The sequence below is a fragment of the Clytia hemisphaerica genome, unplaced genomic scaffold (assembly GCF_902728285.1).
Source record: "Clytia hemisphaerica strain Z4C2 unplaced genomic scaffold, Clytia hemisphaerica genome assembly, whole genome shotgun sequence".
Classification (NCBI taxonomy): domain Eukaryota; kingdom Metazoa; phylum Cnidaria; class Hydrozoa; order Leptothecata; family Clytiidae; genus Clytia; species Clytia hemisphaerica.
In genome coordinates, this window is record NW_027104475.1 from 237,446 (window position 1) to 309,534 (window position 72,089).

General features: G+C 34.6%; 4 protein-coding genes across 4 annotated transcripts in view; all 4 read right to left on the bottom strand.

Moving 5' to 3' along the window:
* Nucleotides 1–393, bottom strand: part of LOC136821389 (uncharacterized) — a 962-nt gene extending 569 nt beyond the window's left edge. Inside the window, exon 1 of the mRNA XM_067077626.1 lies at nt 1–393. This exon is cut by the window's left edge and continues 569 nt beyond it. Within this exon, the coding sequence (XP_066933727.1) occupies nt 1–274 (274 nt within the window). The 5' untranslated portion in view covers nt 275–393.
* A 4,853-nt stretch (nt 394–5,246) lies between these two features.
* Nucleotides 5,247–13,417, bottom strand: LOC136821401 (uncharacterized). The gene is made up of 11 exons (XM_067077638.1): nt 12,078–13,417; nt 11,279–11,389; nt 10,510–10,759; nt 10,224–10,298; nt 9,369–9,856; nt 8,919–9,021; nt 8,346–8,489; nt 7,875–7,964; nt 7,491–7,595; nt 6,984–7,166; nt 5,247–5,809 (listed from the first exon to the last, which is right to left on the bottom strand). Exons 1-11 carry the CDS (start codon nt 12,924–12,926, stop codon nt 5,754–5,756), a joined length of 2,454 nt encoding a protein of 817 aa, XP_066933739.1. The 5' UTR covers nt 12,927–13,417; the 3' UTR covers nt 5,247–5,753.
* A 12,695-nt stretch (nt 13,418–26,112) lies between these two features.
* Nucleotides 26,113–27,673, bottom strand: LOC136821397 (uncharacterized). Its single transcript, XM_067077634.1, has 3 exons — nt 27,456–27,673; nt 26,604–26,765; nt 26,113–26,276 (listed from the first exon to the last, which is right to left on the bottom strand). Exons 1-3 carry the CDS (start codon nt 27,658–27,660, stop codon nt 26,161–26,163), a joined length of 483 nt encoding a protein of 160 aa, XP_066933735.1. The 5' UTR covers nt 27,661–27,673; the 3' UTR covers nt 26,113–26,160.
* Nucleotides 27,674–28,369: 696 nt separating this feature from the next.
* LOC136821390 (uncharacterized) lies at nt 28,370–53,301 on the bottom strand. The gene is made up of 25 exons (XM_067077627.1): nt 53,230–53,301; nt 48,811–48,888; nt 48,031–48,128; nt 42,948–43,055; nt 40,655–40,786; nt 40,000–40,120; nt 39,396–39,529; nt 38,719–38,766; nt 37,898–37,954; nt 37,418–37,450; nt 36,653–36,741; nt 36,114–36,314; nt 35,614–35,689; nt 35,243–35,333; nt 34,781–34,834; nt 34,291–34,329; nt 33,977–34,015; nt 33,750–33,767; nt 32,937–33,056; nt 32,462–32,497; nt 31,898–32,029; nt 31,081–31,137; nt 30,711–30,788; nt 30,203–30,370; nt 28,370–28,581 (listed from the first exon to the last, which is right to left on the bottom strand). Exons 2-25 carry the CDS (start codon nt 48,851–48,853, stop codon nt 28,370–28,372), a joined length of 2,184 nt encoding a protein of 727 aa, XP_066933728.1. The 5' UTR covers nt 48,854–48,888; nt 53,230–53,301.
* Nucleotides 53,302–72,089: the final 18,788 nt, after the last annotated feature.

Genomic DNA, 72,089 nt, shown 5'->3' on the forward strand with positions numbered 1-72,089 from the left:
GGCCATATCCACTCTCTGCGCATGTTCCGTCTCCATAATTCGAAAATGGCCGACTCTCAGTTAAATTCATCCAATCATTTGACATCAAGTCTTCAGGTGGGAAAATTGAATTTTGTTTCGAATCCCGAAAATCCTTTTTAATCCGTTTTCTATTCCCTATTTTCGGAAAACTATTGGTAAATGTCATTAGCGTTAAGCGATCTGAGTATATCAAGCAACATCCAAGTGTCACCAGCACTAAGGCTGCAATAGATATTAAAGTAGTACTCGCCATTTTAAAAGTTCACTACAGGAATAGATAATTCGATTCGGTTCTTTTAACCTCAAATAACCAACCAGAGATTTTCTTGTTGTATCAAAATTCTTTAATATTTCGAATACAGTTTTTTGTTATGACCTAAATTATGTAAAGACCAAACTTCGTTAGCTACAGAAAAAGGTTCCAAGGTAAATTTCACATTCCAAATATAAAGATACTAGATTGTTAAATGACTAATGAAAAATAAAGTATAATTTAGATTTTCTTGTTGGAGATGTGTATTCTATCTTCTAGGAAACTTATTTCGCAAACTTTTGGGTGTTTAAAATAAGTGATATTAAATTAAAAATTGTAAGATTTTCCAAGGTACTGCAACTGTACTGCATAGACAGCCAAAGATCAATACCTACAATCTACGTTTCTATATTTCATTTGACGCATAATATTTTAGCGCTCAAATGTTGATATTTCAAATTGACGCTGTCGACATTCGTTTGATGTTACCGAAGTTCGTTTGACGCTGCCAACTTTTGACGTTATCAATATTCTTTTGACGTTATCGATATTCATTTGACGTTATCGACATTCGTTTGACGATACCAACGCTTAACATTATCGACATTCATTATACGTTATCGACATTCATTTGATGTTATCGACATTCATTTGACGTTATCGACATTCGTTTGAGGTTATCAAAATTCGTTTGACGATGCCAGCATTTGACGTTGTCGATATTCATTTGACGTTATCGACTTTAGATGAACGCTAAAACAACGTCGTATATCAGCTAAGATCAATTTTGTTAAAACTTTAAAACATATCAAACATAATAGCGCTAAATTAAGCTTAAAGCATACCAAAAAATATCGCTTGACTTTAAAATTTCTCGTCAGAGAAAAAATATGAAACGTGTGATACATAGTATATGTTTTTACGAGAAAAAAAAGCTCCATGAAAATCTTATGTTATCTCTTTGGAACGTTCTTGCCACTTGAAAATGTAATATGATAACACATTTTATATAATAACATTCTCTTGCATTTTATTTCTTTTCTGACTACGTGTATTTGAGATTTTTAATCAAGTATCAAAATACACTTTATATTATTCTTTCTGTTAGCATTGATCTATTATGCGATAAAAAATTTAAAAGTATCTTCTTATATCAGAATGTTATAATTTGTAAACTTCATTCATTCAATATTACATTATTGATATTACACTTCTATATCAATTCTCAAGATATTCTTATGATTCAACTTCTCCCTTTTTTTCTAAAAAGTTTTTCATTCCTTTAAATTTATAGCTGTTTAAAAAATGATATATATCACACTGGGCCTAAAATTACGTTTGAAGTCCCCCTTTTTTATCTGAAACTTCTAACGTAAGAAAATCCAATATTCAAGTACTTATAGTTATTCGATAGAATTCATGCCCTATAATTTGAATCAAAGAATTAACAGACTGCCTGAAATAACCGATTACTTTAATGAGATTATACGACTTGTCCCAAATAAATACTTTTGAAAAATCATTGAAAGTGCATTCTTAATTCCAATTTGTTCTTATAAAGATAGGTGTTTTTATAAAAATGATGTTTTGATTTGTAGACTTCTCCTGTTTAAATATGTTATCTTGAAAAACAGAAATTGAAAAAGCTAAGCTGCTTTATAAAGATTTTCTAATTTCTCCTCCAAACTGAATTCATGTTATCTTTGATGAGGGGCCCTTTTGATCTTGACCTAAGCTAAAATTTTGGATCCGTGAGGTATAAAAGATAGCACATTTGAGGGGCCCGGTGAATACATCTTGACCTAAAAGACAACCCCTGTTCCACAGCCCCGGTGAAACTTTTTCCCAAAGCAGGGATATAAATTTCTATTGAAATCTCAATGGGAATAAAAATTCTATATTGTTCCAAGGTTAATAAATTCAATAGGATGGTTTTGGAGTGCAATTTTTAAACATTGACTTACGAATGGGGATGAAATCAAAGTCCAGTGGGGCTGAAATGTTGCCAAGTTTTTCCGTTAAGGTCTGTGAAACAGGGGTGTTATAAGCTGGGCTTTTGGATCCGTGAGGCATAAAAGGTATTAAATTTTAGGGGTCCTTGTGAATACATCTTGACCTATAAGCTAGCACCCGTGAGGCATTAAATAAATATCACATATTTAAAGATATCAAACAAAAAAATGAGTAGAAACACCCCTGTCTCACTGATCCGTTGGGTTCTCTACGCGCTGAAAAAATTCCTTCTTGTGAGAACTACACATTGAAATTGCAAGCACAATGGTGAAAGCAATAATGAAGTCTCATTACGATTGGTTGAAAGGGAATTTCTTGACAAAACCTTACCTACTGTACTCTAAGGTCCTGAATAAACGTCTCCCTCGGTTATTAATTCTCGAAAACATTTTCAGTTTTTCAAGAGCTGAAAATTTTAGCCTGGTAAAAATTTCTAAACCCCCGTCCCCTGCAATTAGTTCCCATCCGTTTATCAAATTTTGAAAGAATTTCGGACATAATTACTATGTCATTTCAATCTGCTCTACTCTGCAAATGTTTCTTTACGCTATACTGTCTTCTTCAATACAAACCAACCAATTGTTATAATCTTCGGATTGAAATTATTTTTATATTTTGTTTCATTTTCATCTTCTTCATTACGATGATGTCAAGTAATTATAGGGCTGAAGCGATTATAAATAAAAAGTCACAAGGAAGTTATCAACGCTTTTTATAGGAACAGCTAAAATTTTGAAACTTTGGTATGATGTTTCTTAAACTGTTCTTATATACCGCATGTTAATATTAATTTTTTCAGTTCTGAGTATTTTACAAATTCTTTAAGATATTACATGATCCTAAGTCCTAAATACCTTGGAATATTCCTCAATTTTGATCTCGAAGTCTTTATGCTTATAGAAAAGAAAATGTTATCCAACGCAAGCTGTGTTACCCGGAATAAAAAACTCTTTAACACGGCAGGATATACTGTAATACTATCTATAAGCTGCCGCTTTCACCATGGTGATGTATGCTCGGTTCATGAATTTGATTTAAACTTTCATGAATAATCAAACCTTTCTACTCAATTCATTGAGCATGTACAACATTTTCAGCTTAAAGCAAGCATCGTGCATCGTAAATTGTAAGCATGTTTTCCTTAAAAATCATATAGTCTGGAGTAAAGTTTTTTGATTTCGATTGGACTTGCTTTTAAAATAACTCAGGACAGACAAAAAGCAAAAGCAAAGAAATTGCTCAAAAAAAAAATCATCCTAACATAATCTTACGGTATTCTTAGGTTAAGATAAAAGATTCCTACGGTATTCTGAGCATCGTTAAAATGTAATACATACCTGAAGCAAAAAATGTCAAAGTATTGAACCTTTACAGGGAAGAAATTGTCAATTTACATTTGAAAATGCTCTAAAAATGGTATTCTTAGGTTCTGATGGTATATTCTTATAAAAAAAAACATGCATTATAAAGCTTCAAATTCAATGTGCTTCTCATTAGCAATGCAGATACACGTTTTTTTATAAGAATAAACTATATAAGAACATAAGGCTTCGATGGCCAAAATGTTAAGAACAAGTTAAGAACATTTTAAGGTTTTGGGAACTCTGAAACATCCGATTTCTTAGAAAAATGCACAAAAATCCCCACAAAATGACAAAAACAAGAACATGTTTAATATATTTTTAGGATTAATTGTCACAAAGTTAAGAGCATTGGAAGGCTTCAAAAATTCTGGATGTTCTTATAAAAAAAAACGTGTAACTAGATATTTTTCAACACTTGTTTCATAAAATATATATTTATTCATTCGGCTGCTATTGAAAAAGACGGCCCGAAACTCGGCCCGAAACTTGGCCCGAAACTTGGCCCGAAACTTGGCCATTTGTCGAAGAAGAAAATACAAATCATATTCATCGACTTTTTTTTTCTTTTGAAAATTAAGATGAAAAAATATAATGATGTAAAAAATTATCAAATTACAAATTTTTTGAATTTATATGAACTATTTTTTATTTCTTCCCTGGAAGAGTTGATAAAAACGAGAAAGAAAACTCAAAGTAGTTTTGAATTTTACTTGAACCTGATAACTTATGTTAAAAATTACAAATTAAATACAAAAGAAAATATATACAGTACATCTATTTACATGGATGTCATAAACGGATTGATATTTTCATAGTCCATTCACCCTGTACATAACCCAATGAGAAGGTTCCTTATATCGTTGGAGAAAAACATAACTTCCCCTGTGTCACAGACCCATCCCTGTGTCACAGACCCACCCCACTGAAACATCCGGCCAATTTATGTCTCCAGTGGGAAAAATACCCCACATATTCAGTCATACTAATGAATTGATTTTTTTCTATCCTATTATACACCCCTGTGTCAAAGAACCCTACCATAATAATTTTCATCCTCACTGTGAGAAGAAGGTCCAACAAGTCTAAGAGACAGGGGTGTATTGTTTTGCACAGAAGATAAAACTGAAGAAAAAAGGAAATACTTTACGATAGACTTTTGAATGGTATGACTATTGCCTGCAATAATATACCGAACCAAATACACGTCCTTTTGATAAGAACAAACTACATAAGAACATGCATAAGGCTTTAATGACCTAAATGTTCGAAACATTTTAATAACAATTTTAAGGCTTTAGAGACTATACTCAATTTTGTATGAAATTACAAAAAAAAATACTCACAAAATGATACGTGTAAATAAATACATTCTAAGGACATTTTGGTCTTGAAACTCAAATATCTAGGAACAATTTGTGATGTTCTTATACAAAAACGTGTATTTGTAAAGCCTTTCAATCGTATACGTATTTCATTAAATCTATATCGAAGAATTCTCTTTGGGTACTGGGACGAGGGTTTTAGAAGACTGGAGTCGTTTATAATGCGTATAAAAGAGTAATATAGGCGTTATATGATAATACGATTATTGATATGGGATTTAGCATCGATGGATTTAGTTTGTATAACTAAAATTGTTTCCTCCATTACTTTTAGCTTTATTTCTACTATGTCTGAATTAGTCATCTAGCTTGCTAAACTACGGTTTTAGTAACTATTAGAGGGTCACATTCTGTCCACAATTGACCTTAAGATATTGGGAAGTTTGCAAGGTTCTTGCCTGTGATTATAGGCTTGTATGATGATATAGTTTATCAAACGAAAATTAAAAAGGTGTCAACCCAACAATGCAATATAACTCAAAAGTTTTATCCAATACCATCCAAAAATAGAGCTCCAGGCTTTTACTTCTTATTCAAATCAATATTCAAAATCAGAGCAGGGCGCATATCCCGAAGAGTTACGCTCGAAGCGAAGGAAGATGACGTGTTGTAACCAAAACATTGCTTCTTTCTATTGATTCTACCGTTTTGAAAGTCGCACTTTGTGTCTATTTAGGACCACCGTTGACACAACAATTATTACATGAAATTGTGTTTACTTCAAGGTTCGTGTTTGACATTCTCTTCATGCTCTACGGCACCTGTGTCTCCATGTACTAGAAAGAAAATGAAATATAATTATCAAAGCGTGTCAAAATATTCATGTCCGTATATCTTGGCTTAGCCAAGCAAATTGCAACCACTGACTTTGCCTTTTTCTCAGCTGACGCTCTCCAATTCGATAGTCAAAGGGGATCAGATTTTCATCGTAAAAAAGCGTATCGAATGGTAGGGCGTCGTTTATAAGTGTTTCTTGTTGACCGTGACTTTCAAATTATCAAATAATTGAGCTAATCGAGTAGCTTGGGTGAAACAAGGCATGTCCCAAATATATTTTGCGTGACGCACACCGCTTCTCATTATTCATTAACTTTCATATATAGCTCAAAAGAATCGTATCAACACGGGAATTTCGAAAAGTGCTGGGTTAAAAATTTACATCAAGCCAATCTCAAGATATCGGCCAAAAACTGATTTTGACGTTATAAAATACATCGAAAAAACACGTCAAAAAGACAATTTAAATGACGTTATTATTGAAAAAAGGCGATAATTTCGATTAACTTACTACAATCAAGTAAAATTTTGACTGAAGATGTAAATTAACGATTCTAAAATATTTCATGAAAAAAATTTTAAAATTCATGATGACGTCAGCATTTTTTGACATATTTTAATTTTTCCCGACAACAAATGACGTCATTCAAATTTTCTGAAAATTTTTGAACAAATATTTTAGAATCATTAATTTACAACTCCTGTCAAAACTTGGTGTTGATTGCATTAATAAAATTGAAGTTATCGCTGTTTTTCAATAATGAGGTCATTTGAATCTTACTTATGACGTGTTTTTTCGATGTATTTTATAACGTCAAAATCAATTTTTGACCGATATCTTGAGATTGGCTTAATGCAAATTTTTGACCCAGCACTTTTTGAAATCCAATCGTTGATATGATTCTTTTGAGCTATATATGAACGTTAAGGAATAATTGGAAGCGGTGCGCGTCACGCAAAATATATTTGGGACATGCCTTGTTTCACCCGAGAGTACCATGCTCACTTTGAGTGTGCACTAGAGAGCACACTCACCGGAGGGGGAAATAGCCTACAATTGTACAATTAAAGCCCAACTGGGAAATTGACTTTATTTTTTACCATTTAAGATTCAATGGAAAAGAATTGCATTAAGTGTTCCAAAAAAAAAGTAGCGGGGAGAAAATTACTTACTTTCACGCCCATTGGGTGTGGTTGCTCCATTACGCCCCATTCGTATGTAGGGGTTTTCCATCCGCGTGTAACCATTCCCATCCTCGTACTTAGTCCCATTCTCATAATGAGGCTCTTCGTTACCTTGGTTACCATTGACGTAATGATGTTCCTCGTCGGAGTTTGAACGCCGTCTTTCCTTGCCTGAAATGTCAATAATAAGAAAATTAAGAAGTATTTTCAAATAATATTCCAGTACTAAGAAATGCAAACATAACCTCTCATTAAATTTGAATTGAAAATTTTCGTCTCTGTTTAAAAAGATAATGATGAGTGGAATATTATCATAAACTCAAATAACTCATGGTAGAATCATGGTATAATTTCTATTCTTGGAGCTGTGGGTGTTCAATCTTGGAGGTTTGGTTTAGCTTATTTCATATTCACTATATTTATTCGTATTTCTAGTATAAATATAGATCAATGAGCTAGACACACAATGATTTTTATCAATTTAATCTCACTTACCGCCATTTAGACTTGTCACACTTTCATAATCTTGTAACACTGAATTATATGGTGGAGGATAATTCACATATCTTTGGTTATTTGTTGAAGGGGTGGGATCTGGTGCTGGAAAAATGAATTCGGGTTTGAAATTGTTGAAAGTGTTGTGAGAAACATTTTTGGAAAAGCTTTAGAATATCCCGAAAGTTTGTTTGGTGACCTTTTAGAGGGAAAATTAACGTTTTTTGTGATTGTTGTGAGCCTTTAGAAGGTGACTTGATATTTGTAAGCCTTACATAAATCTTCGATCTTTCAAAAAGGTACAATTTCTTGGACATTACCAGACTCCATTTTATAAGTTGAAACATTAAACTCCCGGATTAAACTACTGCAAATAAAACATACCTGAGCCTCTGCGTGGATAGTTCACATACTTAGGATCCTTTGGATCTTTGGTGGTGGCTCTGTCGATGTGGAAATAGATCGCCGATATATCTAAATGAGAAAGGAGTAATTAATTAACACGAATAACAACAATGACCTGTCGTTCTTACACAAAAATACACTTAAGTGATAATTCTTTTTGGTTCCATCCTCCAAGTTTACTGCTGCTCACCAATTACAAGAAATTTTATGAAGATTGTTTCAGACATTTTTAAAACAATTTGCAACCTTACAAATTTAGCTTCAACGATTACCTAACTCATAGTTCATACGATCACTTTTATTTGACATCATTTCGAATTTCGATTAACGCCCTACTCTAGAAACATGCTAAAAGTTTGTCTGACATAATTTCGAACTTTGGCTGGCGTGTTAGCCTAAGAATATGCTAAAATGAATGAATATGCTAAAAGCTATATTCTGTACTCTTACCACTTTTTGTTGAATTTCTTCTCCCAGAACTGATGACGGTATCTTTAACTTCTTCATACTCGTGACCAGGAGATGTTGGTATCAGTTTCTTTTGGGTAAAAGGTGGTAAAGAATTTTCCGGAGATGGTGGTCTTCTGAAGATGTCTATGAAAAAGAAGCAAAACGAAAATTGAGCTTTTGCCACACAGATATAGTTTTTGTCGAGGTCCCTACCTGGTATACTTAGACAATTATTGAAATAACTCAAGAGGCACCTATAGGAAAGAAAAGTCAAGGAAAGTATTGCATAATCATTTCCTGCTTGACATTTCTCCGATTATTCTGGAAAGAGGTAAATTTGCCCAAAACCTGAAAATAATTTAAGAATAATATCAGCCTCAGGAATCGAAAATTGCCAAGAAAATACTGTATTTTAGACCTCTTCAAGCCAAAAAGTGAATTAAGTAAGTGGGTTAAAAACGTGAACGAATTCGAGCCTGAAATCACGAAAAGAAAGAACAGCTTGATCTCGGAAAAGAAATTACAAGTTCTTATTCCAGTTGATTTGAGCCGTCTCTTTAATAGGATATTTACCTGTCAATGAATGGGGATGAAACTCTTGACGATTAGCTCGGTGTTTTTGTTCAATAAAGAGCTCTACTCCAACTTCTGGTGAAACAAACTCGGCTGTCACGTACTGAGAGAAAAAAACAGCAGAAAGAAATTGTACAATAATCGTTTGCTTTCTACTACTGTAATGTTATTTAGCCTCATTTCAAATGTATGGTTGCCATGGTGAAGTACCAACAAGAAAGATTATGAGGCTTTATTGTAATGCGTTTACAGTAGGAGATCAAAATTTGAACAAAATTTGAACAAAAGACTAAATTAAAACAAGACAAGACATACTTATAATAAGCCCTAGACTATAAGAGAGATCATTGCACAGGAGAGATATATGTAGTATCAAAAGTTTTATATCTGTGTATCCAAGTTTCAAAAAGACCACATTCTCCAAAAGCACAAAAGAATTGGAAATAATACCTCATTTTTTTCATCAAAGCTGTAATTACCAGTCCCCTTATACGTAATTTCAAGGTGCTTGACTACAATATAATCTCTATAACTCAAAACAAAGAATTTTTCATCTCTGCTACAATCTCGAATTAAATAAGTTCCAATGGGTCTTGTTTCAAGTAACTGTTCAGCTTCTTGTCTTTTCATACCACGATGGTAATATTTGACACGATTCTGTAAACCGACTTTAAACAGTTCAGCTTCAGGATTTTTACATCGTTCAAAGCTTTTTTGTCTAGATGGCATTCCTCTGTTGTTGTTGATCTCAAAACTTGGTTGTCTTGAAGGTGGACCTCTTGGGGAAACAGGGCTGTTTTTATCAAAGCTTCCTTGTCTAGAGGGTGGTCCTCTTGGCGGCACACTGTTCCTTTTAGCAATAGTTTGATGGTGAGGTGTATAGAAATTCGTTATATTTGGGTCAGAGGGCCGTCGTGGTGGTCTTGGTGGAAGAGGAGCTGTGGATAAAATGTTAATTTTGATTAGATATACACTTGATGATATGTCATTAGTGTGTTTTTATCTAATCAAAGGTTTTTTATGATGTTTAGAAGATACAGTTTTCTTCATCACTTAAACGTAGCGAGCGGCAATCTTTTCTAAATGTTTTGCCCTCCCACTCCAAATGTTCTGGTTTCAAATTTGGCTTTATTTCAGCTTTCCTTCCCTGGGGTAAAAAGTATCACTCAAGTATGATATGATTAATAATCTGAATTCGCTATAAATTACCTATGGCATACCCATGAGGAGATACAACGTTATAAAAACCATAAGCAGCGTCTACAATAATGTTGTGTCAGAGCTAAGGATATTTACAAGTCTCACCGTCAGCTAAGATTTGTGAGGGTTGTCTTGTTGGAAGGTTTTGATATCTTGGTACAAGTTCACCATCATCACCGACTATATATAAATAGAAGAAATTTTAAGATACGCCGCTATGCCTCGATGAACAAAGAGTTTGTTGTTAATTTATGCTTGACTCTAGCTTTGCCTTTGTCTGCATTAAGATCTATTTTTCAGAAAACCTTTACAATTAGAACTTTGGGTCATTACGCACACATTACATTCTTAATGATTAATCACTTTCTTCAATTTTTCAAATTATCCCTACCTATATAAAATATACAGCTTGGAATTTTATTGTTCACCAAATTGGGCAATTCATCTGCACTTTTTCCTTGAGCGATTAAATCATGGAAAACGTAGATCCAACGGTACATGATCATTTTGTCGTAAGTTCGAAATGACATTTTTGTTTTGTTGTTGAACAAGTCGAATGAATATTTTCCTTTTTTCGGATCTTGGAATATGTTTGTCACAGATAGTTGTCGGTCCAGACTCAGGTCGCAAGACTCTATAAACTGAAGAGCAGAAGTAGAGTGATTACCAGCGCAGCATACCTGAGAACTATAATTTTCAACAGAACAGTTTTCCATTTCGGATATTTGGCACTTTCATTTCTTCTATTCCTTCTATTGTTCTGAGAAAAATCTCGAAATAATTGAATAATTTTTTTCCAAAGTTGATATGATCGACATACAGTGAAATAAATAGAATCACAAAGTGCTCAAGAAAATTCGGAAGAAATCGAGCGAAATATCGAGAAATAAGGAACTAATTTACAACTGCTACACGGGGTTTCATGCTGGCGTAATCTTTATATTTTCTTGATATACCTTATCAGCCCTTTTTACGCCGACCCTAATTTAACGCCGGCCCCTTTTACGCTGGCCCTTATTACGCCACGAGCCCAAAAATAACGCCATTAAGGGCCGGTGTTAAAAGGACCGATAAGGTAGTCGACATATTCATATGAGATTGATGATAAGCTTATAATCAGGGAGTAAGGAGAGCTGAAAGAATCAAAAAAATATACGTACATGTTCTTCTAAATGTGTATTACTGTCTTTGAATTTGAAAAGTTTCACAGAGCTTAATACATTGTTGACGACTTTCCCTTTGACAACATACCAATATTCGTTGTATCGATCCTAGAAGGATAGATAGATAGCTCTGCGATACTGAAAACTGATTGCCAAACTTGGTGGATTAATTATACGTTTTTATAAAATAAATTTTTATTTCAATCCTAACTTCTTGTTGAATTGAACTCTCATTCGTCAGAAGAGTGCTTGACCAATCGGAATCGGAAGCATATATATTATTGTCGAATGAAGTTGATGTGTTTTATTTCAATACTAATAGTTTCACGCAGTGGAGACGATCATCAGTTGAAAATTATTTCAATCCTATGGTATTTATGATAGGCCTTTGACAATAATGGCATTAATTGTAACTTTTTAGGTGATTATGAAAATAGTGAAACAAAATTTGAAAGTGAAAATAATCCTCAAAATTCTAACACTGTTTTTGAATCAATCACTAATACATTAAAAAGTTTTTAAAAAAAGGTCAAGACGTAAAAGAGTAGAAAATTGAAGAATCTCGCGAATTTTATGACCCTTACATTGGGACTACTTTGACAAAATTTCGACGTTGGGGGTAAAAGATTGAAATTTTCCTATTTATCGGACCCCGACTGATTCTTTCAATCCTTCCAGGGACTTCGAGGCTCCAAAAAGTTACCCTTAAGGGCAGTGCATACCCGTACCTTCACTTGCCTAATTACCCCCCCCCCCTTCCTCGGGGGTATATATTGAGGACGAATAATTTACGTACCAATAAGGCTTTTTTTTCTTTGACTTCTAGTTTGCCATCAATGTATCTGACATATTCAGTTGATGGGTGAGTGTTGGAGGCACCCCAAGCCTGATTCCATGGGCCCGATGGAGACATTGGTGTTGTTGGGGATAGAGGTATTGCTGGAGTTGCTGGAGCTCCTTGAAAAAATGTGTGGTAAGGTGAAGAATTTGAAGCTGATCTATTGGTAATGTCCTCGTTACCGATATGTCGTAGTGGTCTTGGACGTTGTCTATTAGTGTTATGGCTTGGTAGAGAAGCAGTTGATCTAGAAGGAACTCCTGCCAATGGAGTCGCTTGTTGTCTTCTATGGGTAGGCGATGGCAGGTGTCCTCTCAGATTCGGTTGAGACGACGATAACCCTATTTGTGGTGTCTGTAAAGATGCTTGAGATCTTTGTGGTGTAACTGGTGATGATGGTATTCGTGGTGCTGGACAATAGGGCGGCGATTGGCGTCTTCCAGAAGTTGGGAGCTGGGACAGAGTTTGTGATCCATGAAAATATTGCTCTCCCTGGGAATATGATAGTCCGTTAGAGCCTCTTCTAGTTGGAGAATACAGATTGTTTGGTGATGATTGTCCAGAATTTCTTGGAGGTGTTATGGGTCGCCCTGAGTTATCTCTAGGTGTTGGAGGTGAGCCTCTTGGTGGTGTGGGTGACCGCCCCTGATTTGATGTTGAGGGCGGAAACTGAAATCTTTGTTGATTGGTTGATCTCTGTTGGTGAACTGGTTCGATATTTGAAATGTGTAATTGTGGATTCGGCTCAGCAGGATCGAATTCCATTGTACAAATGTACGTTTCAAGACGAGGCTGGATAATCGTCATGGTTACCGTTTTGCAGTCGTTCTTTATTTTTCAATGTTAACCTTTTTGGCTTTCAATTATTAAAAGTATTTGGCTTTTCTTTCATTAAAGAATTGTTTTTATTCTACCTTTTTAGAAACTAAACGAAAGTAAGCAAGCTTGAATTTACGAAAAATTGATTATTTTTTGCAACAAAGTCTGGTTATCTGCAAAGTAAATAGATCGCTGTAAACCCAAGGTCAGCCAATTACATGTTAATTCTCATACTCGAACATTGATATGTTGAACCGTTCATACACTGAATCCTGAAATTTTAGATGCATTTTCTCTCAAGGTGAAACACACTGTAAAGCTGAAACGCCAAAATGAATAAATACAAAAGCTGACTCAAAAACAACACAGGTCACAAGACAAAAAATAGAAAATTAACAAAAACAACAAACAGTCGCAAGTTCCTCAGTAACCTTAATTAGTAAGGATGTTCCCAGGAGAATATAAGCATGCTCTCATGCCAATTTCTATCGCTCGATTAAATTAACGACCCTTTGAAAAGCTCGTTATATGAATTTATGTTTTAATTGTCCATTACAACGGCTCGTAAAAGCTTTTTATTAGGAATCTTTCTCATTGGTTAAGGAAACACAATGGAATACGTCATTTTAAGTAAATAGGAGGTTTGATTGGCTAAAAATGTAACTAATGACCAATTAAAAGAACTTGGGGAACTTTCCTTGTGAAATATTCAACAACATTCCGTTATAAACACAAAATCTTTGACTCAAATCTTCTATTGACGTTGATGAGAGCGGTACTTCCTTTGCCAACAAACCGTGCGCCATTTACTGAATCCGTCATTACAAAAAGTTAAACATAGAAATAGTGGTGATTAAACATAGAGCAAGCTGAATGTGATTTCCGGACGAACGTTTGCAGCGTAGAGATGCTTCCTCTTTGCCTTCGATGCGCTATGAAAATCTAAACTCGATCTTTAGACCACCCTTTATAATCATTGCCTAACCGTCTCTCACAGTGCCCAGTTTATGTACCGGAGGATATCGAGGGCGACAGTAAGTGAAATCAATACAAAGCAAAGTTGATGTTGATGTACGGCTCTATATTGCCTTTGCTCACCTAGTCGGCATATACCGACATCTGGCAAATAGGTCGAACCTTCATTTCTTTCCGTGGCAAATCAGACCCTTAAAAAATACGAACGGCAGTTAAATGGGTGACCATGGCAGTCATCCAGGATCTTGGATGAAGTATCGATGATCAAAGGAATTTGAAATTCCCATAGTATAGCATGGTTGGTCGACCAAATATTTGGATGAAATTGAGAGGAAAGTTTCCAAAATAGTTATTTTGGTGCACCCAATAGGAAGATATTATTACGCGATGGAAGTAAACACGAAAACTCTTGGCACTTTTCGGTCAAAAAATGCTAATTTTAGTTTAGAAGATTTAACGAAATTAGCAATGGGCTATTCCATTAAAAAAAACATACAGTGGGGTAGACCAACCTTTTCAAGCCGAAAGAAAATTATTCAAAATGTGTAATCCCCCCTGGAAAATGGCAAAATTTGCAAAAAATAGCCTCGGAAAAATTCTTTTCACCCCTTAAAGTGAGGGTGGACGAACAAAATTAGTCTTACACCCTGGAAATTTTAGAATAACTTTTTACCCCCTTGGAAAAATGAAAAAACACCCCCTGGAAATATTTCTCGGATTACCGTCTGGAAATGTTCGTTCACCCCATTGTATGGATATAAAATGGAATGGCCCAATCTATAGTGTTTTTTGTTCATTTTCAGGCCCCTAAAAATCTACCACTGGGGGGATACCCTTCTGCCTCCACTACCACCCACGCTACTGATTCCATAACCTAGAAAATGGTCATTTAACTTGTTTATGTAATATTCCAAAGGTAGTTATAAAAGTGACCCACTTTGACAGTGGTGTTCGAAACAAGTTTTTTAATCATGAAGCATAATTATAATTACAAAAGTTAATACCAAGCCACGGATCAGCGTACTCTTGACTTCACAGAGACTTATATATGACCTTGTAAACAAATTAAAAGATAAACCGACGGCCTTGACTCGTTTTGCAATGCAGTTTTATATATGAAAAAGTTGTTTTCCTTCCTTGCTGATAACGAAGATTAATGGACAGACTAGAGATTTATATTAGTGATTAGCATGGCAATTGCGTTGTAGTAATGAAAAAGATAAGAATTTGTCTTTCATTATCTCTACTTCTACATCTTACACTGGGTGAAATAAGAGGATTATTAACCACCTTGTAAAACCATATAAAGTACTCAAATGCAGGCTAGCTCATCCAGGGACTAGGGTAATTGGGCAAAAGGGGTACGGGAATATGCCGCTGGTCAGGGTACCTTTTTCACTTCCACGAGTTAATCTCAGGTAAGTCGCAAAAACACCAAAATAGAAAAATCAGTTCCTCGTGTGGCACCTTTTTTAGCGGCTAAAAAGACTTCTATCTATCTATCTATCTATCTATTATCGCACGACTTCAAACCCTGCATAGGAGATTCAACTCTATCCTTCAGCTATTCCTTATTGATCTACTATTGCAGAATTGCGTTCATATTTCTACACCGAACAACTGAGATGATGCATGCTCGTTAGTCATACAATTGATCATTTTTGACCAACATAATTAACTTATATATTGTTTATTAAAGAACAAGTACTGGCATAATTAAAAGAACGAAATGCAATAGCGGTATTAATTATTTTCACACAACTTTTCAATTTCTAAAACTCCCACATATAATTAATATGGCTATAATCACGTTATCAGTAAATGCATGAACTCTTCATTCCGTAATTTTTTTTTTAATTGAAATTTTAGTATGTAGGCGTGTTAATTTTCTCATCGTCTCAATGGTTAAGTGTTTTTTCTCTCTTAGGATTATGATGTCTTGATTTCACCTGATTTTCAAGGGTATAATTTTGATATGCGACCCTGGGTTTAAAGTTTGGAAATATTTATGATGTAGCTAGTGCAGTCGGCTCCAAAGGAGTCTAAAGTGTTTACACCTTTGTTGATTCATATTTAGTTTTCTTCTCATGTAAGTCTACCTGGAGTCTTTTGTCATCTTGTATACAGGCCGCTGGGGTAATGTCGCCTGACTGTCTTAACCCTTAGCCCACGAGAGACGCGTATACGCGTCCGTGCCTATATACGAGAGACGCGTATACGCGTCTTTTATATGTATGGTCATTTAAGCAATGATATTTAGTTTTCTGTTGTTGTGAGAATCAAATGGTTATGATATTTGAAAAGAGCGATAAATTTCCATTCCGGAAAGTATAGGTTTCAAAGGGTTAGGATGAAGTGCGCAATCAAAACAAACATTTGAAAAACGTTCAAATTCAAGATGGAGGCGGTGAAATGACTGTTATGAAAGTTAGAGGTAAGGATTTGAGATTTCTTCAAGTATTTTGGCAGTTTTAGTGCAGAATTTTTTTATCCTTCAACACATCAATGTCTTCTACTGCTGTTCTGTAAGTTTTTTATTTGTTTTTCACTAAAATAGCTTTTGAAAAAATAGATTTTCATTGGCCCATATTTTGCATTTTCGGTGTCGTAAAATGTAGTGTTGAACCTTTTGAAACTTTGACTGAGATAAAATGCAGTATAGGAGTTATGTTATGGCTCAGAAGAAAGCAGATAAATTTTCCTTTTCAAAGATATATAACTTTTTAGCTGAAGTTGTTTTGTTTAAAAGTTATACCGGTTTGCGTAAAAGGTGACTTTTTATGAAAAACCACTGCGCGCTGTAGGGTCAAACACAGCGGTCGACAGCGGAGTCAAAGGGTTAAATGACAGTCAGCATGTCCCAAGCCAGGATAAAGACAGAGGGACCCATAGAGGACTGATTATCCTTTCATTGTAACATCGTCTCTCTAAGAGGAAAAGAGTTCGATCACTCTTTGTAGTTTGTAGGTCTGACAGGAGAAAACACTTTATTTTTTCATACCATATATGGTGAAGATCAGAGATCTGACCTCAAGGGCCTCAAGGAGAGAAAGTGTTGAAAATACTAAATAAAATAAAGAGGAAACATAAAAAGGGACTAATATTTTTATAAGTATACGTTTTTTCCTTTTTTTTTTTTTTTTAATTTTTCTGAATATATAAATCAAACCAATCAAACATTCTGTCAAGAAATGAGAATTTTTTGCGAAAAAGAATATATTTTAGTTATTTTAGTTATTTTTCTCACATTTTTCCAGCTGGTGTAAGAAGTCGAAACGAATAACGTTGAATGGGCGTTAAAACAACGTCGTGTACCTTTTCAAACTCGAATCCAGTCCCTTAGCTCGCAATACTAAACGAATGTTCCAATCGTTGATATAAAAAAAGTACTAAAAAGTGGCTCTGGGTACGAAATGAGTATTAAAAGAGTCATCATTATTCTGGCTCCAAATCTTTATTGTGCACCATTAGCATACCTACTTATAAAACCAAGATAGCAACAATGATTAATTGGAATAATGAGCTCTGTTACGCTAAGAAAATAGAGGTACATTTCCCTTTTTTAATTCATCAAAGAGGAGTAGAAAGTGATATTGATAGCTGAAAGTTCTTTTCGAAAGGTCTTATACAAATAATCTTTCGATAGCTATCGGTGCAACTCTTGTTTTCCCAGAATGCTCTACTTACCCTTGAGCCTTCTCTTTAAATGTTGAGCATCAAACAGCAAGACATCAAGTGCCATTTTGTACAAAGTACCAAGTCTTTGGTATGATCCGGCCGGGGATTAAACCAACAACCTTGCGCACCTTATTAACCTGTGAGGGTCTATCTTTTACACTACAGGTTGCTAGGAATAACCCAGTCTTCCTGTGAGCTGTTGAGAGTCTTTTGCTAGTTGGGATAGAATTTCCCGTCGGTGGGTGAGGATATCTTATATATTTTTGTTATCAACTCAAATACTTAGTACATTACTCACTGTGATATGTAATCTTCAATGGAAATGATGAAATTTAGGGAATGTTTTTGGCCAATTTTTTAAAGCGTGGCAAGGGTTTGTGATAGGGAGTAAAAGGAAAACGTAACACCGGGTTTGTTTACATAGAAATAATGTTGACTTCTCAATCGAAAATCTAAAAATGCTACAGTACCCATTTTTGCAAAAGTTCCACGTATGAATGTTTATTTGGAAAAACCCTTTCAAAATATGACAAAAAACATACATAGGTAATCAAAGTCATAAACAAGCATGAAACAATTATGTTTTGTTGTGGTCAGATGATCCTATTTACGTAAACAATAATTTCTGAGTAATATGTTGCCTACTAGACGTGGATTTTCCACGAAAATCATTGTACCAAGGCCCAAAGAAAAAGGCTGATGTTTCACTTCTTAATGTTACTTTATTGTTTATGCAGATTTCATTTTGTCAGTTGTGTAACAGGCTTGGCTTGATCGCCAAACGAAATATGGTGTAGATAATACTTTTTGAGTAGGCGATAAGCTGATGGTACACTTTCTTGCTTCTTAAAAAGTAGGAAATTACAAAAGATTTTGCCTGAAAACTGTTTTTATCAATTTTTACACTCTTAGAGTGCACTTTCTCTCATTTCGACCCTCGCAGTGCACTTTGGAAAGCCTTACAATGCACCCTTAATCAGCTAGCTTCTTTAAAAGTAGACCAAAGTTCGGTTCGGTACCTACAATTTGACCAATCAAGACCGTTCACTTACTCTTTGTTTCCCGCCATGTCTGGTGTTTGTTCTGATTGAACAAATCGCCGGTACCGAACTGTGTTTTACAGCTATGGTCTACTCATTCATGATGGTAAATTTTGGTAAAATTCAACTGTCATGGCTTGAGAAAGCCAAAGTAGATCTATTTAGCGTTACATGTCAGAAAGTGAAAAAGTCTCATCAACCATATTTGTCATAACTTTAATATTTAAAAAATGTCCGTCTGGGATTAATAATAAACGTTACTTTCGGCGCTGCGAGAGTACAAATTTTTAAAAGATTATTTTTTTGATTTTTTTTTTGCTTAGTCAGCATAAAGATGCACCACCTCTATGCTATATCTTAAAGCTTATCTTTAAGTTAGGATTTGTGTAAATCAAATTAAATTATTGATATGCCTACGCTTGGCTTGTTGTTTTTTAATTACCTCAAAAACCTTAATAGCTAGTTCCTTATGAGCTTGGTTTCTCAATCATACGAGGAAGGTTTCGAAAAAGATTATTTTATTGTCGTCGTATATACTCAGTTTTGCTACTTTCCTGCACGTCAACTTTTCTCTAAAGTGACAAATAAAGCAAGACTACAGTTGCCTCTCCATAATTCGATTTTCAAGGGACTTATAATTTCTTCGAATTATAGAAAGATTCGAATTATAGAGAGCATTTTAAAACTGAGGGGATCAGATTTTCAGTTCAAATTGCAGGTAGATTCGAATTATAGAAGTTCCTTCACATTGCATGATGTCAGAAATGGATAAAAACAGCAAAGAAATAAAATTTAACTCACTTAAGATTGGTTGTGTTTTTTTTAAGCAAAGTAAAATCCTTTAGTGAGTTCAACGGTATGTGACTTTCTATAGCGAAATGATTGGGTAAAAAAATAGGTTTTTTCAATAATTTGATACCCTCAATACAAAATACGGAAGCTTTGCAACCAATTAGAACAACGATCTGCTTCAAAGGTTGACATCGCATTTTATAAACTTACAAGACACCCCTATCTCACTGAACTTTGGTGGGTTAGAAATTTTAATGTTCTAAGACCGAGTCCAGAAGCGATGGTTTCAAAGTGCCATCTTTTCAATTGAGCTTTAAATAAGGATGAAAATATAGTCAGTTTTCCGGTGGGTTAATAATGTAGGAATTTTTCTCATCGGAGACGAAACTTTGACCATATTTCCAGTGGGATTGGTCTCTTCGTGTCTGTGAGACAGGAGTGTTACAAGTTTTGTGAAATCTGAAACTAAAATGACTATCCTGGATTCTAATATCCAGACAGATTATATCGCAATGCCTGTACTGAATCACAAAATCTAGATGAAAAGGATCAAGATATCCGAGGTAGAATCCCTTGCCTATAGCTCTGAATGCATACCATGCGCGGAGTGATCCGGATCGACTCGAAGATTATAAAAGATCTGAATTGTCTGAACTTTAACTTACAATGAAACTAATCGAAAACCGTGAGGGGGAATTTCTAATAACTTCTTGGATGCATTGCCAACAAAAAAATACTTTTTAAAACTGGTCACTTCCTTGTGTAATTAATGATGTTTCCACGTTTGGTATAGACGATGTTATTGTCCGTTACAGTGATAGTAAAGGCGGGAAAAAATGGCGGTATGGCGTTATGGCGGTATACGGAAAAAAATCGGCGGGAGAGTTTCGAAGAAACGGACGATAACTCTTTGGCATAAAAAAAAATTTGCGGTTTTGCTTGGACTAACCAGTGAGACTGGTTAGTCGCTCCGTGGTGAAAACTGCCTAAGTTTAAAGGCCGAGCTTGGTTCAAACGATCAAAAACACGCTGATAGAAGAAGACACAAGACAAAATGGCTGTGGCTTTTCTGTGAAAATCCAGCTCATTATGGATTTTTTCTTCTTGGTTCATTTGTTTTATTGAGACTTCAAGATAACTTAGTTGAAGGGAGTACTCTTTCCTCAAGTATGCTTCTTTAGAAGCTGTTTTTAAAATGATTTTTCAACTGAAGTCAACAGCAAAAAGACACAGAAACTATAAGGTAAAAGTCACTTTGTGTATTTATTATGAATCTTATGAATCACTGGCAGTGTGAATGCCCTCATATCTCCACTCTTAAAAGTTTTTCCATCTGGTGTTAGCAGTTCAGTTCTTGAAAATTTTCAAACAAAGTTTATTGTGGACTTTTAAAACTGCTTTTACCGTATGACAACTTTCACATTTCCTCAAAATTTGGGATTTCTCATTTTGATTTGAATTGTCAAGAAGTTCATTATCTAGTTAAAAGTTCAAGTTTTAGGTACTATGTAAAAATTATCAGATTATTATTCTAAATTTTTTTAGATAAGCTAAAAATCAGAAATTGGGACTGTTGGATGCATGGGAAAATAATGAGAATGTTTGTCAGTAATTTGCAGAGAGCACGATACCGAAATGAAATATTTGACACAGCATCCTGATATATCTTTGAGATTGAGACATAATATTTCAATCGACGTTCTGGGTATGTTGAGATTATGACTTGGAATATTTCACTTGACGTCCTGGTACAATTTGAGATTATAACTTACAATATTTCACTTGACGTCCTGGTTTGATTTGAAATTATAACTTATTTCACTTGACGTCCTGGTACAGTTTGAGATTATAACTTACAATATTTCACTTGACGTCCTGGTTTGATTTGAAATTATAACTTATTTCACTTGACGTCCTGGTACAGTTTGAGATTATGACTTGGAATATTTCACCAACGCCCTGGTATAAATTGAGACTGTTACTGAAGTATGTTATCATGATATGCAATTTTTCACTTGACGTCCTGATATAATTTGAGATTATGATTTGGAATTTGGAATTTACATCAGCCTTCTGGAATTAGTCGAGACTGTAATACAGTATTGTCGGAAGGCAGTTTAGAATCATTTGTTTATCATGATTGAATTACCTATTCATCAGTTTTTGTAAATAAGAAATTTAATGTCATTTAAATCTGCCTCAAGGTTTTTACTGATTGGTACTTTTCCATTTTACATAGTGGGAACCCCCCCTAACTTTAGGGGGGGTTGGAGGTTTTCAGAAAAATTTAAGCAGGTGGGGGTTAGCCTGCTCACAAATCTTAGGTGGGGGTTACCCTATACAGGTGGGGGTGACTTTTTTCAGGTGGGGGTTGGAGAGTTTATTTACTAGTTTTCTTATTTTGACTCAAAAACTTTCTTTCAACCTAGCTCATCATAAACGTATACATTGACAGTAAAAATCTATTTCTTCTCAAGTCTAATAATTATAACAAAAGATGTATGAAGTATAAAAAGCATAGAAATTATTTTCAAGTGATTAACCTTGCTTACCCTCAAAATTGTTAAAACAGTCAAAAACCTTTTTCAGGTGGGGGTTGGAAACTTTTCAGAATTTAGGTGGGGGTGGTCCAAGAAGGTGGGGTTGGGATGGTAGCATTTTTCAGGTGGGGGTTACCCTATGCAGGTGGGGGTGACTTTATTCAGGTGGGGGTTGGAGGGGTGCTGCCCACTATGATTTTTAAAGCTAATTTCTGGGGATTTCTTAACTTTTCTCCTATTTCATCCTCATTTTTAATGTCTCTTTTTGGGTAGAAAGAAATTCAAGCTCAAATCAAAGCAAGATCAACATACTGCAAAGCTTACAAGCTGGAACTTTTTTACTTTTTCCCTGCAAAAGTTATCATAAGATTTTTCATCCACTACTGTAAATTTTTTATCAAACAGGAAAGTCACAAATTCGAGATTGCAAGTATTTAAACTGTCAATGATTTGTATACATATCCTTTGTCTTTGAGCAAATGGTGGTGGGGAGAAAATACTATAGCTTTTTATTTACATGGACTTTAATATATAAAAGGGGTAAATATAAGGATAAAATCCTCAGGCAAAAAAACAACAAACAAACAAACTTACATGATTTGATGTTTTTTAAGAAATTTATAACGTGAAAGTTTAGATAGATATCCTTGTTGCAAAGAAATTACAAACTTATTAAAAGAATGATTGTATATAAAAATTGTTTTCTAAGAAAAGAAAGTGTAGTTCCAAGAAAATATAAAAGGAATAAAAGGAAGAGGATCTCCAAAGAGAACTAAAATATTTCTTGGAATCCCTCTTTCATCTCAGTTTCTCTCCCGCTCTTTTTTTTTGTTTTGATTTTTTCGAATACCGAACACAGTTGGCCTCGCATACGGAAACTCGAATTCGTACGATTTGGGCATCAGTTTCTGTATTTTGTACCAAAATCGTATAGTCTAAGACTGGCAACTCTACCGACTGTTAATTCTTTTCGGCAAAAAAACCCGTTTGCGAATTTTCTTCGGCTTTGGGCTTTTTTCTTAGATAGTGATTCGTCTTAGACTATAACATAGTCTACGTTTGGTAGTGTGAAGGTTTCGATCACAGACTAGTACCGCAATGGATTGTTCTCGCAGGGGTCAGGGAAACAAGGTGATAGACTTTTTACCCGCCAAACTTATATTTATCGACTCACGCTAACTTCTCAGACTACCCCTTATCTACAATCAAAGACAAAATATTTGAGAGGGGATTTCTCTGCATAATTTTAAACACTACAAATGATTTTAAAGCTTGTTAAAGTACAGTTTGAAAGTAGGGTTTTGACATTAGACTTAAAACTTACGAGCTTAAGACCTCAAGGTTCAAAAGCCCAATATTGTTCCAATTAAGAACGGTCTCCACTTCCGCAGACTGCGGTCGCACCTTTTGGCTTCAATTCTTTTTGCCTGGAAAAAAGTACGTCATAGAAATATAGCCCGTGCTTGAAAAAATCTATCAGTCTGATTATTATGTTTTCTTGTGTTTAAGCACTACATAAACGATGACTCGAGACGTTAAAAAAAGTATCAGACCCTTACTCCCTTTTGACATTGACATTGCATAGGCAATTCTTTTCTTTATTTTTATATTCAAGCTTTACGTCTCCAAGTTTGATACAGGCAACAAATACATACTGCACAAATTCATTTAGAACTTTACGTGTACACGATTCGCTTAGTTTTGTGATTTACGAGTTCAAAGAAAATAGTAATCGCAATGGCAAATGAATTCGAAGAAAAGAGTATATCAATTGGCTAAAAGCCCTCTTAGCAATAAAATATGGCAAAATTTAATTGTTTACTTTATATTTTACTCTCTCATTATCTCTTCCAATTTTTGGCAAAATGACAGCAATACACTTTTTCGACCGTAGTCGCGCGGTCAGGCGCGTGCAACTTTATTATTTAATTTACCACCCTAAACTCGATCAAATCCTTTTTTTACACTTTTTTCTATTGTCTTTAGGTGCGAAAAAAAGACTGGGACGGTTTCAGGGTGGTAAAACGGACAAAGAAATGCCCGCACGGCAATTGGCGGCTATGGTCGAAGAGGACGTATTGGATGGCTAAATACTTAATACACAACGTTGTTTTAACGTTTTTCTAACGTTCACAACGTCCATATAACGTTAGATGAACGTTTAAACAACGTTGTGTGCCAGCTGGGTTGTCTTCTTTATACTTTACACTCTCATTATCCCTTCCATATTTTGGCAATTTGCCAGCACTCTTAAGTGGACCATCTGATCGTGAACTTTGTCAAATATCAATTGTTAGCTTCAATAATTACACCATTGGATCTTTCAAATACATTTTTTAATTATGTTCATTATTTTTTGATAACATTTCAATTAATCACATAACTCAAATACTTTACCTTCTATTTCTGGGAACCATTAAATTCAACATTAAATTTTAAAATGATGGTTTCTTTTTAATAAAATACTGTCACAAAAAGACACATAAAGACTAAAACAATTTAAAATATAAAAAAGTTTCTATAAATATACATCATTAATGGAAATTAGGTTCGTAACCTAATCAAGGGAAGGAATTTTTAAAATTGAAATGGCTTCGAGGTATCAAAACAATTCCTGAATAAGAAGACACTTGATTAAACTTAAGCTGAAACAATCGAATTAGAAATATCTAGCCATCCAAATGGCTATTACCATTCTTATAGTAAGTATGAGCCCATTCCTGAAACAGTTCTTGCTATTTTAACAAAATGAGATGTTGGCAGCTTAGCATTTTTAATGATATACACGTTTTTTTATAAGAACATCCAAAATGTTTGAAGCCTTCGAATGTTCTTAACTTTTTGAGTTTCAAGCCTAAAAATGTTCTTAACATGTTCTTATTTTGACCATTTTGTGAGTATTTTTGACCCATTTCCCTAAGAAATCGAGTGTTTATGAGTCCACAAATCATTAAGATGTTCTTAACTTGTTCTTAACATTTTGGCCATCAAAGTTTTATGTTCTTATATAGTTTGTTCTTATAAAAAAACATGTAATGGTCTCCTGTTTTTTATCGCTAAAACTGCTGAAAAATAATACCGACGGGTCAATGAGATAAGGGCTCCACAAAGAAGGTAAATGAGTGGATACCACATCCACTCTTTTTCTTTTATAAGAACCATTCTACAAGAACAATGAGACTCAAAATCTCTAAAAAATGAGAACACTTTAAGAACAATGCTAAGCCTGAAATTAATGAATTTTAAGCACTTTAGGGGTCGAAATAGTAAAAACTGGGTAAAAAGCCTAAAATACCTCAGTTTCACCCTATACTTTAAATAAGAACAGGATAAGAACAATTTCAGGTTCAAAGTGCAAATAATAATGAGAGTAAAATTTTACTTGTTCTTATAAAAAAGAGAAGAGTGTATTGTTAAATCTATCATGTTCAGAGAATAAAAAAAGGATTTCTTTTAAATTCAGAATAAGCTGGTTGCTTATCGACATAATGCTGTCCTGAAAATTGTGAAAGTTGTTGTGTAGTCAAAGTACATATAAAATGTTAAAGTTCAAATAATATTATAAATTTTACGTTCAAAATATATACAAAAGTCGAAGATATATTAGCAGGGCCAGAAACCCAACTTGCGCACAACGTCAGAACAATGTTATTAACGTCCACAGCGCCTATGTATCAACTGATTCTGAAGGGCTTACGATGTCAAAATATTTCCAAAATATTCCTCGCCTTTCTCTTCAAAAAATAATTTATCTACAGTTGATTTTTCTGTTTTAAATTGGTATGTGCATGTGTGTAATTAACGTGTGTTAGTGTATTCATAATTAAGGCTCATAAATGGGTGATTCGCGTGGTGTTTGGTACGATATTTTGCTCATGTACTTTTGATATTTGTTTCAACCACAAAATGGTCCATATATTATTTGTAAGCAAATCATTATTTTTAAATTTTGAAGACAACGAGAAAAATAACTCAATTTCTGAATAACAAAACCGCTTACAATGTTGTATTTGATTGACTTCCCAAATTGTACTTCATTTCATTCAAAAAATGTTTTTTCACTGATTCCAGAAGTCGAACCAACAAAATACTTTATCTGTTCAACATTTCAACCATGGTTTAACCTAAGTCAAACTGTGACCACCACCTCAGACTCTCCACCGAACAGAATAGATACAATCATATAAAGTATCAACTTTAGCCGTGTATTGAGCTTTGATTTGGTAATCGTTGTGGTTTAGCTTGTCTCGGTGGTGGTACAGGGGTGGGACCATCATTTCCGATGTTGTTATTGTTGTTCAAGTGTTTATTATCTGCAAAACGGAAGATAAAAACAGAACACTTGATATTTTTCAAGCACTTTGTACGGAAACACCCGAAAACACCGGGCGAATTTCAAAATATAATGAACGTGGGGGGGGACCATATTACCGGAGGTTGGGTATTTTACCTTAAATCACCCATTATATACTGAAACCAAACTATTTAAGAGCAATTCAGCTTTTGATAGCTGAAAATATCTTCAAAAATTAGTAAACGGGTGGGGTGGTCGTAAAAAGAATGGGAAGAGGTTCCAAAAGAATTTGCGAAAACAAATAACTAGTGGGGGACGTTTATTCGGGTTATGAAGATTTACTCACATTGGTCATTAGTGGGCGGTATGGGCGCCAAGTTCAATTGTTTGAGTAAATCATTGCTTTCCTTGATTTTACTTGCTGGGGCGGATGGAATTAAAGTTACGCTTGACTGTCGTGGAAGGTTGGCTTGTTTTTGAAAGGTTGGACGAACTTGCATTGACCCCGCTAAGATATTTAAATTAAAATCGCTTTATAGCATAAAAGTTATACATTTTGGTCTACCTCGTCCCTGTGTATTCCAGGCATAATTTACGTTGTTGATTGACACCAGAGAATACCCTGGCGTTGGCTTATGTAATATCTGGCGCTACCAGTAAGCATATGCCAAGTATTAGCCAATGGCAAGGTATGGGAATGCATTTTGATAACTAATTTAAAAATTCAAGGGTTTAGGATTTATGCTTGGAATCTAGAATGACCCTTATGTTGAGACAAATACTTTGCAGATTGAAAAAGGGATATACTGTCTTATTCCATCAAGTCAAAGGTACAGTTCAGGATAAAAAAGATTTTTAGAATAATGAGTCAAGGCTGAAAACTTTATAGGGTGACGGATTATGCTTGGAGCTGAATTTGGAAAGTCAACAAATATGGGGTGTAAGGATATTCAAAAATATTAATTATTAAAATATTAAAATATTCTCATTAATTTTTCACTTTTTCTACCGTGGAAAGATTTGGCTTTCTTATAGCTAAGACATCCCTGTGTTAATAAAGACCCGGTGGGAAACCCACCCACTGAAAAATTTGGCCAAATTTCGTCACAATTTCGGTCCCACTGTGATTTCATCCAAAATCGAAATTAAAAGAGGAAAAACTTGATTGCAAGACAGGGGTTTAATTATGGCTGGTTACCTTTTTTTTTAATGTTGATCTTTGGATTTCTTGGTACCACCATTGAACCTCTCTTCATTGGTGCACCTTGTTGTAAATCTTGCCCCGCAGGAGGTAATGGTAACGCCTTCCTGGGGTGTTGATACTGTGGATGATCAGGGCAATCTGTCGCACCGTTCATGTCGACATATTTGACGTACTTTTCAGTGTCATTGTGTTCATCCATTTTCAAATATCCTTCTACTAAGAAACAAAGATAATTAACGACGAAAATTTATACAGAAACTCCCAAAGAGAATTATGGCTATACTATTAGTAAAGTTTAAAGGATAGTCAGATTTGATATCTTCGGCCTGCAGATTCGTTTCTTGGTTCTGACAGAAACTGTCTTTGTATAACTCGTTTCAAAAGTCTATATGTTTGAAATCACTAAATAGAAGGTTCTTACATAGTTTTTACATCAAAACTATATTTTCTTGCTAAAGTCTTGCAACTTGATATCTCCGCTGTAAATCTATGCACTTTCGATGCATATTTGCACCGCTAACGAGTAGTGGCACCATTAGGGGTACCACACCATTAGGGGTACCACTTTAGAAAGACTCCGATCATAAATTTTGATTAGTCAGGAATGAGAAACTGGCATCAAGGGTTTACGTAGAATTTACTAGTTGTTTAGCAACGTCTTGTGACGGCTGATAGAATCCTGCATTATAACAGACATGTGTAATTTCTCTTTCTTTTGACCACATGTAGCTAATGATCTTTGTAATAAACGAAGAGGAATGAATTCGTAGGAGTGGACAAACGAAATGAAGGAGGGCAAAATTTGTTTTTCTTTTAATTTTTCGTTCTTTTGTCAATTTTAATAAACGCAGAATTCTTTAGATTGAACCCCTCTAACGTCTTTTGACGGCTGATAAATTTATCAAAAGTTACAAACCTTCAGCAGTAATAGGTAGTTCGTCCATCTCTAGATAGGTGTCCGACGGCGCATCCGTCTCCACGTATCCGTTGTCATCCAAAGTTGCCGTCGTCGTTTGTGACGTCATTGGTGCTGTTGGTGACGCCATTGATTTGTGTGGTGGAAGTGGTGATGGAGGGAGCGGTGCATTGTATTGTTTCGTCTCTGGAGATGGTGGCAAGTCTATGGAGGGAAAAAGGATAGATAGACGATTTCCAAACCAACCTAAAGTCAGTGTTTGCCAACTAAAAATTTCTCTGCGGGGTCACTGGCAAGGAGTTACGACTTCAGACTTTAGATTCCAATTCTTGTATAGGCTGCCAAATGATCTGTACTACAAATACTTCCAAATGGGTCAAGAAATAAGTCAAGAAAATGAAATTATCATCTAGCACGGGGGTTTTGTTTTTAAAAACAAACTTCAAAATAAAAAAAAAGAAAGATGGTACAGTTAATTATCTCTCTTTAATTCGAACCTTTCTATTATTGGAACTAAAATAGTGGTCCCCGCACCTGAGAGATGTGATAATCACTCTCTGTAATTCGAATCTTTCTCTAATTCGAAAGCGTTTTTGGTCCTTTGAAGATCGAATTATATTGATTTTTTTTTTTCAATTCAACTTTATTTTTATCAAGATATTGCGCTGATTAGCATTTTTCTGTTCGATTGATGAACTACCCTGAGTATCAGAGATTAAGTTTTCAAAGAATATATTAACCTCTGAAGACCAATAATAGAAATTTTATCACGCATGTGTCAATCTAATCACTGTAGAAAAAATCAAAGATGAAGAGCAAATATTACCATATTAATGTCTACTGTATCAGTATGCAGTTTATTATTTACGAATTCTCCAGAAACCTCCAAGTGTAATTGAAATGAATTTATTTCGAAAGAAATCTTTTACATGATCCCCAAATGTATAACAGTAATTACTAAACTATTGAGTATGGAAATGTCACTTTAATTGAATCGAAGTAACAGACAGACTTTATGTTATGATTCTCTATCACTGACTCTTTTTACAAATCATTGATGATATTTTCTAGTTGTGTTTTTAACGACGGGAATAAAAATATCAACTTTGAACTTCATCCAAGATCTTGGATGGTCGTCATGGTTAATTTTGTCTTCGTTGATTGCGCGATGAATAGAATCTCGACACAGCGTCAATATATGATTTTGACCTGTGCTTTTTTACGGTATTGATGAACCGCTTGGCGATATTTCCTTTATCTACCAGGAAAGTTCTCATCGTCAAATTTTTTTGAACTACTGATGAATGATTCATAAGCCAAAGTTATTTTCTGATCCGCAAACTTTAACATCTTCCAAACAGAAAGAACAGAAATCGTCTTAAGGTAACAAAATATCGCAAGTAACTTGCTCCTTGTAAGCATACCATAAGCTCCGTGCATCTATGGATCCTGAAGGCGTTGAAAGTGGGGGGGGGGATACTTAGGCAAAATAGTTGTTGGGTATGTGCGAGCCATAATGGTTCAGTTATTAGACTCTTAAAAGTGCTCTGTAAGGGTTACAAAAACAATTCACTCTCCAAAAGATTCCAAAATTCATGGAAATCTCAAAGAGTTTGTATTTTCAAAAATTTAGGCCAAAATGGAGTAATTATCGACAAAAGTTTTGGGAAAAGTCTCTCTAAGGATGCGAAAAACGTCAATTCTTTTTTTCCCGCTAAGTGGGTCGATTTTCGATTTTCAGCTCGAACATACCCGTTGAGAGTAAAAACTTGGAAGAAATCGTCACAGATCACGATGGGAGTTCAAAAAAGCCTTTCTCATGTACCTTTATCACCGCTATCCATCACAACATAGCCAGCAGGGGAATCGCTGAAAACAGCAGGGGAATCGGTGACTATATAACCATTATCATCTTCCTGTGGAGTATCAGGAACTGAACCCAGGGTGAATTCTGGTTTCTCAGGAGTTGGTGGTAAAGGCGCATTGTAGCCACCTAAACATAAAGAAATTATTTCAATATTTGACTTATAGATCCAATACAGTCAATAAAGTAGCCTCTAATCTTTTTTGATTAAATTATTTCCCAAAATTGAAATATCTGAAAATGAACATTGAACTTAAAGGTTATCTAATTTTTCTGTTTAAAAAGCTTTCAGTTCCAATAATAGAGAATCAGAATACTGAATACTGGGTCAAAAGGAAGGTTTCTGTTAAGACCTTTAGGCCAAAAAATCAAGACTTTCATCCTTTAAAATAAAACAATTTGATAATAAAGGAGTTTGTATCCCGTTTAATGATAAATCAACAGTAAATCTAGCAGCTTGTGAGCTTACTTGTTTTTCGCTTGTTTCTGTTGACTTCACCGTTCGGACTTGCCGGTGAATTAGCGTATGTCGGTACTTTTGGTGATTCTAAAGCGAATATAAAGGTAGAAAAAGTGAAAATGAAGAAAATAATCCTATGAGAATTGCCGATTTTTGGGTCAAGATACCACCTGTCAAAATAAGATTTCAATGCCACGGTAAACAGGGCCCACGCCATGAATTTGAAAGTGGGGGGGGGCAATAAATATATAGAGTCTAAGGAGGCGCAACCATGGTTGCTTTACTTTGCAAAAAAGTCGTTGCGGTGAAATACAAACACATAAACTCGCTAAGTGTGAACAGTGATTTAACAAAATTCTAAATGTTTATCAATGGTTACCTGTATTGTTTTTAGGATCAGCTGAATCCAACCCGAGCTCAGAACCGAGTATATAACCTAAAACATGAAAAAGTGCAAAGTGCAGGAAAAGTGCAAAATAAAGTAAAATGAAAGAGAAAAGGAGTGCAAAGGGGAAATGTGCCACATAACTACATACAAACAGCAAAAGACTCACAGGCTTTCTCGTAACGGAAATCCACGAAAAATTTGAAATAAAAAAGGGTGATTCCAATTTTTATTTCAAATATAAGTTTCTAAAAGATTCTTAATTTCAAATGCGATAGGAAATTTCAGTCAATTTCTAGAAAATTAAATATGTTTATTAAATTAGAAAGTTAAGCGTCGTAAAAAATATTACCTGGGCTAACCTTTAAAGTATACCCCTATTCCAAGAACTAAGGAGAACATTTTTAGCCATTTTGACACAAATAAACCAAATGCCAATGAGAATAGATCGGGCGATGTTTTCTCAAAGCAGATATGATCATTCTATTGACGATTGATTAGTACATCATAAATAAGTTTAAAGTAGGAAAATCTTACCAATACATAAATAATACGCGTGCGGCTTTAAAAAAGTTTATAAAAGCATGAGGGGATTGCATATTTTTAGCAAAGAGGTCAGTTAGCATAGACAAGTAGGCGCAAAATTTGTGTAGGAGAGCAGATTTTTATGGCACTGTAATTATCTATTAATCATATAAAAGGATAATTACATTTTCATATGAATCTGCTCTTCTACACAAATTTTGCGCCCTCTTGTCTACGCTACTGGAGGTCTATAATGAAATAATTATTCTGCGCATTTGATACTTACTGTCATCATTCATTTGAGGTTCGGCAGGTAGAGATTTCTTGGTTGGTGAAAAGACTGGAAGACAGTCCGTTTCCACATAATGGTCGTCTAGGCTACTTTGACTAGTTAGCCGACGCTCGTATGTAGGGCGTTCTAAAGATGAAAAATTGATGTTGTTTAAGGGAAAAATGAACTCGCTAATTTAGGCTAAAGACATTACCATCAACTGGAGGGTGGTTTTCATAATCGATAGATAATTTTCATCACTTCCAGACTTCAGACTTTTCCGGTCTTGGCTTTTAGTTAAGTCACTGCATGAATTCAACAAGTTGCGTTGTTAAGTCATATTAGATTTTCTGTGGCTTTTTGACAATTAAAAAACCAGACAAGTGCGTTTTTTTGAAGGTGATGAATATAACTTTGCGACTTAATAATTTATCGTTGACAGACAATACATACAACCTAAAATCTACTCAAATGTTTTATGCTAGTAGTGCAGGTTAAAGATTAGTAATGTAAGTATTTTAGGGAATAAGTGTAAAATAAAAATTATGTGGGTAGTTGAGTAGTGTGTTACATAGATACCTATAGCTGACACTCTTCTGCCGTTTTTCAGTTGTGCTGAAATTGTGTAGAAAAATTATGTTAGTGAGATCAGTGCTAAAACGTGTTAAAATCCGCGTTAAAATCAATCATATAAAATTTCTATAAATTAGTATAAAATATTACAAAGTGATAATCTGCGGGTGTTACGTAAATAGTCTTCCCAAATGCGGTAGCAGATATAGTTTCTCGATGTGCTATTTGCAAAAAGAAGCTTTGTGTCAAGTCATAGCTCGTGTAAAGGTATATTTTAAAAAAAATTAAATTTACTTGCAAAATATACTTGTGAAAATATTACGACTACCATTTTTCTGGGACGAATTTTATATGTTATTAGTGCATATTATGTGTAATATCAATACTATGTATGTGCATTATAGGATATTATATTATGTGTAATATCAATACTATGTATTTGCATTATAGGATATTATATTACATCATATTATCAACTTACATTCTAGTACACTGAGTTGGGTGAGAGAAGCAGCCTTAGTCAATGTACCAATATTGAGGAAGGATTCTCTTGCAGACATTGAATTTTGGTATGGGTGTGCGATGGACGAGTAGTCCAGATCTAATAAGGGTGCATATTATGTTATAAGTGCGTAGTACGTGAATATTGTGTAAAATTATACGTGCGTCATTATAAGGTGAATAGTGTGTATAAGATAGAAAAGCAGTATAGCAAACACAACATAGTAACAATGACACTGAATAGTATAAAACAAAAATAGTTGAACAGTCGGCTGGATAGAACTTGTAGCTACAATCTAAACATTGTTAGTGAGTATACTGTTACTAAATAATTATATACCTTAAGGGAACTTATTTTGGTGGGAACTAATTTTGACGAGCAGCAAAAATCTTGAACATTTTTAATTTTGGCGAGAACTTATTTTGGCGATTGATGATTTTTTTTTAATTTTGGCTGGAACTAATTTTGGCGACTGACAGCTTGAATCTGTTCTATTTTGCCTTATTTGAAGCTTTTTTTGTGAACTCAAGAAGTTATTTAGGCAAAATACCAAAGATTTTGACGAGAACTTATTTTGGCGAGTGAGCAAAATAATTAATTTTGGCGGGAACTAATTTTTGCGAATTTTGTCTAAGTTCGCCGAATTCGCCAAAATTAGTTCCCGCCAAAATAAGTTCCCTTAAGGTAGAAGACAATAGAAGTGTTTCAAATTCAAAAAGGTGTGAAAACAGAAGAAGAAATGCAAGAGTTCAGTTTTGTTCATCGGGCGCCAACAAAGATTTCTTTGCATACCTGGTGGATGGTATTGTTCTGTAAAAAAAAGAGAAATGAGGCATGAAGGGTACTGTGAACAGTTGATTTTGAAAAAATGTTTTGAGAATCGACCTACAAGAATGATTTTCCTCAAATTCAGCTGTTAATAAGAATCATAACATTTTAAAGATAAGGAAGACTAGATCTCGTAAAATATCTGTTCTGGAACTTACTTTTCAACAACCAAAGAATGAAACAATGAATACCTGGTAATGAGGGTGACTTCATCATTGGTGGACGAAAATCTAAAATTGGGAAAGAAACGGTCCAAACATACAATTAAAAATCACAAAGTTCTTTATGCCAAACAAAACAACGTTTATCCAACGTTATGTCTAGTTGCAGTTTTGACGAGTTCTTATTTGATTGGGTTGGTCATGAACCAGTAATAAAACAATTTTGTTACTTTTTCTAAAGATCTCTACATACTTCAAATGACCAAGTAATTGAGTATCTCACAAAAGCTCCAGGTCATTTAATAGCGACCATAGCGACGGGAGGTATTGTTGTCTAAATTTACCTTTCTTTGTTTTAAGTATATCTGTTGTTGGGTTGATTTCTATGAAACGAAACAAATCACGTGAATCATGTGAATATTTTGAGGACCAGAGGAAAATCTTGAATCATTTTTGTTAAGGAAAGTTATGTAAATTCAAATCTAAACTTTTTCATGGTGTGTACATATAAAATAGCATTAGGAGGTTATACTTCTCGGCAAAGTTATTAGCAGGAGGAAAAAATAACCTCTCAAAGGCTACATGTCTTTCATAAAAACAAACAATATATGAGCATAGGGCTTCAATGGCTAAAATATTAAGAACAAGTTATAAGAACATTTTAAGGCTTAAAGAGCTCTAAAACTTCCAATTTCTTAGTAAATTGCTCAAAAACACTAAAAAATGTGAAATTAAGAACAAGAAAAGAACTTTTTTAGGTTTAAAACTCGAAAAAATAAGAACATAGGAAGGCTTCAACAATTTTGGATGTTCTTATAAAAAATGTTTTTTCACCTTCACTTTCTATGTAGCTATTATCCTCTTCTTGGCCATCTCCTGGAAGACGCTCTATGGAAAAAAGGGTGATTTTTATGTACGATTACTGTCTTTAATGTTGTTTTTTAAAGTCAAAATACAATCATATTGGAAAGAAAATGAACATTTTGGATTATGGAGTTTATGGTTTTCCAGGTAAATATTCTCAGCCTTATTGAAATACTTTTGAAATTTTAAATCCTGACATCCTAAGGTCTTGAAATGTTAAATTCTAATGTTAAAATTCAGATTTGGAAATCTACAATCCCGGAGTAAGTTACACCACTCAAAAATCATTGGCGGCTTAAAAAGTTTGCAGAAAATTCATTGATGACTTTGATTTTATCATATCTGCAAAAAGGATATAAAGCAAGTAATTGGCGCGTATCCCTAATGATTAATTATTTCAAAGTACTTTGCCATATACTATTAATGACTTACTGATATAGGGGATGGGATTGAAATTTCGATTTCGTTTCATATCCATGTAATAAATAACACCTTCGTCCGGAGATGTAAACATCCGTGTGAACTGAAAGATGATGCAGACGATATATGATTCGTAAAATAATTTACTATACTTTCAGGGTAAAAATATTGGCGGGAACTTAACTTTGCGAATTTCTTATTAAAATAAGTTTTAGTCGAATTTTGACCTAATCTTCCAAGATTCATGTCTCTTACGCTCATTGCATGGCAAAAAACTATTTACTTTCAAGTCTGTCATAATTAGTCCCGGCTATATTTTTTCAGAATTCTTGCTGATCATCAAAATTTTAGGGCGTTTATGTTGTATCGCTTGTAAAACATACCTCAGGGCCGTTAAATTGAAATTTATTGCTCCCTGCTTGTGGTTCAATCATGTGGTTTTTGATCTTCTCTTTATCTCTAAAAGAAAAATAATAATTTGTAAAAGTTTCATCGAGTTAAATTCTTTGAAAATTAAAAAAAATCCTACAGTATACCGGTAGTAGTATGTATAATAAAGCCGTAACCTGAGGTCCGCTTGATAATGATAGAAATGATGAAAAAATAATGATATACTACACTTATTGTTATCAAAAATTACTTTATTGTAAATTGCTACCAAATGATGAATGAATAAAAAGCTTAAAATTTAGAACTTCTGCGTCCAATATTTGAATTTCAATTTTTAATCCAAACCTCCTCTCCTCGAGAGGGATTAATGCTGAGAAAAGTTATAGTTTAAACTAGGACTGAAATATATACACGCTTAAAATTTATGCAAATATCGTAGCTGTCGGTGATGCTTTGATTTAACGAAATATATTCTCGAGCTCTATTAACTTACTTGAAAGTTAGTGTGAAGCAACCACGTTTACTTTGACAGTCTCTAAGAAGATAGCTGCCTATTTGTTGCGACTTTAGCTCATTTTCTGCTTCGCTTCGACTCATTGGGCCGTAATAGAAAGGACAATTCCCAAGAGATGTCTTGAATGTCGATCGTGATTCTGCCAGCAATGAAACTCGAGAGGGTGTAGCTATCGTTGCTCTGTAATGAATTAAATATGAATGGTTTCACAGAAGTACCATTAGCAAACGATAAAAGCACATTAACACCGACATTGAATTCTACAAGTAAATTGGACCGGTAGAAGTAGTTAGAAATTCATGTATGGGACAACATGGAGGAGGATGTAGTTCAATGCAAATTAAATACATCCTGTTCTTAGGGATATGGAATTAAGTTTCTTGCCCAATTTAGGTAAAGACTTAGTTGTCTAGTAAAGCTGTAGCTCTGTTTATATCGAGGACCAGAAGCTAGACTCTAAAATGACATCAAAACTAGACGAAATTTGTTGTAAATAGTTATTCTATAAAAAAACAAACCTTCGACTATCAAGTACTTCGCCGATTCTTCTACCATTCAATGTGATATTCTGTGGTGATTGTTGTAATGGTATGTCACGTGATCGGTTCTGTCGACAAAGAGTAGTAAATTATAATGTTTACAAAGTAAATTATAATGATATGCACCCCTGCAACGATCTTATAAAAATACGTAACTTTCCAGTCACGTCACTTGCAGTGCAAACTCGCTACTATGAAAATGTAGAAATGGCAGAAGACATTAGCCAGTGTCAAAATCTCCTTTACTTGAACGATGACGTGAATTATGGCTTGTTACAAGCTTGGTGAATACCCTTAGGTTTGATGTCGGTACCCTTCTTTCAATGTGTCCCGGTCAATCCTTTAACCTTTCTAGCGTGCAACATTTTTTTTTAAATTGTGAAAATTTTGAACTTTTAACTAAAAGCATTTAGTTTATGTAATCTTATTCAGGAGTTATACCCTTAAGTCATAGACTTGGTATATTGGCAAATTTAGTTTCCAAATCCAAAGTTTCAAACTGGCATAAAAGCTTGTAATTTGAAAGTTTCTTGATTTTGCCCCTTTAAGTCAAGTGGTTTTGAGATTTAGCCTTAAGACTTGGACTCGGCAAATTTAGAACGTCTATACACATCTCTTGGGTTTAAATGGTTAACTAGCAAAAGTTAGAATGTCGTTTAAAAAGTGTAAATAAAGGAAGAAAACAACCTAACTGTTGCAACTAAAATTTTAAGTTGCTATCATCGAAGCTCATTTTATACATACCATTACTCCTGAATCTAAGCTCATGTGTGCAACCTGTAGAAAATCAAGTGCAAAATGTGTGAAAGTGATGAATATGTGAAAGTGATGAATATGGAAAATTGAGAATTGGTAAGTACAAAAGTGTTATAAAGAGTTACTAAGTGCTTAGTCCCACAAGACCATTTTACTTGAAAAGTTCAAAAATGAACTAGAAAGTCTTCCTCGACCTTTTTGGAATTTTCTAAAAGATCATGAGTAGTAAGTGATTAGAAATTTTAATTCGCGTCGAAATTCGGCCATTGCTGACGCAAATGTCGACGTAAAGTTGTTCTTTGCCGACGTTAAAGTGCTTATTGTATTAAAGAAACCAGAATCTTTTGACGACACAAAAAATATTAATTAGAAAGGCTGACGAGTGAAAAAATCCAATAAGAGGATCTGTCATAGTTGCAAAAATAAAGATAAGTTAGTGCGTGAAAAAGGTGCAAGATATATACTAACACGTGTGCCGCGATAAAGTGGTTGTTGTGCTTGTGCAGCCGTTGGAAAACGTGTCGCCTACAGATAAAATTCGTTAGTAGTATAATATATTATTGGTAGAAAACATTAGATGGTATTTCATTAGCTATTACGATTGACTCTCTCTCTAATCCGTTGCTCTAATTCAATCTCCAAAGGACCAAAGATTTTACTTGAATTAGAGAAAAGTTTGAACTACAAGAGAGTTATTTAAACCATATTCCAGCTGATGGGACTTATATTCCAATTCGAATTACAGAAAGATTTGAAAAATAGAGATTCGAACTAGAGAGAGTTAACTGTATTGCGATTTGATAAATCGAGTTGGGTATTGTTTATTGAGAACTCGTCGCTTAAATTTCGTGTGACTCAAAAGCATCTTCAGACGTTTGCCATTTCCTGAGACCAAACTTCGAGTTTTAGCAAGACCTTTGGTTTGGTCTTAAGAGGTCCTTAAACACCAAGTTTCATTTTTTAAATCACATGGTATTTTGGAGACTGGTTTATTTACTGCCCCTCCACAAAAAGTATTAAGGTTGAGGACAGCTTAAAGGGACATAAAAGTAGTAAAATGTAAACATTGCGCGAACCACATGTCATTAAAAGAGAACAATTAAAGTCACGTGTCCAAAACAAACTTGTTTTAAAAAATTGAAACAATCGAAATCAGCCATATTTGTTTTTATTCTTTATTTTGACATGTGACATTTGTTTGGATTTTGTATCCCGCTGCATACAGTTTGTTTACAAATTTCGCCAGTCCTTTTATGTCCCAAGGTATAACCTATTTCAAAAAAGCTTACGTAATCATTTTCGTTGCTGGTCCTTGGACTGACAGGTGGCGTTATACTCTGAAACAGAAAGTACACTGTTTACTAATCTACAATCAGTGCCATAAGATATTGACAACTTTAGCTATTTTACCATTTTTCGAAAATTGAAGTTCGAACGAGAATGTCAGTTTTGGGCCTTCAACTTGGTTCCATCGAATATTTCGATCTGGGAGGGATTTATTAATTTCTAGGCTATATTTCAAGCCCTACCGGGCCATTTTTGAACTTTTGGATCCTCAGATCCTAAGGTCCTAAGTGTTAAGTCTAATGTTACAACTCTACCCTTCCAACCTATTTTTGAGCACTTCCAAATTGTTTGTGGTTTTAAAATTTCGTGGGGAATTTCCCTTTTGTGCCAAGTTCGGCATTGATTGTAGCATGCTAGACGACTAATCCAAACATAACCACAAAATTGTGGAATGGATATATTATACAAACTAATATTATCCCATTACTCTTTTTGTATTATTATGTGTTACACCAATATTACTGTATTACATGGATTATAAAAGACTCTTATCTTACCATGTACTAGTAGTGGAGAAAATAGTATAGAAAATATCGTAAGAATTTAGAACTAATTTTCGTCCCTGAAAAAATGATTCCATTAATATTTGTTAAGATATAAAACGCAAATATGAACTTACCGAAGCAATATTTGGTGGTGTTGAAATATTGGGCATCGATGCCCGTCCATGGATTCTATTGATGACCATCGGATCGTTAACCACCATAGCGTCCTTCAATTCACGTGGTAATTTACGCATAGATGAACCAAGCTCTAGAAGGAGAAGGGAAAAAGTTTAGGTTTGTTTAAAAGGATGATTAAAAAGATTGTTTAAGATATTTGGCTTGTAATTACCTTCTGTGGTTCTAAGTAAAATCTACAAGTATTCTTTTCTGACTATCGAGAGTTCTATCACAAATTTAAAATTTCTAAAGATTGGTTCTTGCATACGATTCGTACATTCAAATGTTAATAAAACTCAAAAACTTAAAACTCGGTAACTTAGCAAAAACATTTTGAGAAATTTGTCACTGCCAAAGATGCCAAAGAGATTATCCACATGCCAAACATCTCAACTTTTCTGATTATCGCCCTTTAACTTACGTTGAAGAAATCGGTTTGAGAAATTTTTTTGTCCGCGAAAACAGTCGAATTCTCTCTTTGCTAAACATATACCTTAGTTCAATCAATTTTCGTGCTCCTTTCGCATAGAATACGTTCACAATCAATAGTTTGTCACTTACTGATTCGAGGACTGGGCCGAATTCCATTGTTCAAGTTTGGTAATTCGGACGGGGGTAATTGCTGTCCGACGAGGTCGACCAAAGCGTATATCCATCGATCACGTTCTATGTTGTCTTGTGACTGAAAAAATAAAAAGAGAAATTACTTATCTTGAGTGGATAAAATTAGGTCGATTCGCGAAATTTGTATGAGGGTACCCAACTGACTCTAAGTTTAAGGGTTTAATATTGGTTCTTCTTACAAGAAAAGTGTTATATAATGTATATGCTGTGTGTGTATATATAAATAACTAACAACTCGAACAGATACGGAAATAAGGACTCGTCGGAAGGTATGAGGAAAACTGAGTGAAGCTTGGAATCAGAATACTGAGATATGGCGTTTGGAAGTTTTGTTCGATTAGTAATAATTAGAATATCCTGGTATTTGCTCACAAAGTATTTCAAACAAAGAAAGAACAACTTTCTCTCCTTTCAGAGTCGTGTTAGTGCAAATGTTGAAAAATTCTTTTGCTATTTCTAGTTTGTCAAAGGTTTCCTATTTCTAGAATTATTTAGTCCCAAAGACCAGAATGATAGAAGGTACAAAAATATGTTGATTATTCTTCGTCCATCTTGAAAAGATATTTAAAGATGAAGATCAAATCATACTAACCCTAAATTGTAATTTTGTTTTTCCGTTAACTTTGACTGAGAATTCACATTTCCATGGTTTCTGTTCATTTCCTTCGATTTTGTGTAACTCGACTGAATGGTCAATAATATCGATTTGCGTTGAACCAATGAACTGTTGAAACAAAAAGGAAAGGTTCATGTTAATTCATGAAAAGGACTAAGAAATTCCGAGTTATTTTCACCGAGTTATTAAAACTAAGTTACAGAAAACTGAGTTATGCCGTGATATTTGAAAAATCATGATGTCATAATGCTGTCATTCTCAATTTATTTACTTAATTTAATTCTTTTCATCTCTCAATTCATCTTCAACTTTTTTCGTAACTTTAAATTATTTCACGGTTTTTACTCGCTTATTTTTTACATTTAAACTTTCGAGCTATTTTGCTTCTTGAGTCTCGAGTTATTTCTCAATTTCTTAAGGTTTTATAACGCAAAATATGAAACCTAAATTATTCTTCGAATTTTTTGGCTTCTTAAGTTCGTTAGGTAGAGACTCGTGGCTCTCCGATGAGTCATTTCCAAAACTTTAAGTCTAAGTTGTATAATTTCCTAGTTTGCAATAGACCGGCAAAACAAGCTCCAATCAGGAAATACTGATATGCACATCAAAATATACATTTTGTTGTACATTTTGTCGTAATGTCATGATAAATCAAAATTAAATTAATGTTAATGATAAATCTATATAATCATCAGTTAGGAAACTGTCATCAGTTAGGAAACTACTAATTTCCTTTTGAAAAAAGCCGTGGTAAATGAGATTTTAAGTAAAATACCCGGAAATAGGTGTGCCCACACAAATTGTGTTTGGAATTTATAACTACCAATCAATTTCTACTTTAGAACATATATCCTTCACATATGCAACTTAAACATGAAATATGTAGTAACATTTTTTATCACAGATATCCTACATGAAGCACTCAAATAGAATAACTCTACCCCTGGCTGAGGCAAAACAATGCACCATTTTTTGCTGAATGGACCACAGTTGGTAACAGCGATTCCCGGGGAGGGGTACAAATTGGGTGCTGGGAATGTGTGGACGGTAAGAGTCGGTTTTTTCACCCTTCAAAGTCTTTGTAAGGGTCGAGAAAATCGGAGAGTTTTGAATTAGTCTCTCTAGGGTCGGGAAAATCACGATTTTTAGGAATTTCTTTTGTTTTCGAGAGGGTAGGACTTTTTGCAAAAATGGGAGAAATTTTTTTTTAAGTCTCTCTAATGGTCAACTTTTCAGCTAAAATCAGTCTCTCTAAGGGTTGGTTTTCGGAGGACATACCCCTCATCCGTCAACCCTAGTACCCCCCGGGCAGCGATTTGACCAATCAAAAGCTTTCTCTCGCCTCCTCGTTTCCCACAAAGACTTGCTATTTCTTATAGTTGCCGGTACCAAACTGTGGTCTTCACAAATATGGGGCATTATTTTTCTTCAACTGCCATTGCTAGAAAAAGATAGAGTAGCTTTATCTAGTGTTTTATATTAGATGTTTGTGTGTCCGATATATAACGTTATTTCAGCGTTCCCAGGTGAAACAATTTTAATCTACTGCTATTTGGACGGTGTTAACATTATCTTAACGGGGTCTCTACTCCTTGAATTAACCAAGATACTACGTCAGCAGGTCAAAAATAGCAAATGACGACATTTTGTCAGCATGTAGGAAAAAAATGAATCAGCAAAAAACGAAGATTCCATGATGACAAAAAAAAAAGCCAGATTGCTCATCAACTCAGGATATAATAGATTTTGCATAATTTCCTATCCACTAAATGTTTGTTACACCTATTAATTATATGCTAAACATGTAGGCGTAGTGTATGGTTAATGGGACCACAAACTTGACAGGATATTTGAAATGCAATCTGTCTGTTTGAGTAATAAATGACTAGGCAGACAAAGATCGCAAAATTCAGTTTCAGTTTTTGCTGATTGCGAAAATTTGATAAATGAGATTCCTTAAGTGAATTTAATTTATGAGAAGGAATCGATTTTTACACGTCAAGATTGCCTTAGCTTATATTTTCATATTCCGATGGGAAAAATGCCCTACAAATTTCATCCCACTGGAAAGTTAAAGATTTTCATCCCTATTTAATTTTCAATGTAAAAAATTGAACTAAAATCACCACTGGCTTTTTTACTCAAGAACAATAGAATTTCTATCCCAATTTGGATTTCGGTAGAAACTTTTATTCCCACTATGGGAATAAGTTCCACCGCGGCTGTGAGACAGGGGTGTAATTTTCCAAAAAGTTTGATAATAACTTACCTTCGACTTCTCATGCGTCATGTTATCTTTGAAGCAAAATAAAAATGCTGACGTCAGCTGTCCACCGCCCAGTAATTGCCCTTTCAATACAAACCAATACTTCTCGTACTGGAAAGAAAAATAAATATTATGTTAGATATTTTCAGTAACTCAAAATCCTTGTAAGAAGTTACGTCCCGTTCCTGTCACGTCCCTTTCCTGTCACGTCCCTTTCCTGTCACGTCCCTTTCCTGTACGTCCCTTTCCTGTCACGTCCCTTTCCTGTCACGTCCCTTTCCTGTCACGTCCCGTTCCTGGCACGTCCCTTTTTGTGCAGTAAGTGAACCGTCTCAGAAAGTACTTAATACCCAGTCTTATTTAAAAAAGAACATGGCTTAATTTTGAGCAACAACGCAATCTAAGCCTCAGATTTCAGGTTCGGCTAAGACATTGCTTTCTTTTTAAATATTAAGACCCTTGAAAAATAACTCAACATAGAACGAGGACACGAACCCTAAAAGACACTGGAAATATAAACAGGGGAAATATATACTGGTTCCTTAAAAACAAAGTTTGAAGTATGGATTTATCATTTTACGAGGATAACTTTTGAATATTAAGTTTAGACAGCCTTTCCATTGTTTCCAAGGAATCAACAGTGGTCTATGAGAATACAGAACAGAACATGGAAAAGCAAAAAATCAAACCAAGAAGACTTGTGGTTTGTGAGCTGACGCCTTCTCTACTATGCAAGTAATATCAAAAGAACAAGAACGCTGTGAGTAAAACTGCAATGTTGTTCTTCTGGGTTAAACTTTGGGGAAGCACAGTCGAATTGTAAAGATATTTTTTCTTCTCAGCTTTGAAAATCCCAATTATTCACACCCCTGTGTTGGGAAAAAGTTCATCCCCCGTCCCGTAGGAAAATACTTTGGAACGTCTGAACTAATGACAAATTAATTTGATTTCATCCCCACTCGAAAGTTAATGTTTAAAAATTGCACTCTTAAAAGCATCCCCACTGGATTTTTCAACCTTGGGATTTCAAAACGAATTTTTATCCCCACTGAGGAAAAAAGTTCCACCGGAGCTGTGAGAGAAGGGCGTTTTCACTAATCTTTAAATTATTTAGCCTTTTGTTATAGAATTAGAAAGACTCGACTTGAATTTCGGTATTATGATGTTACGACAAAACAATATTTTAGACTCACACTCATAGAAAGATATTGATTACTTTCCAACATAACAGAAAACCTGATAATCAAATATAATCACTTCCCTATCATTAGAATTAGACCTCATTATTGTAAAGAAAATCATTTGCAAAAAAAGATAGTTGTTAGCAAAATGAATTCTTGAATTTTTCCGCAATAATTTTCGGCTGTGACCACTGGAAAGAACATTAAAATCATGAGTTTATCCCACAGTAATTAAAATGTTTTTCATTGAAAATTTGAAGACACTACCCAAAATATTAAAAATATCAATAAGCGTATTAGATAACAACTTTAACTTTGTCCAGGGTAAAACCAAAAGGGGAAGGTAAGGTCCCATATTGGCTTCATGCTTTGTATTGTGTCTTGCCAAAGAAGCTGATACCTTTTTTACCTGAATATTCAGCTTCGTATGCATTTCTGGTTGCTTTTAATATCTTTGCTATTTTTAAAAGGATTCTCCATGAAAGATCATACTTTGTTAAAAGAATTGAGAATCGTGATTAAAAAAAACACTTTTATGAAGGTGATAAAAAAAGGCACAGTATCAATAACACGGGCACACTGGGGAACAGAAAGTTGTTCCAATTGTAGAAGTTTTCAGGTTATGGAGATTGGCTCATAAGGCATTGTTAACTGAAGGGACCATAGAGTCTGTTTGAGTTAATGAGGCATTTGAGCTACACTTTTTTTTATAAGAACCAGTAAATTTTTCTCGGATGTTCTTATTTTTTTGGCACTTTGAGCCTTGAATTGTTCTTATTTTGTTCTTATTTTTTCTAAGGTAAAAAAAACAAGTTTTGATGGCTATTTACTTTAGTATTTAGAGGATTTTAGAAACCAGTTATTCTTTTTGCTATAACTCTCTAACTTCAGCCTCTCCAATGTTCTTAAATTGTTCTTATTTTTTGGCATTTTTGAGCCTCATTGTTCTTATAAAAAAAAGTGTAGAGGTTCGAGTTATGAAAACTCCATTGCATTTGACAATTGACAGCCTAATTGTGAGACTCAACATTTTTTATGGCAAACAATCGCCAACTGTTCAGACACTAATTCAAAAAACAGGAAGAAAAAGTCATTTTGGCATGGAATGTTTTTGTTTACAAATAAACCAAAGCGGGAAATAAATAAGGCAAAAAAGAAATCAATATAGGAAATTCTTTAATATCTTTGTTTTGTTTTGAAAACTCCCTTTGCCAGGAAATAGAAGAACAAAAGAAGGCTTTCCATAAAATTATATTAGATTCATCAACATTTTGAGAATTCCTTTTTGTTAGTTTCCAAAGGCATTGCTTGACTGATTGATTTTCCAGGTACAAAATAAATAAGAGATAAGTCCATGTCCAAGGAAAAAATCTTTCATGCTTTGTACATTAAATCTGTTTTTTAAAACAGTGGTATTTTGATCAGCATTACCATCAAATGCAATTATAGTGTTAATTCATTGCCAATTAAGTATAATTCGGTAACGAAAAATTCTCGATTGATTCTAAAAACATGGCATTTTAAAACTTTCAATTTTGATTGGTGAGAATTAAGAAAATAGATAGATATATTGCAATGAGGATAATAATTGGTACTTTTTAATAGACAGCTTCTAAAAATTAAATCATTTTCTCCAACAAATACCGTGTCATATGACGCGCACGTTTCTGTCCGCTTGCCAAAATTTCGGAAAATCAAAAAAGAAAGTTACAGAAACAAACTGAGATTGTCTGATCTAAAAATAGTTTTTTTGGCTAATTTTCAATTTTTTATTGCAGTATTTAAGTTTCTGAATTACTTTTGTATGTTTGAAGTGGTTTTTCTTCTCGAATCGAAAAAGGTGAAGTACAGATACGTCGTATGTAGAAAGCGAAAATCTGCTTCCCACCTCGACACGTTTTTTTCATCGAAAATCTCAATTTGAAGCCTAAAAATGTTCTTAAAATGTTCTAATTTTCACCATGGAGTATGTTTTCGCCATATAGTTTTTTTTCCATTTCCCTAAGGAATCAGGTGTAATAGAGTTCGCAAGGCCTTAAAATGTTCTCAACTTGTTCTTATAAAAATATAGTTTATTCTTATAAAAACAAGTATATTTAAGTTTTTGAATTACCTTTCCATGCCTGCTTTTTCTTCCAGAATTGAAAAAGGTGAAGTATTAATATGTATACGGTAGATAGTGAAAATGAAAGGAAAATCGAATAATTGGGTACTCAAGTGAACCATAATAATCTCAGTTTTACGATGTCGTAAAAACTACTCTAATGGGTATCTTGCCTGTACAAGTAATGAACACTTTATAGTAGATAAAGGGTAATTATTACAAAGAACGAGCCTTTGAGGCGAATAAATGAGTTTTTAACCAACCAGTGATGCTCTAAATGGTAAAAAGTCACGTGTGGCTATATTGAAACTAAAGTAAAATGAACAGATTAAGGATAATTATGAGATTTTGACGTGTTTTTAAAAGTAAAAAGTGAATCAGCAATTTATTTTATTGAAAATATTTTGCTTTTTTTGAAATGAAGGGGGGGGGGCGAAGAAGATTAGTTATGTTGCCATAATGTCAGTAGATAACATCATACCCTCTACATGTGGCATGAATCGTTATTTCAATGTTCATCTAACGTTCATTCATGAATAGGCCTGTCTCACAGCCCCGGAGGAAATTCTTCCCGGGGGTGAAATTTCTTTCGAAATTCCTGTGGGGATTGAAATCATATTGTTTTTACATAAAAAATCCAGTGGGGTGGTTTCAGAGTGCATTTTTTCCTATTGAATTTCAGATGGGGATGAAATCAAATTTTCCAAACACCCTCCTCTTATTGATAACTTTATACGATTTTTGGACCGTAGCCGCCAATTGCCGCGCAGGCATTTTTTGTCTGTTTTGCCACCCTAAAACCGTCCAAATTTATTTTTCGCATCTAAAGACAATAGAAAAAAGTGTAAAAAAAGGATTGGATCAAGTTTAGGGTGGTAAATTAAAAATTAAAGTGGCACGCGCCTGACCGCGCCTGACCGGTTCAAAAAGTGTATTGTATTTTAGTATCACTTAAATCGGCAACAAGAATCTTTAACCGATTCGTTGAAAATAGAAAAAGCAATGACGGGTCATCATTCCTAAAAATCAAGTTTTATCCATAGAAGAGAAAAAAAGGCTGGACATATATTTGTCTTGTAGAAAGAATGAAATTACGTAACCCATTTCTTATGCAACCTTTTACTTGTTGCGGGTATAAGAAGTGAATAAACGAGATTTATCATTTTATTGCCTAGAGATGATTTCTATCACCAAGATGGTCGAATAATGACCAATTTGACTTTCTTCCTCCTCAAAACGAATCAAATAAGCAACAAATATCATATGCATCAAAGCCTCCATAACTTAATCCTCTATAAACTTAAATTTCTTCTTGATTCGAACAAGTAGCCTTCAGTAAATGTCAACAAACGGCTTCTAACAAACAAAATTTCCACAAATCGAACAAATTTGCGTTTTCCGTGCGTGTTTGAGTCATTGTAGGACTCCACAGTGTTTACAAAGATATCACAAAGAATTTTCTCAGATATAATTTATTTTGAAGTTTCCTACTGTTACGTCTAAAATTATGGTTTAGGGTAAATTCAAACTAAGTAAGTTTGATTTAGTGACCCCGTGAAAACAAGCAGAGAGTTCTTAAAAAGTTATATACAATTTTGTGTATCTATGCAAAACATCAGCTCTCTTTAGGAGTTAATTACGGTCATGGATATGCAAACATTGCCGAGCTAAATTATGTTAATGGACAAATCAGAAGTTTTCCCAAATAAGATTGGTATAGTTTCTTTCTTACTTCCAAGCATGACGGATTTCCTAAAAGTTCCTCAAAAAGTCAGACATATGAAAGAAATCTTTAAGGTACCTTGCTTCCCTTGACCTTCTTCTTCTCTTTGAACTCGAGCCATCCATCGATATATTTTTTGAGTGTTGGGTGATCGTTTACTTGTTCTTGCATGTGACCTACAAGCGTAATACAAAATTGTAAAATTGTAAACTCAAACGTGTATAACTTTATCTAAAAGTATAATCATTTTACTTTCATCTCTTCTAGAAAGCCCTGTACGAAGCGCCGAAAAAAACAATAATAAATTCATCGATCTATATAGAAAGGTCTGGGTTCAAATTTCAAAAGTTCAAAATCTATTGCTGCAGAGAAAAGTAAAATAGCTATGGGTCTCCCTCACTAAATTCTAAAATAAAGAATGGAATGATCTATATGTATGGAGAGCGTCTGAGCGAGAATGTAGGTCCCTATTTGGCCGTGTCTCTAACTCAATGTCGATCCAAAGCCAATAAAATTGAATTCACGTTGCATTGCCACTGACACAACGTTTGTGGCTAGCTGCAATCTTGGAAATTAATGGCAAGAGAAGAGTAGAATTTGAAAAGAAAATTCTAGTTTTTATCAGCGAGATTATATATTTGCACGTTTGAGGACGGTAGAGTAACTGAAGCAATTTTGAATAACCAACAGTTCTGACCCGCAAAATTAAGGACGGTAAAAAGTGCTGGTTTACCGTCATCCCAGCTGGTCAGGATGTAGTCAAATTAGATTCTTACAGTTACCATTGCAGAAAAAACGCACATACATAAGCTCGGTATTGTAAAATTTGGTGGTCAACATTAAAAAATAGAAGAATACCTGTTGGTTGTTGGTACTGTGTTGTGTTTTGATGAAGCATCATTTTGACGTACAATTGACCATCCAGTGATTGTTGGACTTTACATAAAGGATTAAAAGTATTCAAATCAACGATCTGCTGCTGAGACTGTTGTATGACTCGCATTTTTGCATTCGCTCTCTAATACTACCCCAAATATAAGTTAAATTCTGTTAACAGCTGGTACCACCAGTCTATCAATCAATAAATATGTCTGTGATAATTTTTGTAAACTCTCTTTAGTTTATCGGTAACCACAATTTCGTACGACAATTTCACAGCACCAATAGCTTAAATCTTTTAACAATGTTCTCCTCTTAGCTTTATAATACATCTAACGAATAAACTCATCACAAAATATCACAAGAAAAAAATTTTTCGCGCTTGTGTGGTATCTAGTAGTTACAACTCTTAAAAAACATTTGCTGATGTCTTCTTCTTCTGAGGTTGCGTTTTAACTCCTCCGTAATGAAGTCTCAACTAATGTACTAGAATAGGTAGTGGTATTCGAAGCATGAACTGTACCAACTGATCTCGATATAATTGCTTCCGAAACACTTTGTTATTGTAATTAACAATCAAGTCATTTTTTCTTGAAGAAAAGTAATTACATTTTCTGTTTTACTGTGGTGCGTGTGCTTTCAAAAAATGGCATGATTTTGCCATTTTTACATGGGGAAAAGATTCCAATAAACTAGAATTACCAAGATTTTTCATGCTGAGAGTAACAGAAAGATTCGGACAGTAGAAATTCAAACTAGAAGAGTCGATGTTTTACAATACACGTACAGCACTCACGTATATGAACCCTGACGCCAGAAGGGCAGTGAGTTTGAGTTCAACATGATAGGAATGACGTTAATTGTTCATTGCAATGTCTTTCATGGAACCAACGGCTGATTGGTTGAAAGTGACGTATTGACTGATTTTACGTCACTTACAACCAATCGGCTGTTGGATTCGTGGAAGACATTGCAATGGTACATATCATGAATATGTTGGCATATGATTTGGTCGTCTTCAAATATTTGACGTTACCCAATACTGGTTAACTCGACCCAACCCCTTTGTGAGCTTTCAAATGAAAGGGTTGATAGCCCACACCCTCTCACCTCAACAAATCCCGTCTTTGCGGAAGCAAATTTTTACCCAGTGGAATGTTGTTGACTCGTGCTGGAGCCATACGTAAAATTCGGGCGAATCAATTGACTGCAAGTACCCGAAAGTTTTTTTTTTTTTTTCTTCATTGAAACAAAGACACGTGTACACTACGAACATATATTACAAAACATTACTTAAACATAAAATATAGTCCCTCCCCCCGCTAGGAACTAACGTTATATCGCCAGAGGTAAAATTTCGAGTTTGCTCATCGTTTTAACTTCTTTTTTTGACTTGACTTTCGTCCTTATAAAAAAATGGAACCGTTTCTCTCAACAAAGCTCTAAAACAAAATAGCACCATCGATAATCCCACTATTATTCCTTGCTTTCGTCAATACTTTATAGAGAATAGACATTATTGTGATCGAACCGGCAAGCTCAAAAATATTGTCTCACATCAGACAAATCAAAGAAGCCTTTGTACTGTGTAGATGGATTGAAGGATCATTTAAAACAGATTAAGACTGAAGAAGAACACGGATATTTGAAGGAAAGGTTAGCTTCCTATAAGACAGCCGTATCACAGACCCGGTGGGCCTAAGCTCTACTGGAAAGATTGGTCGAAGTTTGGTCCACGCACGCCTCCTTTCCCTGAAATTTCAGCACTACTAATAAAGTGAGCGATGATTAAATGAATTGTATGAAAAAATTGAAATTAAAAAAAATACACACTAAAACAACCCGCTATAATTTTTTAGCTTGAAATAATATTGTTTCGATTCCTATTGAAGTTTTGAAAGAAATTTCCTTCCAAACTGAGGAGAAGATTCAAACGGGCGGGTAAGGAGAGAGGGTGTTATCAAGTAGTGATCAAGTAGTGATCTCAAATCTTTACTCGCGAGGCGTGTGGGAGACGGCAAAACTTAGGTTTACTCTTTCTTTAAAAATATGGTTTTGTAGGCAAATGGTAGAGAATGCAGTTAACTCACGCTAATTCGAACTCGGACGGAAAGACTAATTTGCTCGAATTGCAGAGTGATTCAAATGACAGAATGTATTCTAAGAAAAATCTCATCTTAAAGGGAATAATGCATTATTTGAATTAAAGAAGTTCTTATTGTAATAGAAGTTCTTATTAGTCCAGTGTACGTTGATGTCCTTTTAAAGGAGGAAAATTCTCGTCCACACAAGTGTTAAAATGTGCATTAAGACAAGAGTTGCGAGTTAGTCTTGCGAGTTGCGAGTTACTTATAAAATCTGTGAGTTTTGAGTTTCTGCGAGTTACAAGTTACGAGTTACGAGTTGCACATTTAATGAAATAAAAGTGCCAGTTGTAAACCAGAAACGTGAGTTAGAAATTAAAAGAGCTCACACTTTTGCTGTCTTAAAAGTGCAACTCGCAACTCTTAACTCGTAAAAAAGTAAATCTCAACTCGCAGATTTAATAGTAACTCGCAACTCACATGACCATCTCGTAACTCGCAAATTAATAATCCTTGTTAAAATCGCTATCTTCAATCGCCGCCTTAATGAAGGATTATATTGGGTCCCAATTTTTTCATTTCTTTTCTCGTTGTCGTTATTGAGCCAATATTCAAACCACGCAAAGTATGCTCGCTCTCTTCATAATGATGTAGATTATAATCATGATATTAATCAATCGAGCGGTTATCGAACATTTGAAATATCATACTTCGTGATCTATAGTCCTACTGCTTTCAATAATTCGTGTAATACAGTAATATAGGTGTTATATGATAAGACGGTAATTGTAACGAGATAATATTAGTTCTAAGATAATTTTACTCTGTTTAATCTTACTACTATACACGACTCGCTATTACGTTTAGCTGCCTAGCATGTTAAACTAGTTCAATTATGGAAGCACAACCTTAACTGTCTTTGATGGACGTTTTTTATATAAGAACAAACACAAGGCTTCGACGACCGAAATATGAAGAACAAGTTACTGTAAGAGCAATTAAAGTATTTAAGGCTTTGAAATAGCACCACATACTCACAAAATAATGAAAATAGGAACATTATACCCAGCTGACACACAACGTTGTTTCAATGGACGTTGTGGACGTTAGATGAACATTGAAACAACGTTGTGTGCCAGATGGGTAATAACACTTTTAGGTTCAGAACTTTAAAAGCTAAGAACACGGGAAGCTTAAAAAATTCTGGACTTTCTCATAAAAAATGTTTACTTAATCAGTCTTACTGCAGAACATAATTTACAAGACTTTACTTTTGACGGAATCTGATTCTGACCTGACAACTAGCCGGTGATTTAAAAATATCTTCGTTTTATTACAGACTGATCTACGTCCTCAACGACGGAGGATAAAGTGAGACCGACAATTTGAGAAACCTATACAAATCTATATTTACCCTGCCATGCTGTCTCACGCATTTTAACTTTCAAATGTTATATCCTCATTAAATCACAAAGTCTTTGTATAAAATAGAACACTCCTTAACTGTCGACGTGGTTAAGTATTAAAACTCCATGGTAATAAAAATGAATGCTAACAAAATCATCTGACGTCTAGGTCATTGTGAGTTGAAAGCAGGTCGGTCATGGAAGCCAGCCGAAGGCTAGAAAGAAATTTTCAACCTTTCTTAGGCATTAAAAGTGAAGCATTATATACACGTTTCTTTTTTTATAAGAACATCCAAAATTTTTTTAGTTTTAAGCCTATCGCAGTTGAAGTAATGAAAATTATTGTTTCAATACTGGCAGTTTCATGTTTTTACAATCAATCCTCAGTTGAAAATAAATTTATTTTAGTTATTAGAGTTTTAAGCCTAAAGATGTTCTTAAACATGTTCTTATTTCCACCATTTTGAGAAAATTTTTGTCCACTTTCCTAAGAGAATAAGTGTTTAAGTGTCCAAAAAGCCTTAAAATGCTCTTAACTTGTTCTTAACATTTTGGCCATCGAAACCTTACGTTCTTATATAGTTTGTTCTTATAAAAAAGCGTGCTTTTCAACGACGAAAAATCTAGCGCTTTCTTTCCTTCACGTTATACATTTTTGAAAGGGACCATAAAACTCCTTCGAGTTAAGGAAATATTCGAGGTATAGAGGCTTGAGCTAGACACTGTGCTTCGCTAAAAAATCAAGATGTGAAAATATGCTTTTTTCTCCCTTCTTCAAGAAGGGCTAAATCATTTGTGCGTCTTGGTGTTGACCCCAAGATTTGGCAATTTACATGGCTTCGAATTTTTTGGCGAGGGTTAATCGGTGGAATAAAATAAAGAGCGTTAATGAATGAAAGAATAAATACCTTTAGGGAGATATAATATCTGCAATCTTTGCTGCGTAAAAGATCCAAAATATTATATTAGTGTTTAGTCCTGAAAATGAAAAAAAAGAGTGATAAGTATGACAGGGATAGCAAGATTTTTCTGTCAGAATTCAATCTAGGTCAAAATATATTGAAGTTTTTGGAAATTTTAACGTTTTACACCCGAGGGTAACCTTGCCCCGGCCGACGGGGACGTGTTGCTTGAGTTTAAAAAGTAGACCCTGTCAGATATGAATATTTGGTAAATTTTGAACCCTGAAAAAAATGTGAAAACACTTTAAATTTCAACCCTGAAAATTGGCTGCATAAAATAACCAAAAGTTGATCCTGTCAGATACAAAATTTTGAGCATTAGTAAATTTGGGACCCCATCAAATATCTTCAAAGCCTAAATAAGAACCTCGTACAAGGGACGTACCTAATTCTGCCAAAGTGTCTTCACTGGGGGATGTTTCATAACTTAAAGCTTAGACGGAAGAGGTTTAAATATTTCCGTTTTATTTCATTTGATATTACGATTTTGGAGTTGCTCGATTCGATTATTAACTTTCCGAAATTTTCATCAACTTTATCCAAACGAAAACTGGACGTTTTCTAAGAACATCCAAAGTTTTTGAAGTATTCGAATGTTCTTAACTTTTCGAGTCTTGAGCCTGAAAATGTTTTTAACATGTTCTTATTTCCCAAGCATTTTAGTCTATTTCCTTAAGAAATTGGGTGTTGGGAGTCCGCAAACGAAAGCCTTATAAAATGTTCTTAACATTGTTCTTGATATTTTGGGAATTGAAGTTTTTTGCTCTTATACAGTTTTTTCTTATAAAGAAAATGTGCAAGTCAACAAAATTCGAGGGATTTGTCTTTCGAAATTCAGTATAAAAAACTTATTTTGTAAAAATTTAAGTCCACCAGTGTAAATTCTCAGAAAGCTTGTAAATATTAATTACCGAAAGGGTCTCAAGTCTATCAAAGAATTCAAAAAATTCAGTGAGCTTTTTATCTCATTCATTATCAATTGACTGACTATGATTTATCTGTGATTATTGTTGTTTATTGATTAACATTGCACTATTACTTAACAAAAATGAATTGTCTATCTTTCATAATGGACCCTCATCCGCAGCGAATCTGAAGAGGGTTCAAAATTTATGAACGAGAGTCTTTATATTCTTTCATTTAAACACCTTTATATCAGAGACCCGATCAGATCCAACCCGGTGGATAACCTGGTGAAGAACTGGTCGCTACTTTTATCGAAAGTCAAGTTTGAAAGACCCCTTTCTCAAAGACCCGGTATTAATTTTTCAGCCAACCGGGATAGATATAACAGACTAAAACTCGATGGGGGTCGATATTCCCATATTTTATGGCTGGGGATTTCAATTCTTTTGTTTTCAAGTCAGAAAGTTCAGTGGGGATGGGAAAATAGTTAATAGTGAAGATTTTTTGATTCTTTTCAGTGGGACAAATATTGGAAGATTTTCCATCGGGGACGATATTTATATTTCGACCAATTTTTCCAATGGGAAGGGTCCCCAGTGGGTCTGTGATAAGGGAGTGTTTTGAAAGAAGACGAGAAGCCTCACCTACAGTTAATACCCTCGATGAAGTAAACCAGTCTGATTCAAAGAAATTTGTAGAAAAAAGTGCAATGTTAAGGTTTTTCTATTTGGTACCTAAATCTAAAACTTGCTTTCTTTGTTTTCATTGGCTGATTATACGAACAGTTAGATTTAAACACCCCTGTGTCACAGACCCGCTGGGGCCCCATCCCTACTGGAAAATTTGGCAAAAATTTCGTCCCCGTTGGGAAAAATACCCTAAAATTTCAGCACCAACAATCGACTTTGATTTCATCCTCATTTGAAATTCGATGTAAAGATTATACTCCAAAACCATCTCTACTAGATTTTTATCCTTGGAACAATGTAATTTCTATCCCCATTGAGATTTCAATCGAAATTTTCATCCCCGCTGTAGGAAAAGGTTTCACCGGGGCTGTGAGACAGGGTTGTATTTAAGCCTATCCAAGAAACTTTAAATGTGAAATCAGTGGCGTTGAGGGAAAATTTTTCTGGAGGGACCAAAGTCAATTTTTTTTAAATGGCGCCCCGCCCCCAATTTTCCGAAGTGGTGCCCTAGCCCACCAGTTTCTAAACTCTTTGATGAATAGAAAAGGGAAAAACAGGACCCAACATGATTGGGGCCGACTAGAAAATTTTTAAAAATCGACTGCCAAGATACACAAAATCACTAAATAAAAATAGACAGCTTTGACACTTGCTAGAGTGATAAGAAACTTTAAGAAACAATAATAATGCGAGCGAAAAATTTATGTTTTATGATTTCAATATTGTTGTCAGCAAATTAGTCTTGGGGCGCAGTTAGATTGGTAATGTCAGTATAGGTATTTCGTTTACAGCTTCTGTTTATTTACTGTCATACCTAGTCAATAAATCTTTTGAAACTCCAACTTTTTTAATAATCCCCAAATTCTATATTCGGACTGGTGTCAGCTAGTGATAGTTATTACATAATGATATGCGTTTTTAATAGGAACAAACTATACTAGCCATAACTTTCATTAAGGTGCCACCGCAGCAAAACGAACACATAGAGTTGAATTTGCGTTCAAAAGGAATGATCTTAGCCCTACAGTAATTTTTGTTAATAGTGACCTCTCATCTGGGACAAAATTCTTTCAAATGCTAACAAATGTGTAAAGGGAGTGATTTACAGTGTACTTAGAGTGGCATCCGTGCCTTGTCTTACACGTTTTTTATAAGAACAATTTCATAAGAATACGAGGCTGAAATTTGGCCAAAACCTAAGAACAAATTAAGAAGAATCTGAGCCTCAGATTTCAGAAATTACTGAGCAGTACAGGTTTCCATTTTCATTAATATTGACATTTAAGCCTGAAAAACTCATATAAAATTAAGAGCAGCCCAGCCGGAATCATATGACTTACTGGTTTTTCCTATATAAAGCGTATATCTGAAGATACTGCTCTTCATATGTTATTTTACTAATGTACACGTTTAGGAACATAACAGTTCAAATCCTTTGAATAGAGTAATATTTTTAACCTATGAAGAGCGCTTAATAACTACTTGTGGTATAAAAGGGAATTTCCCAGAAAAAGGGAATTTCCTTAGATTCACTAACTCTCCAGGGATAAGAAAAAGACAAACTGACATTTCAAAATGAGTAATCAGATCAAAATAACTCCGGAAAAGTCTTTTTGATGATGATAAAACAATAGAGAGACCGTAAGATAAGAATGCTACCGTTAAGCGGAACTAAAATACTGAAAAACGCGCGCAAAATTATGATATGTTTGCCCAACTTCCTTATGCGTGAAGCTATAAATGCCATCCTCGGGAGCTTTAGGCTCCCTGCGGTGGCAATAAAAACACATGGCTTCGGTTTGCTTAAACATTAAGAACAAGTTAAAACCATTTTAAAGCTTAGCGGATTTTAAAACATCAAATTTCTTAGAAATTTAGACAAACATACTCACGAAATGGTGACATTGAGATCACTTTTAGGCTTCCCAGCATGCACACAACTCATAGGCGTAGCGAGATACCCTTCAGTCTTTGTTTTATGAAAAGATAATGAATATGTCATAAACGTCTGCACTCCCTCGTAAATTTTGCAGGGTATTTCGCTTCGCCTATGTACAACGTTGTTTCAACGTTTATCTAACGTCCACGACGTCCATATAACGTTATATTAACGTTTAAATAACGTTGTGCGCCAGCTGGGTTTAGATTAAAAGATTTAAGAACCTCCAAAGAATATGTTCAAATAATATTCCGAAGGAATTTTTTTATGTTCTTATGGATGTCCTTAGAAAGAAAACGTTTAGAAGTCATCTATCGAAATTCTAGCCAATAAGGCCTATAATGGTCAAAAAGGGAGAGCATTTAAGAGAATACTTGACATGTGCGATTTTGAACAAATTGAAGCTAATAGCCCAAAAAAAAGAAATCCCAAATTAAAAAAAACAGCAGAATTTTGAATTCGGCAATATTCAGTAGAAACAGAATTTCAAACTGGGTGACAATCAACTATTTACGCAGTAATTACTCTCAATGGTTTAAAATAACACAAAATCCATCCCAGCAGCAAATATTTTTGCAAAAGCCACCATAATATCTTCATCACATGACAGACAAGTTCATTTTGAAAGCAAGCAAATTTCAATGACCAAAAAAAAGGTCCTTAATGAGTTTGAAGCAGTAGAAATTTCAACACCACGTATGAAAGACATTTATTTATCAAGTGGTCTCTTAATTAATCGTCAAAATCACTTTCTCTCTCTCTCTCATCAACAAAATGCTGCTAATTAATAATTAGTAAGCAAGTTAACATCAGTTAATGGTATTTTGTACTTACTTCATATTGGTAACAGAAGTACGAACAAATAAATAGACATTTTTGCTATAAGAATTATTTAAGAACATAATTTATAAGAATATTATTTAAGAAACCGAAACTGAAAAGCCTGATGACTGGATTCCACTAAAGTATTTTTTTAGTAAACCAGAGAAATGGGATGGAATAGAAAAAGTACTTCTCTGATTACCCGAAGTGTTCTGATCGTGTCTATTGAAAACTGCTGCTGAGAAAGGCTCGCCATGCGAAGAGGGCTGGTTTCTATATGCTGTGTTTATAAAAGTGGTTTTATGTTTTTCGTTTTTGATCCATTACTTTTTAAACTTTCAGTATCCAGTAACAAATTTTACACTAACTTGTAGTCTGAAAAATTCTCATCACAATGATAGCAAATTATTTCCAAAAAAATTGATAGAAATTCATCAAAGACAGATTTGATTTCTTATTTTCGTGCACTTTAGCTTTTAATCTAATTATGCAGTCATGATGTCGTTATATCATTAGAATCGCTAGAAAATTCTGAGCAAGAAAATATGGGCATCTTTTGGTTTAAAAGAGGTCTCCCCAAAATATAAGCCCCTAAAGTTTACGCATAATTTGACCTGAAACAAAATAATTTCGTCATACCACGCTAATTATACAACTTTTTTAAAGCAACAACAAAATAAATCCATTTGCTCAAAACAAACTCCCTTAAGGGCAAAGGACCTAGTATATGACGAGCTGTTTGTCTATTGTTCTGAAGAAACTGTTTTTCCATCTCTTTACATTCCTCTGAGTAAACTCGAAGTTTAAAAGTGATTATTCGACCATAAAAGAATTTAGTCCTATCAGGTCATAAATCAGGTTTCCCAATCACCCAAATGTTAAATAAAGATACTCTTCCAGGAGTCCTCACCCCTCAGAAAAGAAAATTTTAAACTCTCTCATCAAATAGTAAAATTAAAAAAGGTGCGAGTCAAAGGTGACCTCTAAGTTCTTTTAAGCGTGACAAGACAATGGCCCCCATGACAATTACCCCCCGGATAATTGCCCCCCGGACAATTGCCCCCCCCCCAGACAATTGCCCACCGGACAATTGCCCACGGGACAATTGCCCCCGGACAATTGCCCCCCCCCCCAGACAATTCCCCCCAGGACAATTACCCCCCAGATGTCAAAAGTCAATTCTCCAGGGGGCAATTGTCTGGGGGGCAATTGTCCGGGGGCAATTGTCCCGGGGGTAATTATCCGGGGGGGCAATTATCCGGGGGCAATTGTCACGGGGGGCAATTATGTCCTAGAACCTTTTTTAAGATATCTCTAAATTTCAAACTGAGGAAAAGACCTTCAGTCGGATTCCAATTGTAATCTGACTTTTAAAATTTAAATTTTTTTATGTAATGTTTGCTTGCAAAAATAGGAATCCTAAAAATGACGTAACTCAAAAATATCTTTCCAACAGTGCATATATTTTCAATGTAACATTATTGATAAATATCCTCATACCTTTTAGAAAACCTTTATGGCATAATTTTAAGATTCTTATAACGAACGTAAACGCGAGAAGAGAAAAAGCATAGAAAGGAGCGAGCGAAAGTATGATATTTTCTTCCTACATGCGGACCAAAGCAATAAAAATATTACGTCATAGGTTTTTCTTTGTACAACATATTATTTTTCGCCATTTTCGTTGCTTACTATGCAAGCTTCGGTCTTTTATCCGTCTATAGTTTATAAACCTGTTGATATCTTTGATCTATGTTTTGGGTGGCACTTAGGAATAATTTTGAAACGGTATGAAAACGATCAAACTATAGTGCTACTGCTTTGTTTTCTAGATTTCCGTGAAATAGACCCATTGAGTTTAAAGCCCGAAGGGCTAGAGTACAATATCTAACCTTTTGTAGGCAAGAAAAAGTGAAGTCACTTATTTCCCATCCATAATGCACCTAGAGCGCATCGCAATCAAGACAACGGATCGTATCTAGCGCTTTCTTTGTTTTTGAGGACTGCATTTTTTTAAATCTAGCAGTATATTTTACTTTCAATCCGGCGTTTGTGTAAAAACCACGCGCGGGCGTTCTGGATGGGAAATTAAGTTGATTCATTTCCCATCCAGGAGCCTCGAGTCTAGCCCTTCGGGCTTCAAGGAATAGACCTCATCGAGCCTTGAATGTAAGTTGATATTATAGTATAAGAAAGCCACGGCTGGAATGATAACATCTGAACTTCTGTTGTTCTATCTCTGTCGTATTTGATGACTATTTTTTGATCAAGAAATCAGTAATGTAGCATCTTTAATGCTAAATTTTATTGGGTTTGTCGTAAATACTTACTTCTCAGTGAGTTTTAGACATTAATGATATGCCCTTGATAATACACTTGCATTATAAAATCATTGTAAATGAAAGATCAACAATAAGAAGTTTAAACAAGCACAAAATGGCTGGGCTGAAAGAACTAAAACATTAATAAAGTGCCTCGAGACGCCTTCACAATATTTCAGTGAAATCTTTTTAGAAATCAATGAAAAAGTACATCAAGATATTACTGTGAAAATTTGAAGCCAGCGCCTTCAAAATTTATCCTTCAAACTGACAGGGAAGTTATCATCTTGAATATAGTTCTTACAATTTCAATTTTGGTGAAAAACTATTGTTTCGACAAAATACCCCTAAAATATGTCCAAAATTAGTTCAAGTGTTCTATTGGGTAAAGATTCAAAGATTTCTAGCAATAGAAAGCTTTTTGAGAAGGAAAATTTGAGAACAACTTCAAAAACTATCAACCAATAACAAACTGAGAATCTTGATGTTCTTCTTTCTTATACTATGTTGATATTCTCTTGCAAAGGCTTCAAAGTAGTGAAAAGGCTAGTACACATTTTTTGAAAATTTTACTTTTTTTAGTTTTTGTCGATTTTAGAATCGTCCTGTGGTTAAGCATGACATTACTGTGGCAAAGTTATTGCGCAATGGTTTTATTGGATGACATCAGCAGTTTTTTGGTTTGCACAAAAGTTGTGATGCACGAACGCCTACAGGATGAAAATTTACATGAAAATTGAGCAATTATAATCAATATCAATCAAGGTAAATGTGTATGGAAAAATTTATATAGTTATTAAAGCAAAAGTTAACGCCCGATTGTGATAAATGATATTTAGACGGAAAGTTGGAGCAATAGACCTTTTCATAAATTACGTCACGAACATCACTTGCCTCGTACTCAAACAATTACCATGGTGATTATGTCCCTTGAGACATTGAATGATTTCTTTGTGAAAAGAAAGTAGTTTTAATAAAATCCACTGGGAGTTAATCACCATGGCAATAATTTCAAAACGAGGTAAGTGATGTTCGTGACGTAATTTATGAAAAGGTCTATTGAAGGAAATTGGAAAAATGAAATAGGAAGAAAATCCAAAATTTTTGAAGCCTACGGATGCACTTAACTCTTTTAGTCTTAAGCTTAAAAATTTTCTTATTTTCAAAATTTTGTGAATATTTTTGTGCATTTTTCTAAGAAATCAGGTGTTTTAGAGTCCCAAAAGCCTTTAAAATGTTCTTAACTTGTTCTTAATATTTTGGCCATCGAAGCCTTATGTTCTTATATAATTTGTTCTTATTAAAAAAGCTGTACGTTTTCAGGTGTGATTAATTTGCCATAAGATATGACGCAAAAAATTCCTCCACTAAGGGATAAAAAAGTGCGTTTTCTTCATTTTCAAAAATTTTCCCAAAGAATATGGTGCTCTGAATTATCTTTTCAACGGTATATAATATGTTTAAATTGAAGCATTTGTTTGAAAATGGCAATCAAAAGATTTGTACACACACAATTAAAGCAAATGGAATTTGGAGTAATTGCTTTTCGAATTGCTTTTCGAAGATCATATTGTATATAGTTTTAGCTAAGATAGCTCAGTTTTACCCTAGAAACATGAACAGGGTGAAATCAATTCGAGGCACCCCTTTGTCACAAACCAATTGGAAAAATTGGCCAAGAAATTGTCCCCGCTGGCTAAATACCCTGCACTTTGACCCAATGATTTTATCTTTCATTAAAAATTGAATGACGAAAATGCACTCCCAAGCTAGCCCCTATTACGTTTTAGGATTTTGAAAACACCCCTGTGTCACAGACCCGGTGGACCCCCACCCCGGTGGAAAAATAGACCAAAAAATCGTCCCTGGTGGAAAAAATATCCTACAATTTCAACCCCACTGCAAAATTCCTCTATGATTTTATCCCCATTGAAAACTGAATGTAAAAAGTTGCACTTCAAAACCATCCCCACTGGAATTTTCGAACTGGAAACAATACATTTCTATCCCTGTTGGCATTTTGATAGAAATTTGAGGGAAAAAGTTCTATCGGAGCTGTGAGACAGGGGTGTTTGAAACAAGTTTTCATTCCCACTAAGGGAAAAGGTTCCACTGGGGCACTGAGTTAGGGATGTTATGGAAATAGTAAAACCTGAGTCACTCACTTTAAGTGTGCATTTTCTTTATTACCGTGTGAAACCAACTCTCAAAAATATTATTCTGATTACTCGGACATGCTTTTTTTTTGGGGGGGGGCTGTTTAAGGGGGTTTAAGGGGTAAGAACTTTATAATACCAAAATTTCGAAGCAAAAATTTATGGATTTCCGATACCGAAACAATTTCAGAATTCCGAGATACCGAAGAGATTTTGCCCGATTTCCGAAATTCCGAAGAAAAAAGGGTCGATTTCCGCAATTCTGGAATACCGTACACCCCCCCCCCACACATGGTTTCCCCATGGTAGCGGAAAATAAGTTCACACTTAAAAACTATAATAAGTATAATTTGCTAACTTCTTCGATTAATGATATTCCGAGTCATGACTATAATGGTATACTCAAATAATCGATAAGATCCTATTTCAAACAACACTTCTTTTAATCTTTTAATTTCGGGATAATTGGAGAAGTTAATTTAACATCTTTTGATAATCATCGGCTTTAACAAAACAACTTCAATTAATATCTGTCATTTTAAGTTTCTAATTGAGTTTATGAACTTAACATTTATCATCATACCGACTATTGGAGGCATCGAAGTTTTCTGAATTTATGGGGGATTCGTTTATTCATGATATTCATGACGTAATCTTTTATACGGAAGCACCAGAGATAACCAGGAACTAGTGGCAAAATAACAAAAGACTAGTGGCAAATTTTGCCTCTTGTTCCGGATTATTTCGTGTGCTTCCGTATAAAAGATTACATCATGAATATCAAGAATTAGAGTCTGTTACTTCAATTCTTTCGATGCCCAAAAAGCAAACAACAAATTAATTCTCAGTGGTGTTTGGTTTTACAACCTTTAAAATATTTTCTAAAAAACCATGAGCTTTTTCAGTACTCTAATCATACACCCCCGTATCAAAGACCCACGGAAAATTTTAGTCTCCGGTGAGAAAATACCCTGGAATTTCAGACCTTCTGGGAGATTGACTTTGATTTCAGCCCCACTCAAAACTCAATGTTTAAGACTTGCACTCACAGAACAATCCCCACTGGAATTTCTAACCTTAGAAACAATGGAATTTCTATCCCCATTGGTATCAATAGAAATTTCCCACTGAGAAAAAAGTTCCTTTAGGGCTGTGAGACAGGGCTGAAATAATATTTCATGTAGACTAGTAAACTAGTCGGTTATTACTTATAACCTTATAATAAAACTGTCAATCAAATAATGTAAACACTAATTAAATATTCAGCGTGCGTGAGAGAAAAGGAAAATAACCTACTAGAAGCTATTTCCAACGCCTATATTTCTTCACCTAAAATCGTAAGGAGAGACATACAGATTTCTGTATGTCTGACCCGTGCGGAATTGCATTTATTTTTCTTTCTGTTTATTGCGTTTTTAGAAATGCTCATTTATTTATATGTTCCCATGTTCAATGTTACTATGAAAAATCATTTAGTCAAAAAAGTTGGATGGATTCTCAAAAACTTAAAAAAGTTGTAAAATTAAACAACGTTTTTTGAGGGAAGTAGCTTCTAGTCGTTGAAATTCAGAAAAGAGACGCAACTTCACCCCTTCGATTCTTTTTATTTGGAGCTTGATTTTTTGTATATGGGTCTGTTTTCAACGACTAGCTTACTAGTCTATATTTCATGGTGTAAACAAGGAATTATTATAGACACTGGAAAAGATTTTTTGCCAATTTCTCGTGTACAAGCCTTGTCCGCAGTAATGGCATTATTGTTCACCCTCCTCCCACCATTTAATGATTTTTCGTAGTATTTTTATTGCAGTTCCTCATCACGGAGCACTTATCCAATTCCCAAAAGAGACTTTAAGCTTTTCTCCGAGATTCAAACTCATAGCTAGTCAATTGCGAATGAACATATGTCGTTATGACGTTTTATATTGCGAGAAAGATGCAAAAACATGCTATGTATAAGAAATTTAATATTGACACCAGAAGTTTTTATACTTCAACCTTAAAAAAACCACCATGCCACCACGTGCCACCAAAAGATTTTCATACTACAGTGGAGCTATGAGACTCTTGTCTAATATATGTCAATCTCAACTCTTCTCGGAGAAATATAAGAAAGATATTCCCAATTGAAAATTTCGTGTCATTATAAGCATTTTGTTTGATTTTACTTGTCTGGTGATGTTTTTCTCACACCAGATTTCATAAATGTATCCGCTTGGTATACTAGCATTTATTTTCAAACTTTTCGCCAGCAAAAGTACAAATAGATAAAGATAGAGAACATTTTGGAAATAAGAGTATTAATCATTTTTCAAAATCAGAGTCCTTCGAGCCGACACGACAGTTGTCCTTTGCGGACAAAGCCTGTACATCGATTGTTTTCTGAAACAATGGAAATACAATACTTCACTCTCCACCGTTTCATTCGATGTTTATCCAGAGTCTCTATAATAAATCCATGGTGTGAACCACACTAACCAAATTAGCAGGTTTGAATTCAATATTTTTCGAAATATGCATCCTTTGGCCAAAATTTAGATATTGTGAAAACTATCCCCCGACCCTACAATATAGAGTTTTAGAAAAGCAAAACCCACGCTATCATTGTGAAAGATTGCAGCCAAACCTGGCACTATTTATCAAAATGGAAGCAAAATTTTGTCTAGGGACAGACGTACAGAAATACAGATCGCTCAAATCCAAACTGTTTATGAAGTTGTCTCGAGAACCAATCGCATTTACTATATATCAGAAGCACATCCCTAGGTAAAGAATGCTTAAACATCTAAATACGTATTTATTGAGGCAAAGTCTTAGTTCAGACTAAACCTATATTAACTGTTGATTCACTTTAATGAGGATTTAAACACAACAAGGCTTAAAAAAGATTATTCCCGAAGGTGTGGTATTTTCAATCCCACTGGAATTACTTCATAATTGTAATGTTGATACCGAAAAAATCCTAGTTAGATCAAATAAATCCCTGTATCACAGCCCTGTCGGAAGTTTTTCCCTGAGTGGGAAATCCCAATGGGGATCGATAGTATATTGTTTCGAGCCCGAAAATTCTAGTCGGGATGGTTTTGGAGTGCGATTTTTTGAATAATATTTCAAGTCGGGATGAAATCAAAGTCAATTGTAGGGTTTTTTTCAACTGGGGACGAAATTTTGGGCGAAATTTTGGGCCAATTTTCTGACTGGGGTCCCAGCGGGTCTGTGACACAGGGGTGTTCAAATCAACCATAGTAAATAAACTGGGTCATTTTACCTTAACTCTACGAGTTTCTCCTAATAAAAGACTGTTTTTTTTATCTAATCTCCCATAATTGCCATAACTCGACTAACTTGATTTATCACACCTCTGTCTCTATGGCTGGATACATCATAGCCCAAGCCACTAGAAAGAAATCCTACACAAGCTTTTAATGAGAATGTCCATAACTGTTGAAGCCTTTGGATGTTCTTAACTTTTTGGGTTTTAAGTCTAAAAACTTTAGAGTCTGCAAAACATTGTTCACACCAAAACACCGCCTTCTCACAGCCCCACTGGGACCCCTTCTCACGGGAAAAATTGGCCAAAATATCGTTCTCAGTGGAATAATACTCTATTTTTTTCCCGATAAAAATAATCTGATCAGCATATCCTAACTGCAAAATATTGTGCTATTTTTTCCATCTTTTTTTCCATCCCCACTGAATTATCTACAATCAGTGACAAAATATTTGGCACAAAAGGGAAATCCACCGGGAAGTTTTGAAACCACAATCGATTTGTAAGTGCTCTAAAGTAGGTTCGGAGTTTTAACGCTAGACTTAAGCCTGAGGACCTTAGGATCTGAGGATCCAAAAGTTCAAAAATGGTCCAGTAGAGCTTGACATATAGCCTAGAAACCAATGAATCCCTCCCAGATCGAAATAATCGATACAATTAAGTTGAAGGCCTGAAATTGGCATTCTCGCTCGAACTTCAACTTTCGAAAAATGGTAAATTAGTGCCAATATATTATGGCACTGATTGTAGCTCGAAAGCAATTGAATTCAAATCCCCAGCTAAAAAATTCAATCAATAAATCTATCGTCCCCTTCCCACTGACTGAAGAAATCCTATCGAATTTGTGAAAAGGAGCTGTTCTAAAGCCCCAAAGCACAATCTTAAAGTAAATAACTAAATGAAAAACTTAAATATAGCCCACAAACTTGCCACCATATTGCCATTTATAACAATATAACCGATCGTTAAAGGAGAATTTCAAGAAAATTTGAAAGTAAAATTATCAAAAGAATAAGTTATATCATTTTCAAAATACAAGCTCTAATTTCAAAGGGTTTCAATATCATCTTCATATAAAGCTAGAAATTTTAAGACTTTTAATTTAAAAGAAGATTCAGAATTAAACTTTATAACGAATAGAAAACGTAAACATTGATTAATAAACGTAAAATATGATGGCAAAGCTCCTAAATACAAGCCCTTATGTTTACGTATATTTCAATCTCCCAGACATAACACCCTGCCAGGCAATCAAATATCATCAAGCACTCAACAAAATAACCAGCTAACAAGACATCAAGCCAAGTTTAATAAAAAATAGACAGATAGCATATAAAGAGAAAAACATTTAAATGAATTTTGTTGTGTGATATTCTTATTAGCAAGAAATCGGTATTGCATTGTTGTTTTTTCGTTATCTGAACTGATGTTAGCGCGACACGAAAATTAATTTTCTTTTCGTTAATTGCATCAATTTATAAGAAACATTTGAAAGCTATAAGATCAGTCTTGATTACATTGGAAAATGAATGATGAAAATTGAGAAACATCTTTTTGAACAAAATTTCCATAAGCCTTCACCCTCTGTGAAACCATCAAGCTTCTGAGACAGGGGTGTAAGAGCGAATAAAGGATAAAGGGAGGTCGGAATACTGAAAGTATATTGAGAATATTAATGTAAACTCTGGGGAACGTTAAGCACATTTTGGTGGTTTGATTTCTTGTGAAAAGAGTAGTGTAAAGTTTCGCAAGCTTATGATTAGCAGAGATATGAATCTAAAAGAGAAACTACACAAGATAGATGACCTAGAATTAAATAATATATTTTTGTTTATAAACAGGTAAAATTGATTGGTTGAGAACCCAATAAGAAATTATGGAAATACCTTTCCAACGGTGTATAATTTTCTAAGATATAATTAATGGGTGCTGAGAAAATGTCAAAAAACAAGTTTCCACATACCTTTGGAGCAGACTTTAGCTTTATGTGGGATTATGGCACGGGTCACTTTATATGATATTTTTTTAATCTCATAAATCGTAAAAGAGCACAGACAATGAAAGAAAACACTGTCCCACGACCAACCCATATGCTATGGTTCAAAACATTGGATTGAATCTTCTAAGAGCACTACTACCAGTGCTGGATAGGAATATTGGGCAAGGAATTCATAAAGATCTCTTCTACTTTGTAGAAATAACACATTTAAAAAGGGGAAATGAAAAATTAGAACTGAACAATGATAACGACGTTGTTACAGTATTACACGCATTTTGATTATTTTTGAACTTCCTGTCTCTTCAATAATGTTATGGCAACAACAACAAAAGAATTAAAGAGCTTTATTTTCATTACCATCAAGGTCAACGGTAATTATGAAGACTTGATCTTTTTGAAATTGTGACCACATCAAATGATGATGACCAAAAATTCAAGAACAAGTTAAGAACAGTTTAAGGTTTTATAGACTCTAAAACATTCAATTTGACGGGAAAATGGGACAGCCCAATACTATTATAAAATAGAATATCAGACGCAATTAAAACTACGATGAAGTAACTCCTTGTCTGCTATTTTTTCGTCAGCACAGAATTTTTGTCACAATTGATTAATATCAAAAGAGCCCAAAATGTTGCATTTTTCATTCAAAATGAGATGATACAGGTCAGGAAGTGTAACGAGCCTTGGCCACACAGGTATCGAAAAGATTGCAATCATATCTAGTCTTGGCTCTACTTTCCTTTTTTATTATTTTTGATGACGCTGGATCCAGTGAAGTAGACTAGCAGCATTTGACGAGGTCGCCATTTTGAAACAAAATATTAATATTCTAATAAACAAAACTACTGCTTGAAGTATGATGAACAGATTTGCGATCCCTTAAATATTCAAATAAAAATATTGTGCTGGAGCCTTTTTTTACCTTGCAAAAACAACTAACATCTGGTGGACTGTTTTACAGCCGGCATAAGTAAAAGCCTATTACCACATAATACCGGGCTACTTTATCGCGCCATCCAGTCTATAAAAAAATTTTAAGTGGACTCTGGGCAACAGAGTCCACTTCAGATCAACCAAACTATTACACGTTCACATTGAGCATCATACAAAGACTGGAAGCGCAGCAGTTTCTCAATCTCAAACTATCAGACGTACGACGTACATAAGAATTTGGAATGCTGACAGGATCTTTTTTGAAGTGGCAGTACTCCATAAATTACACGAGTCATTAATAAAATGTTTGGAATTCAAATATCAACATCTCTCACTTTAATAGGGCCTGCTTTTCATCCGATTAGCTTTGATTTTAAGATAAGCTTTCACGATAGCAAAATGTTTAATATTAAATTCTTGTAAAGTAGATTATACTATGGGGAAATTGTTGCCATTCAACAACAGAGAAATTTTAAAGCGACGTTATGATTTAACAAAACATTGTAAATGGTGATCTGGCAGGATGAGAAATTAACCAAATATTCACATCTGACGGAATCCAGTGACACGTCTCCGTCGGCTGTCAAGGTCAGTTCCCCCGGGAAGCTATCCTATCTTCATCCAAATATTATGTTCTTTCAAACAGCAGCTTCGCAACGAGAGATCCGGGAATATCTTCAGAGATAGGTCCTTCAGGAGGAGCGCCCACTGGTATGACTAAGAGGTTTAAATGATATATAGTTGGAGTGTAATTGACTAGATTATTGTGCAACTATTTTAAATGTAGCTGATAACTTATCAGCCTCAGCAAAAGGTAATTAATTCAAATATTGCAAGAAAAAACATCACTATTTCAATGCAAAAGTCAAGTCATTCCAACACCATGAAACAATGAATACTGTTCTGTCTCTCACTTTAACTCGAACCTCTATATTTTTGAATGTCTCCTTAACTCTCTCCCGTTAACAATGTTTCGTAAAACTAACTCCAAAACTCAAAATTTCCTAACTCGAATAAATTTCGAGTGAATGTTCGAGTTATGGAGACAAAACTGTATCAAACATTGTTATTCCATTCATATCACATCAAATCCACATTTTGTCACTTTCAGCTCTCTATCAGCCTGAACTACAAAAACATACGCTGTGATATTAGTTGAAAGCAAAATTTACATTATTTTCATACTGCATATCATGATAAGCGCTTTTAAAGATATAGAAATGTCATTTCAATACCTATTAAATTCAATGCGTCTTTAATACATGAAAATACGTATTATCACGTTAATTCTTTACAAGCACAATAATACAACCTGTCAATCAAAGTATATAAGAAAGTGAATAAAATGCTGACCTCAACCAAATTGTAACTGCAGCTCCACGATATAATCTAATAAATGCGGGGAACCTTTCGTAAAATTACATAATCCTATATACGTCTCTTAAGTCAAGAACATAATGATGAGACGTGTATAGATTCCCATTTCCTGTTGTGCCTTAGGCTAGAGTCTACCCAGCCGGCACACAACGTCGTTTCAACGTTTTTGCGAAGCGAATTTATGAGCGAAGCAGTTTTGCTATATTGTGCACGTACCTTTAACTTCTATCCCAAGCAAAAATTTGCTATAAAATTTGCTATATAAATCACATCTTCAAACCGATGATTTTATCAAAATGACCTTGAATGGTTTGGCTTGAAGCCACGAAAACTTTCTCGGCTTGGTAGCTAGGACTGCGAAAAATGCCGTTTTAAAATGGTGTACCCTAGCAGTGAACAGCAACAAAATTACCGGAAGCCGAAACACGGACTTAGAATCTGAAGTTGATCAAATTGCCGCGCGGGCGGCACGCATCTAAGCAATCTAAGCAGTGGTTCTTCGGTTTTTAATGTTTATTTTGCTGTTAAATGGAAAAAAATAGTTTGAACGGTGACAGAAAGGATCTTCATCATCCCTTGACTTTTAACAGCAAGTATCAAGTATCAAATAAATAAGGTCAATCAATGAGAGGTTTTTGCAAGTCGCGCGGGCGGGAGGAGTGCACTTTTAGTGAACGAAACTTACCTTGCAAAACCAAGTGGATATTCTATGATAAAGAAGTACGGAGCATTGAGTTTCAAGCCCGAAGGGCTAGAGGTCAATCTCTAACCTTTCTCAGGCAAGAAAAATTGAAGCCTTAAAATATGCGCCGTATTTTTGATGACGGATTGAATCTAGCAATTCCTTTGTTTTCGAGTGATATATTTTTCAAAATTAAGCGGTAAATTTTAGTTTCAATCTGTCATTTGTGTAAAAACCAGGCGGGTCGCTCAAAGCTGCGCAACTTTGGTAGGATTTGTTGGCTTCAAATCCTACCAAAGAGATTGACTTCTAGCCCTTCGGGCTTATACTTCATTGGTACGGAGGTAATCAAATTTGTCGAATTTGTCAAGAAATAAATCAAAACTGCCGAAGAACCAACAAGCCATTTTTGTACATTTTTGTTTTTGTTTTATCTTTATGTTTTGTGATGATTTCGACAGGGAAGATTCGTGATTCGAATAAAAATGTTCGATCGTTCGACGAATATCGTACGATTTTATTAAGGCACCATTTACACTAGAATAACTAGAAGGAAAACAAAAGAGCGATGCGCGGGGCAGTGGCGGGTGTTGTGGCCGTGGATTATGTAATGTGTTTGGGGGCATTAAGGCTCTTACGACCCTGTCTCCATAGCGGCTTTATTAGAAGGGGGATTTTTAGAGAGTCATTTATTTTGCTAGCAACTTGCGAATTGAGGTGGAGTCTGGGTCGCTTCGCAACCCTTATACAATACGGCTAGTTCTAATATTCACAACGTCCATATAACGTTAGTTGAACGTTGAAGGAACGTTGTGTGCCGGCTGGGTTAATAGAAAATCACAAAAAATACCAACAAACAAACAAAAAAAAACAATGGAAAATTAATATGAATAGCAGATTCGCAATCCCATGCATGCTTTATCATAAAAGCTTGGGGACACGAGACGTTTTGGTGGGATGGAGCATGTTGCATTGCACCAACGCGAAAAAAACTTCTCGTGTCCCCAAGCCTTAAGAGGTAGTAAGTTTTGTTGTTGTTGGGATCTTCTTATTTTTATTTTTTTAGAGGTGTTTCAGAGCTGTGAGTTATTTTTTTTACTTTGATATTTCTGCTATTGATAGATTGGTCTACATAGACCTTTGTAAACCCATGGTTGGCATTTCTTCCGCAGTATTTGAATTGATTAAACTTTTTAGAATTAAATAAAAAATCAAAACGCAACCCGTTGAAACGTTGGTTTTTTATAAATAATCGTACACGAAATCTGCCCAAGTGGAAAGTTATATACCCGATGACTGAATAATATTGTGCTTTCCACCCCCACTGAATTTCCTGACTTGAAAATAATGAAATGCAAATACCTGGCCATGAAAAAAAAACATGATAATATCAAACTCCCATTGAGTTACAGTCCATTATTTAGGGGAACTCTTACATTATCTTAAGGGCTACTTAGACTACACAATATATTGACGAACAATATTCGACAATATGGTTTGCGGACCGTAATGTACGAAGTAAACAACTGGTACTCTAATATAAAAAGGAATTTTCTTTCTGTAAACTATCCCCCTTTATTGTTGGAATATTGCAAATCGAGCTGACAATATATTGCGGACACCTTTTCAATATATTGTCGACATTCAGCAATATATCATCAATATATTGTCTGACAATATATTGTGTAGTGTATGTAGCCCTTTAGTA

Coding starts and splice junctions, on each gene's coding strand:
- LOC136821401 (XM_067077638.1), bottom strand. CDS start 12,926: ATGACGATTATCCAGCCTCGTCTTGAAACGTACATTTGTACAATGGAA. Junction 11,390..12,077: donor AAGAAAAAAAAGCCTTATTG/GTACGTAAATTA, acceptor CTATCCTTCTAG/GATCGATACAACGAATATTG. Junction 10,299..10,509: donor AAGCTGTATATTTTATATAG/GTAGGGATAATT, acceptor ATTTATATATAG/TCGGTGATGATGGTGAACTT.
- LOC136821390 (XM_067077627.1), bottom strand. CDS start 48,853: ATGATGCTTCATCAAAACACAACACAGTACCAACAACCAACAG. Junction 40,121..40,654: donor AAACAAAATTACAATTTAGG/GTTAGTATGATT, acceptor TTATTTTTTCAG/TCACAAGACAACATAGAACG. Junction 31,138..31,897: donor ACCTCAAATGAATGATGACA/GTAAGTATCAAA, acceptor TTCATGTTTTAG/GTTATATACTCGGTTCTGAG.
- LOC136821397 (XM_067077634.1), bottom strand. CDS start 27,660: ATGGATGAACACAATGACACTGAAAAGTACGTCAAATATGTCGACATG. Junction 26,766..27,455: donor GATCAACATTAAAAAAAAAG/GTAACCAGCCAT, acceptor TAAATATCTTAG/CGGGGTCAATGCAAGTTCGT. Junction 26,277..26,603: donor ACCGCCCACTAATGACCAAT/GTGAGTAAATCT, acceptor TCCGTTTTGCAG/ATAATAAACACTTGAACAAC.